The 70,290-nt window shown below is 44.2% G+C and overlaps 3 protein-coding genes across 6 annotated transcripts; 1 reads left to right on the forward strand and 2 right to left on the reverse strand.

Moving 5' to 3' along the window:
• Positions 1-34,178: 34,178 nt before the first annotated feature.
• Positions 34,179-38,089, forward strand: LOC119822436 (keratin, type II cytoskeletal 6A-like). 2 transcript variants are annotated; one of them, XM_038341751.1, is made up of 10 exons: positions 34,179-34,404; positions 34,441-34,715; positions 35,244-35,458; positions 35,787-35,847; positions 35,989-36,084; positions 36,265-36,429; positions 36,852-36,977; positions 37,305-37,525; positions 37,718-37,752; positions 37,854-38,089. In XM_038341751.1, exons 1-10 carry the CDS (start codon positions 34,179-34,181, stop codon positions 38,087-38,089), a joined length of 1,656 nt encoding a protein of 551 aa, XP_038197679.1. The 2 variants fall into 2 exon arrangements, with proteins under 2 accessions (XP_038197679.1, XP_038197678.1); XM_038341750.1 differs by having other exon boundaries at positions 34,179-34,715.
• A 9,526-nt stretch (positions 38,090-47,615) lies between these two features.
• On the reverse strand, positions 47,616-51,526 carry LOC119822445 (keratin, type II cytoskeletal 6A-like). Of its 2 annotated transcripts, XM_038341768.1 has the most exons (10): positions 51,301-51,526; positions 50,990-51,264; positions 50,247-50,461; positions 49,858-49,918; positions 49,621-49,716; positions 49,276-49,440; positions 48,728-48,853; positions 48,180-48,400; positions 47,953-47,987; positions 47,616-47,851 (listed from the first exon to the last, which is right to left on the reverse strand). In XM_038341768.1, exons 1-10 carry the CDS (start codon positions 51,524-51,526, stop codon positions 47,616-47,618), a joined length of 1,656 nt encoding a protein of 551 aa, XP_038197696.1. The 2 variants fall into 2 exon arrangements, with proteins under 2 accessions (XP_038197696.1, XP_038197695.1); XM_038341767.1 differs by having other exon boundaries at positions 50,990-51,526.
• An 11,843-nt stretch (positions 51,527-63,369) lies between these two features.
• Positions 63,370-67,250, reverse strand: LOC119822453 (keratin, type II cytoskeletal 6A). Of its 2 annotated transcripts, none has more exons than XM_038341782.1 (9): positions 66,744-67,250; positions 66,001-66,215; positions 65,612-65,672; positions 65,375-65,470; positions 65,030-65,194; positions 64,482-64,607; positions 63,934-64,154; positions 63,707-63,741; positions 63,370-63,605 (listed from the first exon to the last, which is right to left on the reverse strand). In XM_038341782.1, exons 1-9 carry the CDS (start codon positions 67,248-67,250, stop codon positions 63,370-63,372), a joined length of 1,662 nt encoding a protein of 553 aa, XP_038197710.1. The 2 variants fall into 2 exon arrangements, with proteins under 2 accessions (XP_038197710.1, XP_038197709.1); XM_038341781.1 differs by having other exon boundaries at positions 63,370-63,635; positions 63,692-63,741.
• Positions 67,251-70,290: the final 3,040 nt, after the last annotated feature.

Below are 70,290 nucleotides of genomic sequence, written 5' to 3' on the forward strand. Positions count from 1 at the left end.
TTGTGACCTATTTGCCTTTGGCCTGATTTCCCTTAGAACAACCTACCTATAAGCAGAGTAAACACAGCATACTTTAAAACAACCCACAGTTACCAGAATGGTGCTACCATTTTCTTCCTGCAAGGTCAGGACACATTGAAAGGGGTGTGTCCATGTGTGTGTGCATGCATGCATATGTGCTTGTGTGCTCGTGCGTGTGTGTGCACACACATGCATGTGTGTAATTGTATAAAAAAAGCCCAGGAGAACCCAGTGCTGGTATTTCACCAAGGCTGGGTTATCAGTGAGGGAAGGTGTGTAGTGTGATTATTGGTCTTTGTTGACAGCTTGGCTGGATTGATAAAACATCCCTATCCCGTGCCTGTGTGTGCATTTCTAGAAAAGTAGCATGAGAGACAGTGACAGGGGGAGAAAGGTGAGACCTAGGGAGCCATGACCTCAGTCCCTGCGAACCCTCAGTGTAGTGACATTTCACAGAGAATCCCCCAGTAGAGTGGTTCCTGAAGGGAGCCATTGTGGCCACAGCTAGTGCTCCCTCATGCTGTGCTCATGCCTGGCATCATGGGGGGGGAGCACTCACCTGCACTCCTCTCCTTCCAGCAGCTTCCTGTAGGTGGCGATCTCCACATCAAGGGCCAGCTTGACATTCATGAGCTCCTGGTACTCCTTCAGCAGCCTGGCCATGTCCTGCTTGGCCTTCTGCAGGGCGTCTTCCAGCCCTTCCAGTTCGTTCTTCCCTAGAACTCGTGGGAATCTGGGCACAGTAGCACTGTGATTGCTAATGTGTGCCACTGTGCCCAGCTTCCCATGAATTCTGGGGGTTCAAATGCATAATCCTCACACTTATGTGACACATTCGCTGTCCACTGTGCTGTCTCCCTAGTCCCCAAGGACTGTTTCTGATGATCACACGTGGATTCTGCACTTTCTTATACCATAGCATGCCCGTATTCAGCGATGGGCACTCAGAAGACTGCCAGGCCCGTGACTTCCTCCCCTCCAGACACCCTCACAACTTTGTGTTCTTTATTTCTCTACTCTTGCTCTGCTCTTGTTTCCCCTGGAATCTCCATCCGTTCTGGTTTTAGTTCTTCTTTCCAATCTGTTACTGTGTGAAACTGCAGTCCCTGGTCCTCCCGTCACAAAGTTCAGCCTTACGATCAAACAGCTCTGAGCAACTGGGGTTGGCTCTGTTGGGTGATGGGTCCATTGATTATGTTGGATCTCTCTTCCCTAAGTGTGGGGATCGCATGACCTCTTTTCTCCAGTGCTTCTTCCCCCCCAGCAAGTATTTCCGAGTCAGTTGTAGATACATGCTTAGGACAAGCGGTATTTCCGTCCATATTGCCCCCAACATGTTGCTTCTTGACCTGTTTGATCTCAGATCTCATCTCCTGTGTCAGAACTACCTTTCCTGATGGTGTACAGGTTATCCCTGTGTCTGTTTTCTGGGACGTCAGAGGTTCATGCTGTGGTCTACAAAAGAGACAATATGTGGATTTTACCTGTGGGTGTTTTCACTTCTGAATCTAGTATACACTAATCTATGGTTCCTCCTCAAGACTTAGGCAATTTGGTGTTTTGGATTATTAACATTCTTAATTAGGAGATAACAGATTGGGTAACTCTCTTAGAACATGTCTGTACTGTATCTGGAAAGTCAGTGTTGAGAGATGATTAGTCGCCCCTGGTCCTCTGTGTGTTTATCACGGCTTCCAGTTTAGTGTTTCTCGGGGTTTTCTGCGTGTGTGAACGAGTGGGTTTCTGATTTTGTGCCTTCACTTGGGCTCTTTTCCTTATGTTATGTGTCTTGTCCAACTCTTACGTGATAGTTTCTCTTTTATCTTGTTATATTTTATTATAATATCATAGAACTCTGTTTTTTTCCAATCAGAGACAGAAAGGGAAGACAGGAGAGTGGAGGAGGGGGTAGTTGGAGTTGAGGGAGAAGAAACTGTAATCAGGACATATTATGTGAGAAAAATATCTATTTTCAGTAAATGAAAAATATGCTGGGGAGAGAAAGAGATAGAGATAGATAGATAGATAGATAGATAGATAGATAGATAGATAGATAGATAGATAGAGATAGAGAGAGAGAGAGAGACAGAGAGAGACAGAGAGAGACAGAGAGACAGAGAGAGAGAGAGAGAGAGAGAGAGAGAGAGAGAGAGAGAGAGAGAGAGTTAAACAAGTGTGTCTACGTTCTTATCTGTTGCACTTTCTTCCTGCCTCTGGGTTCTTGGCTGCTTAGAGCAGGGTCTAGCTCCCAAGTGCAGGGCAATTTTCTGTGAGAGGACCCAAGTTTCTTTTCAGAGCATCTCTAACTCCCAATGAAGTCAGAAGAATTCTGCAGTTCAGGGGACGGGTCTGGGATTCCTCAGTAGCTCTTGGCTCACTGCTCACCCTGGTCTGATATCAGGATTCAGCTCAGCTTGGTTCTCCTCTGAGTGACATCGTCATTCCATCTTCGTATTTACAAAAAGAGGGGCACAGCAGATTGATCCAGCAAGTGGATGACACTTTCCATAAATTATATAATTATGTATATATACACACACACCATATATATATAATATACTTGTATGTATGTATGTATGTATGTGTATATATGGTATATATGTGTCACTTCTTTCACAAAAGTGTGAAGCACAATATTTATCATTACTGAATAGTTCACTTAAAAAACAAACCAAAACTCTCTTAGAACCCCCATAACTTTCTGGTCTTCTGCTTTTTGTTTGTTTGTTTTGCCTTTTGGTAACAATTTGTGATTTATTTGCCAAGGATTAGTGCCCATTTCTCAACCCAGGCCCCAGTCATTCTGAGGTGGCTGGCCATTCTTTTCTTTGGCTCACTCCTTTCTGTAGTCTTCCACCACATCCTGCAAGGTCCTCACATGCAAGTCAAGCTGTCCTTCGTGTCCTCTGGGGAGTGTGACTGCACCCTTGACAGCTTGCTGTTCTGTTCCTGCAGCAGGGGAGTGCTAATGCAGCCTTGATAGCTTGCTGTTCTGCACCAGCAGAGGGACCACCTGCTGTCTGGATCCTTGTTCTATTGCTCCTGGAACCACACCTGGAGGAGAGACACAGTGGTCCTGTATAGAACAGAGGCAGGGACACATCTGCGTGCCAGGTTCTCAGTGGGTCTGGCTTCCATTCTGCACAGCTGGCACGTACTGAGGCTGAGAGAGCTGCCATTCAAACTCTTCTCTGTGCCATTCTAACCCTATAGAGGAATTCCAACAGACCATGATGGAGCTTCCACCCCCTAGACTGCAACTCTCTAAACCATGATCCTAGCCCTATATGTGGTCATGTAACTGCATTTGGGGATTATTAGATATTTGGCAACAGTGAAAGGGTCTGCATGTGCTGACTTAAAATTCATTCAAAATTCAAATGCATTAAGAATCCTGGGTATTTCTGGCAGTACTCAGTGTTGAATTGGATGGCTTCAATGCAGCCTTGGCTCTGGACACACACACACACACACACACACACACACACACATGTGCATGCACACATACATACACACGTATGCACAGCTCGTGCATTTTTATCAGGAATGTCACCACACAGCACCAATAAACCTGCTTGAAGCAACCTCAGATTCCTTACTACTGTTTGTTATGGATGTCAGTGTTTTGCCATGACTTCAAGTTTAATTATGGACAACAGAGACTTGAGCCCTTTCCGACCACCGTCCTTCAGCATCGGAGCATCAAATTAGTATATCTTTGGATTATAGTGTGAGAATGTCTGCTTTTAAAAGTTGGTGTTTGAGTCACTGGCTTAAATTCTATTAAGAAAATTCAATTATATTTGGTTTGGGATTAGGACAGAATCTCTAACAATTTCTTGAAGTCCCGAAACACACTTCTGCCATTTTATATATAAATAGTCACGATTTCATTCATGTCAAAGTAAACAAGTACATTCTTCTCAGCATGCCAATTTTGTTTGTCTTTAATAAATAATAAAACAATGTGTATGCCACAGAGTTGTTTCGGCTTTCGCCTGCAACGAGACCGGTGAACATCCCAACTGTCAGCATAGAGCCCTCATCCAGTACCTGCTGGAAGCAGATGCAGAGATGGACAACCAAGCGCCAGACCAAGCTCCGGGACTCGTGTTGAAGAGAGCGAGGGGGGAACACATGAGTAAATAGATTTCTTTATGACTTGGTAGGACTTGTGTTATGTGTTTGTATGTGTTTATACCAGGGGTCATGTAAAACTTTCTTGGGCAAAACATGATCACCATCAGGGAAAAGTTAAGTCCTGTTTTCTGTCTTGGCCTCGCTTTCTGATACCAGTAGAGCCCCATCCAGGTTTGGGGTCTTAGCTGCTCAACAGCTTTCCCTGAGAACAGTTGAAACCTCCATCAGCTTCACAGTGAGTCTGACTGGAAGCACCCACAATGTGCACAGAGGCACAGGGGCAGGGCTGCTTCCTGGCACCCACCAATGCCCTCCTCCAGGAACAAGCCACGTGCTTTCCCAGGACGACTAATGAGCAAATTGCTAGAGAAGCACAGGCAGGCGTGGCTTAGGCTTAAGCTGAACCCTGTTGCCAAAGAGGCTGCAGATGTGGAGGTGAAAAGCTGAGAGCTATGAGGGTGAGAAGGGGATGACAAATGACTGCCCCTGCAGGGGCCACATCTGGAGACAGACACTACAGCCCTTGTCCCATGACCTGACTCCAACTCTCTCCTTCCTTCCTTCCTTCCTTCCTCCTTCCTCCCTCCCTCCCTCCCTCCCGCCCTCCCGCCTCCTTCCCTCCCTCCCTCCCTTCCTTCCTTCCTTCCTTCTTTCCTTCCTTCTTCCTTCTCCTTCTCTTCTAAAAAGTGTGTGTGTCTGTGTGTGCATGTGTATGTGCATGTGTGTGTGTGTGTGTGCACGCACCCTAGAAGGCCAGAGGTTTCAGATTCCCTGGATCTCGAGCTACAGACAGTTGTGAGCTGCCCAATATATTAAGGAGTTAGGATTCAAACATGGGTCCTCTGAAGGAGCAGTAAGTAGTCCTACCCACTGCACCATCTCTCCAGCCCCATGCCAACTCTTCTCAAGGCCAGCTGCAAGGTTGAGTTATATCCTAAGGAATCTCCAGGGTAGCCTCTTGGGCCCAGGAGAGCCTGCTTTCAGCAACTATTTCCTCCTCTGACCCTGCTGCTCCGTGCTCCACCTCTGGTCTGGGCCCCATGCAGTGGAACCCTTGGATTTAGACACTGTGGCTGGAGTCCACAGTCTCTGTGCTGGGTCTCAGGAGACTAAGGTCTAGTGGACTGCGTATGTCCTTTAGCACAAAGTCCTTAGGTTTCAGCGTGTCATTGTCGATTCTGGTCTGAGTGCTAGAGAAGGGGATTGGCTAACCTCCTTCGGAGGGCAAGGGAATATCCAACCAGCCTCGCCACCGAGCACCCTATAGGACCTCACATGTGTCTGTGCCATTGGCAAAGGATTCTTTTTTCTCCTGCAGTCCTCAGTGGGTGGAGGGATGGGGTACAATGTTTCCTCTCAATGGGCCTATAGCTAATCAAGTTATATAGTGAAACCTTGTCACAAAAACTAATTTAGAAGGAACTCAAATTTTAAAATGTTACAAGTGAGTTGGGCTTATGCCAACTTGAGATAATTGATATTTTCATGTGCACCCTTGAATTCTCACCCTCTCCTCCCTTTTCCATCCGTCTGTCTGTCCGTCCGTCCTTCCTTGCTCTCTTCTCTTCCTTCAGCATGCCTCGCTTTCCTGTGTGGTCATTTTGTAAGTCTGCTTATAAAGTTAGTGCTGGTTAAAAATGCAGAAACTACTCTGAGCTATTTTTGTTTTTTTAAAAAAACCTTAATTTGCAATTGGTTTTAGATACAAAAAGACATGAAGACAGCACAGAGGGATGCTATCTAGTAAAACCCAGCTTCCTTTATGTTAATAGACTTCATGTTGACATGCTCATTTATTACAGTTAATGAACAAATATAAATACGCACTCAAGGAGTCCCTACTTTGTGTCCTTAGTGTTTGGCCTTTGCTGGATGCAGGGTATTCTAGCACAATTCCATCATCTGTCCCCTGTCTCTTCTTTCCAGAGACAGCTTGTCAGGTTTTGATGCCTTAATAGTTTTGGGGAGCAGTAGCCCTCTGTTCTATAGAATACAGAATTGAATTGTTCTTTGAAATGGTGGTTTCAGCAGGGGTTCTGAGATTCTTGGAGGAGACCCAGAGCTGAGGCTTCTCCTGATTACTTGATAATGTCAATAGGTCACATCCCTGTGGATGGAGCGCTGAGTCACCTGGGTAAGGCAGCTCCCAATGTCTCGCTGTAAATGCCCCTTCACCTCCTTCCCACACCGCACCTTTGGCAAGAAGTTCTTCATCCAAGCCTACACCTGGGAGGAGCTGCACTCTGCCTAGCTGAGCGATCAATACTTGCACAAACTGTCTGCAATGCCTTTATGTAAAAGTTCCCGATCTTGTGTCGATTTCTTTCTTTAGCTGTTTTGTGTGTTATTATGTAGGCTCATGAGCACTTTCTTTATACTTTTGGGTCATAATCTGAGATAGTTATTTATCTGACAAATGGCTTAAATCATTCTAATTCAGTCACTGGGGGCTCTGGTCACCGTGAGCTGGTTTTAGGGCTGACCGACGTTATTTCTTCCTTACCTTCTCTCATGGCCAGATGCACTCAGAGCCTCCCCCAAACCAGCCATTACTTGAGGGCTTTTTCTCCTGGTTGTATCAGTCAGGGTTCTTCAGAAACACAGGGCCAGTAGAACAGCCATGCATGAAAACTTTCCCTTTACCTAATTCTCTTGCCTAATTATGAAGCAAGAAAGTCTGAAGGTCAGATGCCTCTGCTTAGCTAGGAAGACCCAGAATCCTAGTTTAGGAGCCTTGGGTAGGAAAACTCCCTCTTACTCAGAGCAGGGTCAACCCCTCTACTCCCTCTACTCCAGGCTTCTGCTGATGGAATGAATGAAGGCCACCCACAGTGTGGGAGCAATGGGCTTTGCTCAGCCTCCTCTCCAAATGTAAACCTCATTGTAAACCTCCTCACGGAAATACCTAGAATAATATTTGATCAAGTATCTGGGCACTCTGTGGTCCCTTCACATTGACACATGAGGCTCATAATGATATTAAGCCATAGCATTAAGAATAAAGATCTAGACACTAGATATGTTCAATGATGTGAAAGTGTCACAGTCTCTAGACCCTGTCAGGTAACATAAAGGGAACTATATATAAAATACACACACACACACACACACACACACACACACACACGCACACTTTTATGGCATTTATTTATATATGCCATCCATTTATAAATAAGCCATTCATTTATATATATGGTATTTATTTGTACATATGGTACTCATTTGTACATATGGTATTTGTTTGTACATACAATGCTCATTTGTACAAACAATGTTCATTTGTACATACAATGTTCATTTGTACATATGGTATTCATTTGTACATATGGTGTTCATTTATACATATGGTGTTCATTTGTACATATAATGTTCATTTGTACATATGATGTTCATTTGTACATAAGGTATGGTATTCATTTGTACATACAATGTTCATTTGTACATATGGTATTCATTTGTACATATAATGTTCATTTGTACATATGGTAGTCATTTGCTTTTGTAGTGCTGGAGATTTAAGGCAGGGCCTTTCATGTGCTGAGCCACTCCACATCATTAGTGTCATGTTCTTCTGGCCTTTCCCGTGCTCACCTACAGAGAGTCATGAGAATTGTAGCCCAGAGTGTTGACACCCATTTGCTTAAATGTCCTGTTTCACAATCCACATTATAATGATTAATTCTCTGTGCCAGCTTAGGTACCCAGATATCTGGGCGTGACCGCGAATGTATTTCTTTGAGATTAACTCTGCAGTGGTAGAGTGAAGCAAACTGCCCTCAATAATGAGAATAGGTCTGATCAAATTAATTGAAGGAACTACCAGAACAAAGAGGCTGAGTCAGAGGGCATTCCCTTTGCCTGACTACCATTGATGGGGCATTGTTTTATCCGCTCAATGTAAATACTGGCTGTCCTGGGTCTCCAGCTTGGTAGGTGTAGATATTGTTACTTGTCAGCCTCCAAAATTACTACAACCAAATATTGAATAAAGCATTTACCCCTCTCTCCTCCTCCTACTCCTTCTCCCTGATAGGATAGATAAACGGTTTCTCTATTAGTTACTGACTCATACACATGTACAGTGTGTTTAGAATTCCCAAGCCGTGTCCCTATAGGGTCAGTAGTATCAAGTAGAATGCAGGGCTCACACAGAGAGCCTTTCCTGTAGTCTCACTCATTTCTAGGGTTCGTCATGTCAGCCTTTGCTCTCTTTCCCACTTCAGTGAGACGTGGAATACAGTTGGATTATTTTATCTCATGGTGCATTCCCTTGTACGTTGTCTCAAACTTACAAATCATTATGGTGAGAAGCTTCTGGGGGTGATGGTTCAACATTAAAGAGCTTGTTACAGTCTTGAGGGCTTGAGTTTGACACCTAGTGTTTGCATACAAGCCATGCGCTGCAGAACATGCGTTAGACATCCAGCTTGGTAAGCTCCAGATTGAGAAAGAGACTCTGAAAAATAATGTTTAGTTGAATTCATTGGGGATTTCATACATGTCTATAATGTATTAATTTATTTTGATCATATTTACCCTTGACTCCTCCTCCCCCCACTGCACATTGTCTCTTTATCTCTCTCCCCTTCTCGCACCCACGAAGTATAATTTGTGCTTCCCATATACACATGTGTGTCAGGCCCTCCACTGGAACATGGTTGACCTATTGGAGCACATCCTTAAAGAAAACTAACTCTCCCCACCTCAAACTTTTAAATCACTGAAAGGAGGGGCTTCTGGGGAATGTCTCAGTTAGTATAGTACTTTCCGCACAGACATGAGGGCTTGAGTTTGAGCCCCAGCACCAACTGTCAATAGTTCCTCGGCTACAGATGGTAGCACGTGACACACTCATCCATGCTTGAATGCTGACTGGTTTGCTCTCTGGCGGGTTTTATGCAGCTAACCGCAGCCGCTGCAAACCCACCATGTCGTGTCCTGCGTGTCCAGAGGACATCATCTTGTTCTGCTCTTCTGGAGTCTTTCTTTCCCCTCCTCCGCGATGCTCTCCAAGACTTGGGGGGAGAGGGCGTGACGACATGTGCGCCCCATTTATGGCCAAGCACTCCATGGACAAGTTGTGAGTTTTGTTGGATGCTCTTCAAGTTCAGGAACTTTCCCTCTACTCTGTATGTAGTAAAACTTTTTATTTACTTTACCTTGTAAGGGTGTTGGGTTGTGTGTTCTGTACCTCTTCTGCATTGCTGATATGGCTTCTTTTATTTGACATTTTAAGATACTCTATTGTAGTGATTGATTTTGAATGTTGAACTCGTCTTACTCATTGGAATGGATCCTGGTTACTCATGGTGTAGAATCTTTTGTATATGCCACAGCTCTCTCTATAGTCCCACTGTGTTGACCCCTTTTGTGTAATGTTTATAAGAGGTATTAGTTATTTAGAGGTATTAGTTATGGTTTTCCTTCTTTCAAGTAATTCTATATAGTTGCATTGTTAGAGCAATATTAGCTCAAATAGGGTGAGTCGTAAACCACTCCTTGCATGTCTGTTTCCTAGAGGTCGTTGCTGTTGCCATTTCATCTGTTCGTGTTGGCATAGTTAGGCAATGAACTCATCTCCTAGGTTTGGCTGGTCATACTTGGTGCACAGCTACCCTGAACATTTCTCCTTGTCTTACTATTTTGCAGCTTTTGTGGTCTGGGTACATTTGATCAAACTTGTCAAATGCATTGATATATAGACTCAGAATTTTACTTTATGATACCATAGATTTTAAAGTATATTAATATTTTAACTCTATCTAAGTTCACATATGTAATAAGATGTATGTCTATACGTGCACATTGTGAGTCATTATCCTTTCCATTGTTCCTTATGGATATAGAATCACATGTGGGGTGTGTGGACATATATCAGCCACCGCATGCCTGATACTGGAAAAGAAAGTGGGGCGGTGCTCGTGTTAAAGGGGGAGGAGCTCATTTTCTCTAGTAACTTAAAAAAATATGTATCGCGGGATGGAGAGACGGCTCAGAGGTTAAGAGCACTGATTGCCCTTCCAGTGGTCCTGAGTTCAATTCCCAGCAACCACATGGTGGCTAAACCATCTATTATGAGATCTGATACCCTCTTGGGTCTGCAGGCATACACGCAGGCAGAACACTGTATACATAAATAAACAAATCTTTAAAAAAAATGTGTATTGGTATTTTGCCTGAACGAATGTCTGTGAACCCCTTGTGTGCCTGTTTTCCCTGGAGGCCAGAAGAGTGAGTCAGTTCCCTAGAAAGGTTGTGAGCTGTGAGCCACCATGTAAGAGCCAGGACTTGAACCCATGTCCTCCACAAGAGCAGACAGCGCTCTTTACTGTTGAGCCATCACTGTGGCCCCTCTCCTAATCTCGTGTTTGTTAAGGAATCCAGACTAATGTCCTGCTTAGTGTTTCAGGTGCTGCTTTTCTCCTTGATTGCTCCTGCTACTGCCTTTACCAGGCCACCGTGTCTACCTCGTCTTCTCTAAACTAAACTAATATTGCTTAAATCATGAATCTTAATGAGAGACATAGAAACCTTTCAAAAGTAGATAGCCTGGAAGCATGTCTAAAGCATGCACAGCTTGCACGCCATTTATCTGCAAGTTGAATATGCAGAACGTGTTCAAGGAATGAGATGCACGCCAGTGTCATTTCCCAAGCACCTAGTTCTGCACGTGAAAACAAGCAGCGCTATTTATGCAGCCGTCCTCTGAGCAGCCTCCTTCAGCGTGGTTTTGTGCTTTTCCTGAGTGCATTCATTTGTGTGTGTGTGTGTGATGGTGTCTGTTGAATTGTTTGTTTCTTATATATGTTTACACATATGTAAATATGTTCTCTCGTGGGACAGCATGTGCTCCAGCTTTGCCACTTCCCATTTCTGTTTTCTCTGCAATCCCTTTCAAAGTCAGGGTTCCTGGTAACCCTTTGCTGCGTGTCCATTGTGGCCTCTGCTGTGCTGTTTGTACTGATCTCAACTCACTCTTCATTTCTGTTCTGCTTTTACCTGTCTTTTTTTCTGTATCCTTTTCTGAACTTGCAAAGTGATCTATTTCCTACAGCCTTTCTATGTCCTCTCATTATCCTGCTTCAAACCCTTGGTAACCTCGCAGTGTGCCTTGGTGACTTGGCTTTCCTATATTCTTGTCGAGGGCATGCATGTTTATGGGTCCTGCAGTGATCCTCTCTGTGCCTGTCCTCGGATGAATGTTCCATTTGCATCAGAGAAGCCAGGCTAACATTTCAGGCTAACAGGAACTCTCATTGGCTCACTGTGACACACTCTAAGAGAATAATTCTTTTATTTTTTTAATTCAGTCAGCCCAGCAAAAGTCACTGACCCACAGGCTCTCTGCCCTCTTTTTCTCCCCACCAAAATGCCCCATTATGCAATAAAATGCTCAACTTGACTGACCTTGGGTTGCCCACATATATGGTTAAACATTACCCAGAACTGTCTGTGAGAGTTTTAGGTTGGGTTAAAAACCAAATGCGTTGACTAAGTTCAGCCCACTGTTTGTCTTTGAAGCTGCGTGTTGTTTGTTTGTTTGTCTGTTTAATTTCTCCAGCCTTCAGATTCAGACTAAGGCATCAGCATGTTCTGGGTCTTCGGCCTGCTGGTTTGAACCAGAACAAAATCACAGGCTCTGCAGCTCCAGGCTTATGTTATCTCTTCTGGGTCTTTAACCCACAGGGAGCCGGGAATTCTCGGCCTCCAAACTTACATAAGGCAGTATCTAAAGCCTTTTTTCCTGTCTTTCTCTCTGTGTCTCTGTCTCTCTGTCTTCCTGTCTCAATGTTTCTCATCTCTATTTTTTCTCTGTCTTTGTCTCTCTCTGTGTGTCTCTTTCTCTGTCTGTCGGTCTCTCTGTCTCTGTCCCACTCTGTTCCCTTTCTCCTATCTATCCCATATCTTCATCTCTATTTGACTTTATGTTTGAGCAGTTTTAGGTTTGGAGCAGAACACCTGTGGTTTGTTTTTTTTTTAAAACTTATTTATTCATTATGTTTACAGTGTTCTGCCTGCATGTGTCCTTGCAGGCCAGAAGAGGGCACTAGATCTCATTACAGATGGTTGTGGGCCACCATGAGGATATTGGAAATTGAACTCAGGACCTTTGGAAGAACAGTCAGTGCTCTTAACCACTGAGCCATCTCTCCAGCAGAATACCTGTGTTTTTGCTTTACAAGAGAGTGCTACTTCAAGAGTGAAGTGGTTTCGGAATTGTCGTTATATCTCCATGGGAACCAGGCATGTCAAGCAGAGTGCAGTTGCCACATACAACCCATATAACCCACTGACTCCAGTGTTTCCAGATCAACCTTCTTACCCACCACCCCAAGTCCTATATTTGAAGAAGGTTTCTTTGCTCAGTTGTTAGATCTTTTGTCGTGCTTCACTCTCTGTCCTGAGTTGTCCTGATCTCTTAAATTATTAGTTTTGCTTGTTTCAAGAATAAACGTTTGCTCAGGAGTATAAAGTTTGCTCTGTGAAAGATTGGGAATTTCTGAGGGGTCAGGCACATTGTTTACCTCATAAACTATGTGGACTATAATAAAATGTTCGAAGAATTCCTTTTCTCCTTTTATTGAAAACAACTCTTGTTTACTCATATAATATATCCTGATTACACTTTCCTCTCTATTCCTCTCAATTTCTCCCCACCTCCCCTCCCATCAGGATCTAACCCCTATCTGTCTCTCATTAGAAAACAAACAGGCTTCTAAGGGATGATAATAAAATAAAACATAGTAAGTTAAAGGAAAATTGATATATCAGAACAGGACAAAAAAAGCAGAAGAAAAAAAGACCAAGAAAAAGCACAAGAAACATATGTAATCAACACAGAGAACAACTCATTACATACTCAGGAATTCCATAAAAACAGTAAAGTGGACTGTAGTGGCATTTCACTTGTATTTTAATAATTAAAACTTCCTGAGAACCTGAGAGTAAAACAGTCTCATAGACCAGGCAGTAGTAACATACAACTTTAATCCCAGTAGCCACACCAATTGCCATAGAAACCAGTGGTACATGCCTTTAATCCAAGTGGTGCATGCCTAGAGAGAATTATAAAATGGGAGGAAACAGATCTCAGGCACAGATTTCCTAGAGGCAGGATCACCGTTTTTGGATTGAGGTAGAGGTAAGAGCCAATGGCTGGTTGCTTTGCTTTTCAGGTCTTCAGGTTGAACCCCAATATCTGTTTCTGAGTTTTATTAGCTGTGCTACACTAGATGTCATAACATATACACAAAGGGTAATCTTTCTGCTCCACTGAAACAGGGTCCCCTGAGCTCTGAAGGGAAGGATTTGACGGAGACATTCCATTTAGCACCGAATTTCCAAGGTCTCTTGCTCTCTGCATATTATTCAGCTGTGGGTTTTTATATTGTTCCAGTCTGCTGCAGGAGAAGGCTTCTCTGATGATGGGCGAGCAAGGTACTGGGGTATGCAGAGAGAAGAATGTCATTGGGAATCATTTTCTTGCTATGTTCTTCTAGTAGAGCAATAGTATTTGGGTTTGTCCTCTGTCCCTGGGCTATGTAGTCACAGGTTATTGGTTACCCAAGTAGTGTTGGGGATGGGTTCCATCTTGTGGAATGGCCTTAAATCAAATCAGTTGGTTGGTTATTCATACAGCTTTGCACCATCATTGCACATGCATATCCTATAGACCAGACGCTGTCATATCTCAAGGGTTTGTAGCAGAATTGGTGTTTGCATTTCTCCTTTGGGAACCTGCAGAGCATCTCCCTACATCCAAGGCACTAACATGTAGGGGTGAAAACTCTGTGGAAGCACCAACTTTACTTGTCCATGTTCAATGAGCTGTGAAGGAGTTGTCTTCAGCTACAGGCCTTGCTATCAGTTTGTGAACAGCAAGCTGTAGTCATGGCAACAGCCTGGGTTGCTTGGGGGTTCCCATGGGACCCCTTTGGCCACCTACTCAATTAAATGTGATCTATGCCCAGTACTGGAACCTTCATTTGCTGACAAGAGATGTCTGGGGGGCTCTGTCTCCTCCATTATTTGGTTGTTTCATATATAATATACCAGGAAGCTTCCATTACATTGACTTTCCACACTGCTTCTCAAATGACCCTTACATTTAGTTGTTTCTCCCCTATTTCTTACCTTGTCTCCCTCTTCCCTCTCTCTTACCACTTGATCCTCCTCTTCCAGTCCCCCAATATCCATCTAGAACCATCTATTCTACATTATTTTCCCAGAGAGAGCTATTTGTCCTCTCAGTCCATTACTCTATACCTAATTTTTGTGGTTCTGTGGGTTGTACCTTGGCTCTCATTGACTTAATTGCGGCGAGCGAGCCCTGACCAGCAGGGAAAGATCACCACCGACACAGGATTCTTCTCTGATCACACTTTAATGAAGCGCTGCTTGGTTGAGGGAGAGCTGGAAGCAGGGGGCTCCGAGCCGGGCTGGGTGGCGGCTTATATAGAGGAGGACGGGGCGTGTCTACTGATTAGGTGACGTGGCAGAAAAGGATTGGTGGAAACCTGTTGCCAGGCAGATGTGGCGCGAAAAGTTCGCGCCACATACTTGTTTACTTTAGCCCTCGGCGCCATCTTGTAATGGCGAATGTAAGTGCGGCCGCCACAGTTCCCCCCTTTTAATTTTATGAAATTTAAAAGACAGTCAAGGCTGAGGTCAGAGGACCTTACCCTGAAAATGTAGACATGTCCCGTTTTTCTCAGGGATGGGAAAAATAAGCGGGACTACCCATATGCATAAGGTCATGATCTCCTGAGTGGATCTACTCAGTGCACTCTTAGGTGCAAAACCTCCTGTCCAGGACAACACATCCCCAGATTCAGGGGAACCTCATCGATCCCTCTTTCCGAGTGCAATGGCTCAATGGCCTTCGGGTGCAAAAGCAGGGATTAGGGTCAGGAGTCCTGTAAGATGCTGATCCAAGCTTGGGGGGAGTTACCGGCCTCCAAGGCTGCGAGGGCACGAGCAATGGCCACCTTTTCCCGTTTCCTTACCCGAATCAGCCTTAGAATCAGAAACAACGCCAATATCACTCCCGAAGTTAATATTAATCCTAGCACGCCAACCCCTGCCCATTCCTTAATATATGAAAAGGTATCTACCAGCCAATCTGTAAATTCCCCCAGCGAAACCATCGTCGCCTGGGTTTGATTCAAAGCCAAAATCTTCAAACTAAAATTTGCTTGCAATTGTTCCAATTCCCTTGTCCAATTGCCATTTAGATATTGAGAAATCGCTCGGGATTCATTAAGGGTAGCAGTATAGGGGGTAACACACAAATGCTTAGTACGATCTACACAACCAAAGGTAACTATATCAAACATTTTTAACATATTTCTTTCCACCAAATCAACTCTCTTATTTAACAATAAAATACCTGACATTAATTGATGGTTAATCTTTTCTTGTATATACATAGCGTCCGAGGTTTTTTGAACCACGGAATTGATAAAAGTAACTGTCTGAACTTGATTGGCCATAGCTACTCCTGCAGTAACAGCTGCAGCAGCAGACACTGCAATAGCCGTCACAATAGTTGCTGTAATGCCAAAATCCCTTTTCCGGCGAACCAGGGTGGCTAATGGGAAGTTCTTAGGATTGGCTTTTACAGGCAAAAACACAAAGGTAGGGATGCGCATAACAATCGCACCTGAATGGTAGAAATTCCAACATTGTGACAGAGAGCAATTATCCTTCTTGCAATCAACTGCAGTATTATTTGAACTCCCTGTAGTATTAAACAAAAGCCAGACAAAGGGAGGATCCAGGCAAACTCTGGTTTGCCGTAGAGTAGTATTATGTTTTTTCTCTACACTAGTTATATTAATTTCTTTAGAAGTGTGATTCATAATCCCTGTATAATTATTTAACATAATTATTCCAGAGCGAACAAATGTAGCAAATGGAGACAACTCAGTTATAGCTCCTCTGGAATTCATAAGTATCCATGGTGTAAAGGGTGATCCAACCTTTATCATAAGTTTTCTTTTAACCTTAAAATGGTTAAGATTCCTAAGAACCCATCCAGAATTATTGTAAAACTTATCATATCGTCCTCTGCAATCCACAAATTCAGGGGGATAGCTCAAATCATTACCAGAGCATCTAGGGACAGACCAAGAAAAAATATTATTACTAGTATGATTACTATTGCCAACCTGTGAATCACTATTATTAACCTTGCTAACCTGTACCCAATTGGGCGTTGTAAGGTTGCAACTGATCCCATAAGTGGTAACATTAACAGTATCATTGGAACCGAAATAGGAGCCAGATCCAGATTTAGCTCCAGATCTGACCTGAGGCAGGGCTACGCTAATGGCCTTTCTCAAAAAATTAGGGGTATCTTCTAAAAATGGATCTCTAGCTACAGTAAGATTCATAGCATCTAGCAAGATGCAGTCTGAGATAGAAGTGCTCTGATTTGTGGTAAAACATAAAGTTCCTGCTAGGGGCACTACAGTTTGATTAAATTTTTGTTCCTGAGCATCCACCTTTTTGCAAACTAAGTTCAATTGGCAACTATCAACAAAAAATTGTGGCAATATTGTGGACTCATTGTGAACAGGAATTGGAATGGGCCATGTACGGGCCACAGCCCAGAAATAAGATTCTTCAGATTCAACTGGAACCGGCAGGTTCACCAACAGGATCAGGAGCAGCAACATCTCCTTGCTCTTCGTCAGGCTGTTCCAGTGTTGTCACGATCCTTGTCAGTCTGGTAGGGATCCACACCGGATCTGGCCGATTCTGAGGAAAGACACAAACAGCTCCCCTGGACCTCTGTATCACAGGGTCCGGTCCATACCATTTGTTATCAATTACATCCTTCCATTTTACTAATTCTGTATTTCTGTGTCTGTGGTCCATATGTCTTTCCGCGGCTGAACAGCCATTGGAATCCAAGGTCAAAAAATTAAATGTAAAGAGAGCGAGAGATATTCTATCTCGCGGGGATGCGCCCTCGGCTATTCCCCCTTTTTGTTTTTGAAGCAATTCCTTAATGGTGCGGTTAGCCCTTTCCACGATGCCTTGTCCTTGTGGATTATAGGGCAAACCAGTAGTATGATTAATTTCAAAAATAGAGCAGAACTGTTGAAAACTTTTAGAGGCATATGCCGGGCCATTATCAGTTTTTAAAGAATAAGGCTTGCCCCAAGCAGCCCAGGCTTCTAGGCAATGGGTCCTTACGTTAAGGACCTTTTCACCACATAACGGGGTGGCATGTATAACACCTGAACAAGTGTCCACAGAAACATGCAAATATTTTTGTTTGCCAAATTCTGAAACATGAGTAACATCCATCTGCCAAAGGGTAAGTGGCTTTAACCCACGTGGATTAACCCCAATATGAGGCGGATGATGAAAAATCACACAGGAGGAACATTGTTTAACTATCTCACGCGCTTGGTCGCGAGTAATATTAAACTTAAGGCGAAGGGTATTTGCAGGCACATGAAACTTTCTATGAAATTGTTCAGCCGATTGCATAGGATCCAGGGCAACTAAAGCCATTTCCCTGGTAGCCCTATCAACCATATCATTAGCTTTAGTCATAGGTCCAGGAAGACCGGAATGAGCTCTAATATGACCGATAAAAAATGGTTTAGCACGTTGAATTATACAATTCTGAATTTGTAATAACAAAGATGCAACCATGCTACTAGGTTTAACATATGCAGCCACTTCCAGATGTTTTACAGCATTAACTACATAGCATGAATCAGAATACAAATTAAAAGGCTGATGGGGAAAGGCCTTAAAGACCTCCAACACTACTTGACACTCCACGACTTGGGGTGCTCCAGAGCGAAATTTCAGAGTAACAGGCGGGGAGCCATATACCATATAGGCTCCAATTCCAGTTTTGGACCCATCAGTAAAAATAGTCAAGCCATTATTCAAAGGAGAAGCACTGGTAATCTTTGGAAAATATACAACATTCTGTGCCATAAAGGACAGCAATTTATCAGACGGATAATGATTATCAATAACGCCTGAATATGAGGAAATCAATACGGCCCAATCATCCGTAGTCCCTGTCAAAACCTCAATTTGATCTTTGGTATAGGGCAATATTAACTTCTCTGGCATTTTGCCAAAGGAGGTCAAGCTGAACCTCACTCCCAATAATGCCTGTTGTGCCACTAAATCAGGATAATAGCTTAACGTGCGCGAACCAAGTGTATGACCATGTATCCACCAAATCGGGCCTGTCTGCCACAATACTCCAGTAGGATGACCAACAGTGCGCAGAATGCAAAGCAATAATGGTTGTTCTGGATCAAACCGAAGAACCTGCGCTTGTTCTATGGCCTTTTCCACTATCTTTAATGCTTCTTTTCCCTTGGGTGTAAGCTCTCTAGGTGACGTTACATCAGGATTTCCTTCTAATATTGAGAACAACGGCTGCAAAGCTTCACGGGTAATGGGGAGATATCCTCTCAGCCAATTTATATCTCCGAGCAACTTTTGAAAATCATTTAAAGTGCGTAAATGTGATGTACGAATGCAAATTTTTTGTGGAAAAATCTGTTTTGGGGTAACACGGGCTCCTAAAAACTCTATAATACTTGTCTTTTGAATCTTATCGGCGGCAATAATCAGCCCCTTTTGTTTTAAGGATGCCTCCAGGGCAACTAATGCCCGTTCTAGCATATGCTCTTGTTTTGCTGCCAATAGGATATCATCCATGTAATGGATCAGCCTAACTTTTGGAAAACTACGTCTCACTGGTTGTAACGCCTGATTCACGTATAGCTGGCACATGGTGGGACTGTTGGCCATACCCTGTGGTAAAACCTTCCATTGATAGCGTTCATCAGGCTGTTCATGATTTATAGAAGGAACAGTAAATGCAAAACGATGTTTATCTAAAACATGCAAGGGTATAGAAAAGAAGCAATCCTTAACATCTATGGCAAAAACAGGCCAATCTCTTGGTAAAGCACTTAAAAGAGGCAACCCTCTTTGGACAGATCCCATGAGTTGCATTTGTGCATTAACTGCTCTAAGGTCATGCAGCAGCCTCCATTTTCCTGACTTCTTTTTTATGATGAAAATAGGGGAATTCCAAGGAGACACAGAAGGTTCAATATGACCAAGCTGAAGTTGTTCTTTAACTAATATGTGTGCGGCCTGGAGCTTTTCCATAGACAGGGGCCACTGAGGCACCCAAACGGGTGTATCTGTGCCCCAGGGGATGCGTAACGCATCATCAGTGGCCCCTAGGAAAAACCCAAGCCCTTCCGATCAGATTTGGGAGTGGGCAACACGGGATCACTTCGTCCTTGAAGGCGAGCCCCCAGCCCTTTTCCTGGTACAAAGCCTTGTGCCTTCATGACATCTTTACTCACTTGAGAATAATCATTGGTAATTATCAATTTTAATTGTTGTTGTACATCCCTTCCCCATAAATTTAAAGGAAGGTCTATGACAAAAGGCTGAAAAGTGCCTTGACTGTGTTCCATCCTCCAATGCAATTGCTTAGCACTCATATCTGGAGTATTTTTGTATCCTAGACCCTGTAAGGTTTGTGCAGCCGTCTGTAACGGCCACCTCTTCGGCCAATCCTGTTTACGCATCACACTTCTGTCCGCTCCGGTATCCAATAGGCCCGTAAAGAGCTTTCCTTCTATTTCTAGGGTACACATGGGGCGATCATCAAGTCCTATAGACAAGCATGCTAGTTCAACCCCAGAGGAGCCGAACCCTCGCTTGCCCCTCTCTTTCTCATAAGAGGGAAATTTTTCATGGTCTGATCGAAGAATTAACAATTGTGCAATACGATCTCCGGGTGCAATCGAAATGATGCCAAACGGAGAATGACACATTACCTTAATAATGCCTTTGTAGTCAGGGTCGATCACTCCAGGTAGCACTAATAACCCTCTAAGAGTACTAGAGGATCTTCCTAAAACTAATCCCACTGTTCCTTCCTCTAGAGGTCCTGACATATCTGTGTCTATAGCTTGAACACCCATACTCTGAGTCAGTACCAATCCGGTGGTGGCACGGAGGTCCAACCCTGCGGAGCCTGTGGTGGCCCTTCTGATGACTGGGGTGGTCTCATGTTTGGCTCCTGAATTGCCCCATAAATTCTCGGGCCCTGGGGTAGTGGGCCCTTCTGCCCGTTTTTTGACATGGCTGATGTTGCATTAGGTATGGGCTGTCCATTGATATCCTTTACGGATCGACACTCATTTGCCCAGTGTTTTCCCTTTTTGCACCGCGGGCATGTGCCCGGCTGTCTCTGACCTTGGCTCTTTTTATGTGTGCCTTGGGGGCAATTTTTTCGTACATGCCCCGGCTTCCCGCAATTAAAGCAGGTACCTGATCTTCCCTGCCCCCTGGAGACTGCTAGCATAGCAGCCGCTAGGCCAGCATTAGTTAGAGGGCCACCTATCTCTCGGCAGGCCTTAAGCCAAGCATCCAGTCCTTTATTTTTCCATGGCATGATGGCTCTCTTACATTCTTTAGTAGCCTGTTCAAACACTAACTGCTGAACCAAAGGCATAGCTTCTTCGGCTTCACCAAACACCTTCCCTGCGGCTTCCATCATGCGAGCCACAAACTCCGAAAAAGGTTCAGTAGGGCCTTGAATAATTTTAGTAAGGTTGCCTGTCACTTCACCTCTTTTTGGTATCATTTTCCATGCTCTTGTGTAAATTTCATTAATCTGTTGATAAACCTCCACTGGATAGGCTGTTTGATTAGCCGTCCATTGCCCTTGCCCTAATAACATGTCTGCATTCCAGGGAGCTCGATTTGGCGTTTGCGCATTTACTCGAGCCTGAGTGTGAGCAGCTTCTACCACTATAGATCTATAATCTAGATATTGACCTGTAGAAAGGCATGCTCTAGCAATTTCCCACCAATCTGTTGGTGTCATAGCTCTGGTGGTCAACCGAGTCAGTAATGTGCGGGTATACTGCGCATTAGCTCCATAAGTCTTTGCCGCTTCCACTAAATCTTTTAACTCTTTATAAGGGACCGGCTCATGATATCTTTGTTGATTTTGATCCTCAAAAACAGGAAATACCACCACTGAAGGTGGATAATGCACAGCTAACTGCGCAAGAGTGCCCCTGTCGATGAAATGGCAGCTACTCCTGGGCTGCACGTAAGGAGGGGGAAACTCTCTAGTGGGCACTTTTAGAGCTGGCCCATATCTCTCCTCCTCATAACGTGCATCTTCCTCCTCTAAGCTCTCCTCCTCTGCCTCTACCAGCTCCTCTTCAGCCAGCCGCAAGGCTGCGAATTCATCCAGCACCGGATACAGGGGAGGTGCTGAAGGTTTATTTATCTTAGGATCCTCTTTTTCTTTTATATCTTTCTTTTCTCCTTTTTTGTTCCTTATTACCGTGCACTTTTCTTCTGTATCCTCCTCTGTCTTTGAACCTGCTTCTGAAAGGCTGTCCTGGTGTCTTGCCAACATTTTCCTTCCTTCTCTTAACTCCTCTACATTTTTTCCGTCTTTTAAACAGGAGTGTACTAATCTCCAAAAAGGATAAGTCCCCTTCTTTAATTGCCCCTGTTCCTTTGCTGCCTCCAAATCTTTGCCTAGCTTTCTCCAGCAATGCAGATTTAGATCCCCAGACACCGCAAACCACGGAGCCGAGCGATCAATATCCCCGACAATCACCTTTATGGTGGATTTCGAGATTTTCAATCCTCTCTCCTGGAGTAACCGCTGTATGGGATCTACAAAATCGCATACACTGGAGACAGACTGATCGTTTCCCATCTTTGCTTACTTTTCTACAAGAGGCTTACAAAAGGGCAGAAAAATCGCCTTATCTGCCACGGACTTACTTTCGCTTTAGATGTTGCAGCAGAGACACTCCTCTCCTGGTCTATGACAACGGATAAAAATGCAAAAGGCATAAACCACTACAGCAAAAACAACCACTGCTAGTGCAAACCACAAAGGACTAATTCCTCCAAGAAGCATACCTGAGGATACTTACCGGCGCCGACCGCTTCGTGTGTAGAGTTCTGAATCCTCTTCGACCCCCCGCGTGTGTCCGCCGAAGTTCCCGGGTTTCGGCACCAGCTGCGGCGAGCGAGCCCTGACCAGCAGGGAAAGATCACCACCGACACAGGATTCTTCTCTGATCACACTTTAATGAAGCGCTGCTTGGTTGAGGGAGAGCTGGAAGCAGGGGGCTCCGAGCCGGGCTGGGTGGCGGCTTATATAGAGGAGGACGGGGCGTGTCTACTGATTAGGTGACGTGGCAGAAAAGGATTGGTGGAAACCTGTTGCCAGGCAGATGTGGCGCGAAAAGTTCGCGCCACATACTTGTTTACTTTAGCCCTCGGCGCCATCTTGTAATGGCGAATGTAAGTGCGGCCGCCACACTTAATAGCTAATATCCACATACAAATGAATATATACCACATTTGTCTTTCTGGGTCTGATTAGACCCCTTGGGATTTTTTTTTAGTTCCATCCATTTAGCTGTGAATTTCTTGACTTTATTGTTTTTAAACGCGTGAGTAACCCATTGTGTAAATGGACCACATTTTCTTCTTCCATTCATCTGTTGAAGAACATCTAGTTTGTTTCTAGTTTCTGGCTATTATGAATAGACCAGCAATGAACAAGATAGAGCAAGTGTCTCTGTGGTAGGATGAGTGTCCTTTGGGTATATGCCCAAGACAAGCGTAGCTGGATCTTGAGGAAGTTCTAGTCCCATTTTCCCAAGGAACTACCACACTGCTTTCCATAGTGGCTGCACAAGCTTGCACTCCCACCAGCAATGGATGAGTGTCCCCCTACTCCATATCCTCACCAGCCTGAGCTTTCATTTTTGAAATTGCTCTTAACCATCTTACAGGTGTAAGATGAAATCTCAAAGTAGTTTTGATTTTCGTTTTCCTGATGACCAAGGATGGTGAACATTTCTTTAAGCATTTCTCAGCCGTTTGGGTCTCCTCTTGAGGATTCTCTTTTTAGATCTATACCACGTTTTTAAATTGTATAATTTGTTTTCTTGATATCTAGTTACTTGAATTCTTTATGCATCTTGGATATTAGCTCTCCATCAAATGTATAATTGGTTAAAAAAAGTCTTTTCTCTTTTTATAGGCTACTGCTTTGTCCGAATGACAGTGTCCTGTGGGATGACCAAGCCTTAATGGGCTTGAGAGCGGGCGGCCTAGACCAATAGTAAGAGCATGTGCAGAAGAGCCAGCCTGGATCTGCCAGAGGCCTTGACAACAGCCGGCAAGTTTGACAAAAGATGACATGGACCTAAGAACAGCGACCACATCACTTCAGCAGATGCCAGTTCAGCCGACCTGCCTCTCCGGGCAAAGTGGTGGGTATGTAAGACTTACCCCTTTTCCTGAAATAAACTGAGTTTGTTTTAACCTGTTCCCGGTGCCTATGTCATTGGCTCCGCACCTACTTTCCCTTGCCCCCAATAGACTTGGCTGGGACCCTGTGACAGTGTCCTTTGCCTTGCAGAAGCTTTTCAGTTTTGTGAGGTCCCATTTAGTCACTGTTGATATTAGTGCCTGTGCTGATGGTATTCTCTTCAGAAAGTCTCTTCATGTGCCAATGGACCATCTCCGCCTTCTCTTCTATATGTATCTGGTTTTATGTCGAGATCTTTGATCCATTTGGAATTGAGATTTTCAGGATGAAAAGTATGAATCTATTTGTATCATTCTATATGCAGCCATCCAGCTTGACCAGCACCATTGGTTGAAGATGCTGTCTTTTTTCCAGAGCATATTTCTGACTTCATAAGAAGTCAGGTCTATAAGTGTGTAGATTTATGTCCATGTCATCAGTTCAATTTCATTGATCAGTGTGTCTGCTTTTCTACCAATACCTGCTTAAAAAAAACAAAACAAAGCAAAAATCTAATAGTTGTGTAGTTCAGCTTGAGGTCAGGGATGGTGATACCTCCAGCACTACTTTCGTTATTTAGGTTTCTTATAACTAGCCTAGGTTTCAGCTTCTATATGAAGCTGAAAATTGTACTCTTGAAATATGTGAAGAATTGTGCTTAAATTTTGAAAAATATTGCCTTAGCTCTATAGATCACTTTTGGTAGGACGACCATTTTTGCTATATCAGCCCTACTATCCATGATCATGGAAGATCTTCCCATCTGATATCTTCTTCAACTTCTTCAGCATCTAAAGTTTTTATCACACAAGTCTTTCACTTGCTTGATTAGAGTCACCCCAAGATCTTTCATATTATTTGAGGCTATTGTGAAAATGTTGCTTCTCTGATTTCTCAGTCAGTTTGTCAATTGTACCTAGGACAGGCACTGATTTGTGAGTTACTCTTGTATCCAGTCACTTGCTGACAGTGTTTACCAGCTGCAGGAGCTTCCACGTGGACTTTCAGGGTCATTCAAGTATGCTGTGACATCACCTGCCTTCTTCCTCTCCATCTGTATCCCCTCGATCTCTTTCATTTGTCTTATTGCTCTAGCTAAGACTTCAAGTACTATATTGACTAGGTCTGGAGAGAGTGGACACCCTTGTCTTGTCACCAATTTTAATGGAAATGCTTTGATTTGCTCTCCACTTAAGTTGATGTTGGCTGTGACCTTGATGTAAGCTGCCTTTATTTGTTGCGGTATGTTCCTTGTATTCATAATATCCCCAGGACTTTTATCTTAAAAGGGTGTTAGATTTTTGTCAAAGCCCTTTTCTTCATCTAATGTGTTTTTTATCTTTCAATTTATTTATTACATTAACTGATTTACATGTGCTGAACCATCTCTGCATGTCTGTGATGAAGCCTACTTGGTCATGATGGATGAGCTTTTTGATGTGTTCTTTGATCCAACTTGGAAATAATTTATTGAGAATTTTTGCATCTATGTTCACATTGGAAATTGGTCTGTAATTCTTTCTTTGTTGGGTCTTAATACGCTTTGGTGTCAGTGTAACTGTGGCCTCATAAATGAATTGGGCAATGTCCCTTCTGTTTCTATTTTATGGAATAATTTGAGGAGTATATGTATTAACTGGTAGAATTCTCCTACAAAACCCATCAGGGACTAGGCTTTATTTTGGTTGGGAGACTTAATGACTGCTTCTAATTAACTTGGTGTTATAAGTCAGTTTAAATGGCATATGAGATCTTATTTTAAGTTTGGTAAGTGGAATGTATTGAGAAAATTATCAATTTCTTTTACATTTTCCAATTTGGTAGAGTACAGATTTTTAAGTGTGTCCTTGGGTTTTCCTGGTTCCCTTGGTGAATGTCTTTCCTTATGTCTACCTTTTCAGACCTAGTTTTGTAGATTTGGATATTCTCATCATACCTTTAAGTAAATTTTCATAAGGGTTTGCAAATTGTGTTGATCATCTCAAAGAACTACTCTTTATTTCATTGATTCTTTGTACTGTTTGTTTCTATTTCATTGATTTCACCCCTGTGTTTGGTTATTTTTTGCGGTGTACTCCTTTTAGGTGTGTGCTTCTCTTTGCTCTAGAGATGTCAGGTGTGCTTTTAGGTTTCTATTATGATATTTCTCCAGTTTTATTATATGGGTCTTTAGTGCTATGAACTTGCCTTCATTATGTTCCACAGATTGGAACATGTTATATTTTCACTTTTATTTTATTCTAGAAAATTTAAAATTTTTTATTAACTAGTTTTTTGTTCAGTAGTGAGTTTTTCAGGTTCCAATGAATTTGTAAGCTTTGTTTCTGTTGAGACTTTCTTTGTGTCCAAGTATGTGGTCAATTTTGTTGAAAGTTCTATCAACAAAGATAGAGAATATCATATTATTTTATGTCTGAGTGAACTGTTAAGTATCTATTGTTCATTTGATTATAACAACAGTGATCCCCAGCATTTGTCTGTTTCAGTAATGTCTGGATGGCCTGTCTATTGGTGAGAATCATGTAACGAAGTCTCCTATTATCAGGGTTTGAGGGTCAGTACGTGATTTAAGAGGTAATAATGTTTCTTTTATGAACTTGGGTGCACTTGTACTTTGTGAATAGGTATTAAGAATTGTAATGACCATTTGGTAGATTCTTCCTTTGATGTGTATGTATTGTCCTTTCCTATCTCTTATGATTAATTTTGGTTTGAAGTCATTTTGCAAGACATTAAAATGGCTATACTAGATTTATTCTTAGGTTCATTTTCTATGAATACCTTATCGCATCCTATCGCATCCCATAGGTGATGTCTATCCTTGATGTTAAAGTAGGTTTATTAGATGCGCCAGAAGGATACAGCCTGTTTTTATACCCATTCTGTGACTTTATATTGGGGAATTGAAACCATTGATGTTCAGAGTTATCAATAAGCAGTCGTTTTTTATTCATGTTATTTGACTGTGTGTGTTATTTGTAGAATGTGTGTGTGTATGAGAGAGAGAGAGAGAGAGAGAGAGAGAGAGAGAGAGAGAGAGAGAGAGAGAGAGAGAGAGAGAGAGAGATTTTCCCTTCTTTCAGTTTGCTGGTCTGAGATTATTCCTTGTGTTTTCTGGGATATACTTAACCTCTTTAGATTGGAGTTTGCCTTCTAGTGCCTTCTGTAGGGCTGGATTTGTACATAGATATTGCTTCAATTTGGTTTCATCATGAAGTATCCTGCTTTGTCCATCTGTTGTGATTTACTGGATATAATAGTCTGTGCTGACATCTGTGGTCCCAGGAGGGTAGAGATGGAGGAAGGGCAGATATAGGAGCAGGGAAGAAGATACCTACATTAAGGGATTCATTTTAGGGTTGGCAAGAGACTTGGCTCTAGAGGGGATCCCAGGTGTCCATGGGGATGTCCCCAGCTAGGTCCTTGGGCAGCAGAAGAGAGGGTACCTGAACTGTCCTTGCCCCACTATCACACTGATTATCTCGAATATCACCATAGAATCTTCATCTGGCGACAGATGGAGATAGAGACAGAGACCCTCATCAGAGGAATGGACTGAGCTCCCAAGGTCCAGTTGAAAGGCAGAAGGAGGGAGAAGACAAGCAAAGAAGTCAAGACTTGAGGGGTTGGTCCATCAACTGAGGCAGTGTGCCTGTTCTAATGGGAGCTCACCAAATCCAGCTGGACCGAGTCTGAATGAGCATGTGATCAAACCCGACTCTCTGATTGTGGCTGACAATGGGGGCTGACTGAGAAGCCATTGATAAAGGCACTGGGACTTGTTTTTAGGGCATGTTCTGGCTTTTTGGGACCCTAGTCTATATGGATGCATAGCTCCCTAGGCCTGGTAGGGGGAGGGCCTTGGACTTCCCACAGGGCAGGGTTCCCTGCCCTCTCTCAAGCAGGGTGGGAGAGGGAAGAGGGGGTGTGGGGGGCAGAAGGGGATTGGGAGGAGGGAAGGAAGTGAAAATAATTGAATGGAAAAACAAAAATAAAAAAAATAACCTGTACTTCACAAAAATGGAAAACTTAAAGGAAATGGACAACTTTCTGGATAAATATCACTTACCAAAATTAAATCAAGACCAGATAAACAAATTAAACAGACCTATAACTGCTAAAGAAATAGAAACAGTTTTAGGTGGGCAATGCTCTTTTATTTCCTGGCAGCTCAGACACGAATAATCACACAGAAATTATGTTAATTAAAACACTGCATAGCCTATTAGCTTAGGCTTCTCATTAACTAACTCATACATCTAAAATTAACCAATTCCTATTATGTTATATTTACTATGAGGGTCTTGGTTTACCAGTAGGGTTCCTGGGTGTCTTTCTCCTTTGACAGCTACATGGTGTCTGACTCTGTCTTCTTATCTTTCTCCTCTATCTCTGCTTGGAATTCTTGCCTTGTTCTATTCTGCTCTGTCATAGGCCCAAGCAGCTTCTTTATTCATTAACCAATAAAAGCAACACACATACAGACCATTTCCCCTTTTCTGCCCAATTAAAAAGGAAGGTTTTAACTTCGACACAGTAAAATTACATATACAAAACAGGTACAAGTAAGAATTAAAGTTATAAAATTTATGTCTACTTTATCTTTTATCATAATTAAGGAAAACTATAATTATAACTATCTATTATTCAACTGTATCAAAGACTCCAGAAAGATATAATATTACCTAACTAAACAGGGAGTGCATTCTAAGTAACTTCAAAAACTCTAGAATTGATAGAGACATCTTGCTCCCTTGACAGTCACCCAAAGTTCTTCTGTAACATTAGGGCATCCATCTTCAGCCCATAGGCCCACAGTATGTGGAAGATTTTTCCATGAAGCAGGAAATTTCAAAGACAGCTCTGCCTATATTGGCAGTTTGTCAGTCACTTTCTTCTGTGTCCTTCAGAATGTCTGGAGGTTCTTTCATGAAACAGGAACCCTGAAGAACTGTCGTACCTTTAGGCAAGTTTAGCAGTCATTTTTTCTTTTGGTCCTACATGTCCAGTTCATACAACATACCATCAAGCAGTCCAGGTAAGAGCAGTTTCTTGCTCAAATGGCTAGTAAACTCTACAAGGAGCCTCTTCAATGTCTATCACCCTCTTGAAGTTGATTGGTTCTTGTCTAATTGTCTTGAAAAGTCCTAAGCCCTTAAAACATTGTAATTGCCATATTCTGAAAGCCTTTAAAAGCTTTGAAAAATGCCTATCCATCTGAAATACATCTCTGTACATCTAGAAAACCTAACTAACATGACTACAAGCTTGACTACTATAGATGACTATCTATTAAACAGTATTTTAAAGTATACATTATATTTTTAATGAGCTGCACAAACACAATACCTTAACCAAGAATAGAAATATTCATATAACAAAATTGACCTTAAATTTGTATCAATGGACCAAGATCCATACCAATGCAAAGTATTCATCTCTATATTATATCCCCCTTTAAATAAAAATAGACATTTATAAACAATATTTGGGAATTTGGGCTTAGTTCTCTCCAAACTGCTTCTTGCTTTTTGTTGGGCAAAGTATTTTGGGGGCGTTCATTGAGACCTTTTGGGGGGGGTCTTGGTTCATCAAACCACATTAGTCTGGGAGAAATCCACAGGTTCTCATTCTCTGTGGAAACAAAAGCAGGTTCTCTTTTCCAAAGCAAACATATCCTTAGACATAAATTCTGAAGTCAAGATACTTTTAAAGTATACATGCTAGTTTAGCTTAGCAGCCCATACAATCAAATGTCTCTTTGTACTTAGCTCCTTCACCATAAAAAATTCAAAGAAAACACAATAATACACATAATCCAGACTCTCTGTGTATATTCCATCTTTTGTGGCTTATTTTTCTTACTCTATTACCTTTTCTACAAGTTTAATATTTATTTTATTATCTTTACTCCATTAATCTATGACTGTCTGTACTCTTTTATATTATAATCACCTACACACTGACACATCTAGAGGTCTTTTTTTTATCAGAATCTGTCTTTATTGCGTGCATATCTATAATTATATTCTGACCAAGAGTGGTTTTTTTTTTCCTTTTAGATGTTACATGAGAATGGCTAGAACCTACTCCATGGTCCTGCCTGTTTGCTCCACCCAGTCCAACATGGCAGAGGCATGTGCACTGCCTCTGAGAGTTATGCATACTGCCCCAGCTCCAGGGTCATAGCCAGTCTATGTCACTACTAAGCAATTGGTAACACACTGTTCACAGATTCCATTTAAGTGCTCCTGAAAGAGCCGGGGCTTTTTGTACAACTAACACAAGCCAGGAGGCCCTCCCCTAAGAAGCCACACAATCTTCACTGCCAATGCAGAGTCAGGAAGTCCTCTCTTAAAGGAGTTGCTATGCTCCTGCTCACTGAGAGCAAATAGAGCCCATCTGAAAAAAATGCAGCTACCAAGAAGCTGCACTAAACTCTGTTCTTTTGTGTCTAGAATTCCTTTTAAGCTCTCTCAGATTTTATGTGGACATAATTGTCTCATGTTGGGCCCATTCTGTAGACTGAGGCTGCTTGTTTTTTTCCTGGAGATGCAGACCCAAAATAATCACACAGAAACTCTATTGATTAAAACACTGCTCAGACAATTAGCTCAGGATTCTTTTTTTTTTCTTTTTTCTTTTTTCTTTCTTTCTTTCTTTCTTTTTTTTTTTTTTTTTTTTTTTTTTTTTTGGTTTTTCGAGACAGGGTTTCTCTGCAGCTTTTTTTTTAGAGCCTGTCCTGGAGCTAGCTCTTGTAGACCAGGCTGGCCTCGAACTCAGAGATCCGCCTGCCTCTGCCTCCCGAGTGCTGGGATTAAAGGCGTGCGCCACCACCGCCCGGCTTAGCTCAGGATTCTTATTAACTAACTCTTACATCTTAAGTTAACACATTCCTATTATTTTGTATTTTACCAAGAAGCTTGTGGTTTACCAATAAGGTTCTGGGGTGGGCGTCTTTCTCCTTTGACAGCTACATGACTTCTCTCTGACTCTACTTTCTTTTCTCCTCTATCTCTGCTTGGAACTCCTGCCTTGCTCTATTCTTCCCTGTCAAGGGCCCAAGAAGCTTCTTTATCCAACCAATAAAAACAACACATATACAGAAGTACTTACCACACCAAACAGTCATCAAAAGTCTCCCAAACAAAAAATTCCCAGGACCAGTTGATTTCATCTCAGAATTCTACAAGATTTTCAAAGAAGAATTAATACCAACTCTTCTCAAATTGTTCCTCATAATAGAAACAGAAGAAACATTGCCAAACTCTTTTTATGAGGCTATAATTACCCTGATATCCAAACCACATAGAGATACTACTAAGAAAGAGAATTACAGACCAATCTCACTTAAGAACATTGCTGCTAAAATACTGCAAACCGAAACCAAGAACACGTCAGAAAAATCAACCACTATGACCAAGTAGGCTTTATCCCAGAGATGCAGGGATAGTTTAACATACACAAATCTGTCAATGTAATCTACCATATAAACAACCCACATGATCATCTTACTAGATGCTGAAAAAGCCTTTGACAAAATACAACATTCCTTCATGATAAAGGTCTTGGAGAGAGCAGGCATACAAGGAACACACTTAAACATAATAAAGGCAATATACAGCAAGCCAACAGCCAACATCAAACTAAATGGAGAGAAACTCAAAGCAATCCCACTGAAATCAGGAACAAGACAAGGTTGTCCACTCTCTCCATATCTGTTCAATATAGTTCTTGAGGTCCTAGCTAGAGCAATAAGACTATAAAAGGAGAACAAGGGGATACAAATCTGAAAAAGTGAAGTCAAACTCTCACTATTGGTTGATGATATAATAGTTTACATAAGTGACCCCAAAAATTCTACCAAGGAACCTCTACAACTCATTAAACACTTTCAGGAATGTAGCAGGATACAAGATTAATACCAAAAAAATCAGTAGCCCTCCTTTAAACAGATGATAAATGGGCTTAGAAAAGAAATCAGAGAAACAGCACTCTTCACAATAGACACAAATAACATAAAATATATTGGAGTAACTCTAAATAAACAATTAGGAAAATTGTATAATAAGATCATTAATTCTTGAAGAAAGAAATAGAGACACCAGAAAATGGAAAGAACTCCCATGCTCTTGGGTAGGTAGAATTAACATAGTAACAATGGCAATCTTATCAAAAGAAATTTATAAATTCAATGCAGTTCCCATCAATATCTCAGCAAAATTCTTCACAGACCTCAAAAGAACAATACTCAACTTCATACAGAAAAGCAAAAAACTCAGGCTATCCAAAACAATCCTGTACAATAAAGGAACATCTGAAGGCATCACAATCCCTGACTTCAAACTCTACTGCAGAGATACAGTACTGAAAACAGCCTGGTATTGGCATAAAAACAGACAGAATGACCAACTGAACTGAATTGAGGACCAAGATATCAACCCACACAGCAACAAACACCTTATTTTGACAAAGAAGTAAAAAATATAAAATGAAAAAGAAAGCCCATTTGACAAACGGTCATGGCATAACTGAATGTCAGCATGTAGAAGAATAAAAATAGATCATATCTATCACCATGCACAAAACTCAAGTCCAAATGGATCAAAGACCTCAACATAAACTAACATTACTGAACCTCATAGAAGAGAAAGTGGGAAATACACTTAAACACTTTGGCAAAGAAGACCACTTCCTAAATATAACCCCAAGCACAGATACTGAGAGCAACAATTAATAAATGGGACTTCCTGAAACTGAGAAGCTTCTGTAAAGCAAAAAACATGGTCAACAAGACAAAATGACAGACTACAGAATGGAAAAATATCTTCACCAGTTTCACATTGGACAGAGGGCTAATCTCCAAAGTAGACAAAGAATTCAAGAAACATAACATCAAAAGAAGAAAGAATCCAATAAAAAAGGAGTACAGACCTAAACAAAGAACTCTCAACAGACTAATCTCGAATGGCTGAAAGATACCTAAGAAAATGCTCAGTATTCTTAACCATCAGAGAAATACAAGTCAAAACAACTCTGAGATTCCATTTATAAATGTCAGAATTGCCAAGATAAAAACACTGGTGACAGCTTCTGCTGGATAGGATGTGGGGTTAGTGGAACACTCTTCTATTGCTGGTGGGAGTGCAAACTTGTACGCCACTTTGGAAATTGGGATAGCAATTTCTCAGAAGGCAGTTCTAAGAGGCAAGTTCATAGAACTAAGTGCCTAAATAAAAAAAAAATTGGAGAGATCTTAGCAGCACATCTCTTATCTCTATGATAAAAAGAAGAAATTACACAACAAAACATCAAGAAATAATCAAGTTCAGGGACTTGGGTTCAAGTCCCAGCTTCCATATGGTGGCTCACAGCTCACAACCTTCTGGGGACTGAATCACTCTTCTGGCCTCCAGGGGAAACAGGAACACAAGGGGTTCACAAAGATCCCTTCAGGCAAAATGCCAATGCACATTTTTTAAGTTATTAGGAGAAAAAAGTATGGGATAATTATGAATTTTTTACAACTATTTAAGATTGTTACATATAAAATATGAGTTAAATGTATTTACAAATTTGAACAATCAAAATAGCTAAAAAATTATACTAGGAAGGTATTAGTAAAATGAATTGTTTCTGTGTTATATTTGTCTTATTTTTGAATAGGACTATTTTCTTGAATTTAAGTACATGTAACACATGTGTCTGGTGCCCTCAGAGGTCAGAAGATGGCATAACCCTGGGACTGAGTTATGGATGGTTATGAAGAGTTGTGTCCCACCATGTAGATGCTGGGGCATAAAGTCAGGTCCTCTACAGGAGCAGCAAGTGCCATTCGTCGGGTGACATCTTTGCAGATTCTTAAATAATATAATATATACGAACATACATACATATATATATATGACATATGATAATTTGATAATTTTCTACAAATATACAAAAGACCGAACTTTAGATATAATACTGAATTAATTACTGAAGAAATCATATTTTTTTTTTTTTTTTTTTTTTTATATTTTTTGATATCTGCTATCAAATATAGGGATGGTAGGTGAACTGAGGGAAACAAGAAAACAATAATAAAACAAGAAGCCTGGCTGTAAACTTTTAATAGAACTTGTGAGAAGACTGTGTCCTGAATATGTGGTTGACTTTTCTCTGTTTGAAATGGATTCTGAAGGACAACAGGTTATAGTTCATATTCCTAATGCCTGAAAGTCACTGACGATCTTTCTGTTGCCATAAGACAAGAGTTGGTTTCAGGTATCCCCGTGGGAGAGAAGAGTAGCCAGGGAAGAGGGCTGTCAGCACATTCAGCAGGACCTGCAGACACATGGAGTCAGTGACTAACTGAGACACAGTGAATGAAGAACTGATGAAGTCAAAACGAGAGGCTGGAGCATTTTCCCTGACTAAAGGAAGCAAAAAAATGCAACCTCGATATTTCATAACACCTTTGAATGATTTAGGTGTGACCTTACTGCGGGTAAAGCCCTGCCCTTCCCACTATACAAGCTCACCTTCGGGACCGAGCCCAGCCCATCCACACTATATATAAGCAGCTGCCCAGAGCCCATCACGCTCATCCACTCAGCTCTGCCCTGTACTCTCTCCACTTCACAGACTTCTAACTCCAAGAACCATGTCTAGCAAAACCACCATCAGAAGTCAAACCAGCCACCGTGGCTTCAGTGCCGGCTCAGCCAGAGTGCCTGGGCTCAACCGCTCTGGCTTCAGCAGTGTGTCTGTGTGCCGCTCCCGGGGTAGCGGTGGCTCTGGGGCTGTGTGTGGAGGAGCTGGCTTTGGCAGCAGAAGCCTCTATGGTGTGGGGAGCTCCAAGAGGATCTCCATCGGAGGGGGCAGCTGTGGCATTGGTGGAGGCTATGGCAGCCGAGTTGGAGGAGGCTTCGGCTTTGGAGGAGGAGCCGGCAGCGGCTTTGGTTTCGGTGGTGGAGTTGGTAGTGGCTTTGGCTTCGGTGGTGGAGCTGGCTTTGGTGGTGGCTTCGGGGGTGCTGGTTTCCCCGTGTGCCCCCCTGGAGGCATCCAAGAGGTCACCGTCAACCAGAGCCTCCTCACCCCTCTGAACCTGCAAGTCGACCCCACCATCCAGCGGGTGAGGACTGAGGAGCGCGAGCAGATCAAGACCCTCAACAACAAGTTTGCCTCCTTCATCGACAAGGTGAGACGTGGTTCTGTCCAGGCCAGATAAGCGGGAGTAGAATCCGGAGTGAATGCCAAAGACAGCGGTGGAGGGAAGATGCTCTAGGCTTTGCTCAGTCACTGCTTTTGTCTCTAGATGATTCTGTCCTGACGTTGTCCCCTTTGCAGTTAGATAGCAGCTGGCAATCAGGGTCAGAGTTCCTCTTCTCCAGAGGGTACCCCATCAGGGTGTCTGATTCCGGTGCACTGAGACGAGCTCAGGCCTCACATCACAGAGGACAGAACTGAGGCAGGAGTCTCTACACGGCACTGTGGAGCCATCACAGCCGCACTAAACAGTGCACTGCTAGGCTGCCTGTGCCATGCCTGAGAGCCCTGCCTTCCTCAGAGGGATGGTGTTGGGATCTCTGCTCTGGAATGTGCCTGTGAGGACCTGGGCCAGGCACTACACTGAGCTGGTTGAGGCAGACAGCCTGAGAGAGGAGTCACACTCGTGAAGGGATCACAGCAGAACAAAATTCAAACTTGTCACACTTTGTGCCTCCAGGTGCGCTTCCTGGAGCAGCAGAACAAGGTCCTGGACACCAAGTGGGCCCTGCTGCAGGAGCAGGGCACCAAGACCGTGAGGCAGAACCTGGAGCCTTTGTTTGAGCAGTACATCAACAACCTCAGGAGGCAGCTGGACAGCATCACTGGGGAGAGGGGCCGCCTAGATGCAGAGCTGAGGAACATGCAGGACACAGTGGAGGACTACAAGAACAAGTGAGTTAAGAGGAATGCAGTTGCCGAGTTCATGGTAACGAAGACCCAAACCTAGACATGGAATCCATGAATTAAAATAGTTAGGACATGAAGATGAAATGAGAAAGTATTGTCAACAGCTAAAGTCAAACTCCATGATGAGCAATAGGAGCGTAGGGAGAGAAAAGGAGTAAAATATTCAATCAAAACAAAATATTCAATCACAACAAAATATTCATCACTAGTGTGATTTGATTATATTGCATTTATAGAAATAGGGGCTGGGTCACAGTTGCCTTTGATGCCATCTACCTGCTGACTACAGTGTGCGGAACCCTCTCTCTTGTAGATATGAAGACGAAATCAACAAGCGCACAGCAGCAGAGAATGAATTTGTGACCCTGAAGAAGGTGAGTTGACTGAGTCACAAGGATGGGTTTCTCTTCTGATGGATGTCTGGTCCATTGCAGAGGACAGTTGCCAGGGAGATGGAGGAAAATAGACTGGACAAGAGAATTTACCTGTTTCCATGCTGCTGACTCTTTTGTCAGGATGTAGATGCTGCCTACATGAATAAGGTTGAACTGCAAGCCAAGACAGACAGTCTGACAGATGAGATCAACTTCCTGAGAGTTCTCTACGATGCAGTAAGATACTCCCATCTCTCTCTGTCTCTGTCTCTCTAGCTCAGTCTCTGTCTTTCTCTCTGTCCTCCTTCTTCCAGTCTGCCCCATTCCCTTTATTTCCCCTGTGCACAGTAAGAATGTGGTTTTGGTAACATCTGTAATCCTTACATCCAAAGCTGATGTTGCCTCTCTGTTCTGTAGGAACTGTCTCAGATGCAAACTCACATCTCAGACACATCTGTGGTCCTCTCCATGGACAACAACCGCAGCCTGGATCTGGACAGCATCATTGCTGAGGTCAAGGCCCAATATGAGGAGATTGCTCAGAGGAGCCGTGCTGAAGCAGAGTCTTGGTACCAGACGAAAGTGAGTATTTAGGTGGAGCCTGATGAAGAAAAACTGGACCCAATGAATTCCATAAGACGCTAATTTGCTCAGAGGTTAGGGATCTACTAAGGTGAAACTGGGATCTTGTAAGAGCAAATGGACCTTGCACTTGTGTTAAACAGTGAAGTTGTAGTCCACAGATCAAAAGAACCCATAAGAGGAAGGAAAGTTGCCATAAATGGGGTCCATAGTCCCTTAGCTTGAGCTCCTCTGAGAATATAGGACCTCATGAGGTCACACAGAACATTTTCAGTTCCCAAGAGAAGGATGTAGTCCATGGTCTCCCACAGCTTCTCCTGAGGAAAAGTCGTGGCACCAAGGATAATGCAGCCCAATTAGAAGTGAATTAGGTTTTTCCTGTAAAAACTCACATAAATCTTCTATTTTCCATGGATCGTCAGTATGAGGAGCTGCAGGTCACAGCAGGCAGACATGGGGACGACCTGCGCAACACCAAGCAGGAGATCGCTGAGATCAACCGCATGATCCAGAGGCTGAGATCTGAGATCGACCACGTCAAGAAGCAGGTAGCACAGACCAAAAGCATCACAGGATGCTTCCTTCATTTTCTGTGCTCGAGCCTCCTGCTCACTGGGAGCAAAGATCTCGGGCTCGCCGGGTGGTGGTGACACATGCCTTGAATCCTAGCACTTGGGAGGTAGAGGAATGTGGATCTCTGTGAGTCCGAGGCCAGCCTGGTCTACAAGACCTAGTTCCAGGACACCTAGGGCTGCTACACAGAAAAATCATGTCTTGAAAAACAAACAAACAAACGAACAAACCAAGAAGATCATGGGATAACCTTCTCGAAAGAACCACAATACAAGTTTGTTTTTCTTTCTTTCTCTGCCCAGTGTGCCAACCTTCAGACTGCCATTGCTGAAGCTGAGCAGCGTGGGGAGAATGCCCTCAAGGATGCCAGGGGCAAGTTGGAAGGGCTGGAGGATGCCCTGCAGAAGGCCAAGCAGGACATGGCCAGGCTGCTGAAGGAGTACCAGGAGCTCATGAATGTCAAGCTGGCCCTTGATGTGGAGATCGCCACCTACAGGAAGCTGCTGGAAGGAGAGGAGTGCAGGTGAGTGCTCCCCTCCTCCATGATGCCAGGCATGAGCACAGCATGAGGGAGCACTACCTGTGGCCACAATGGCTCCCTTCAGGAACCACTCTACCAGGATTCTCTGTGACCTGTCACCACACTGAGGGTTCACAGGACTGAGGTCATGGCTCCCTAGGTCTCACCTTCTCATCTGCTCTGTTCCTATTCTAGGTTGAATGGTGAAGGCGTTGGACCCGTCAACATCTGTAAGTACACTGCTTGCCTCCTCCCTCTCCCCTGCCTTGTGCCTGACTCACTGGACAGAGCGGGCTCACAGTGTCCACTGTCCTCTCTTCCCTCTTCACAGCTGTGGTGCAGTCCACCATGTCCAGCGGCTATGGCAGTGCAGGTGGTGCCAGCAGCGGCTTGGGCCTGGGAGGAGGCAGCAGCTACTCCTACAGCAGCAGCAGCCATGGCCTTGGAGGTGGCTTCAGCTCTGGCAGTGGCAGAGGCATCAGTGGTGGCCTGAGCTCCTCTGGTGGCAGCTCTTCCACCATCAAGTACACCACCACCTCCTCCAGCAGGAAGAGCTACCGGCACTGAAGTCCCTGTCGCCTGAGCTTGTCTGCTCCCCAGACGCTCTGGCAGAGCCCTGTGCTCAGGTGCTGTCCCTGCTGCCTTCCTACCTCTGCTCTCTCGTTAGGGCTGAGAAGCTGAGTCCTTGTTGCTCCCCTCTATCCTCTCCCTCAGGTCCCCAATCCTTGTCTTCTGATTGTCATCCTCTGACCTCACATCACGGGTCACTCACGTTTGGTGCTGCAAGCTGTAGTTAGTTTCCAGGCTCTGAGGCTGCCTGAGAAAGGGTCTCTCTGCCCCTTTCCTTCTGGAAATTGTTGTCCTGCTCCTACTACTAAACAGGAGCTTCCCTTTAGCTTCCAGTAGCCTGAGAAAACCCCAACTTCTATGTCATGAACCTCCCTGGCAGTAACTGTGATCACACACGTCAATAGTCCTGTGATGTACGGAGTCTGTGCTCATGTGATGTTTCTCTGTTCTTTGCTTTCTTGTAATAAAGCTAAATAAAGCATGTTTATAACATAATGGCTTCTCCCATGTGTATTTTTGTAGCACATTGTTTTCTTTGGAGACTCGCAACTTTGTTAGATAAGGCATGCCAATCTTATGTTATGGGATCTCATGTGAACATAGAGTGTTATTTGAGAAAACCTACTCCTCATTTCTTTCTTGCCTATTCCTCCTCTATCCCTTCTCAGTTTTCCTCATCATCTCCTTGTGTTGCCTCTTGCTTTCTTTGTTTTTCCCAATGAGTTCACTTGGTGTTGCCTGGAGGTGCAGGGTAATTCGAGTCTAATGGACACGACAACTTTCAGGGGCCACATTCCTATGAAAATTACCATTTCCCATAGTTGTCATCCAAATCCAAAACCTCTCTGCAAGATGTCACTGTTAGTGAGCTCTTCCCTGGTCCATGCTGGGCTTTCCCCCGGCTCCATCAGTGCGAGTTTTCTGCATGAAGTCATAGCCACTGTGGTGTGTTGTGTACAAAGGTCCTGTTGTGCCCACCAAACACTCTTTCACTGCTAATATTCACCACTCCTGGCTCCTACAATCTTTCCTTCCTGTTCTGCAATGATCCCTGAGCCTTGGCCAGAGTGGAGGAGGGCCATCTGTCCCTTTAGAGCTGAACATTTCACGGTCTCTTATCTCTGCCTGAAGATCAGTTGTGGTGTCTCTGTTAATCATCATCTACTGCAAAAAGAAGATTTTCTCATTCGGATTAGTGAGATATACACAAATAATTTCTATAAAGATGTAAACTTAATGAGCAGCATACTACTGTGTTCATTTAACAGAATAACCATATTAGTTTCTCCCCTGGGACCTAAGACTAAGGCACCTGGTTTGAGTCCATTTAAGCACCAGGAATGAGTTCTGCGTGTGGAGTGGGCCTTAGATGCAGTCAGATCTTCTATGGTTATTCCTACCACATTAGTGCCACTATTGCCCCATTGGCCAGCTCATCCTTACTGTAGCTCACAGGGCTAACAGGGTAAGGCTGTTGAATACTTTCCCTTGTTATAGACTAGAACTTTCTAGAGCTATGGAAGCTATTCAGTAGGATAAAGTTTCTGGATCATGCGAGCTCAATTCCCCAGTGTTTTAGGATTTTGTGAGGTTATCTTCACATGGTATTGCCATCAAGTTCTGCAGTATAGCTAAGAGCAAAAAATTAGCCTATAATATTTCATATTATAGGCACACTGACCAACAACTTAAAAAATAAGCCATACCTTGCACTATTAGTTCTATCTGATAGCCTGTGGAGTCCGAGTGAGACATTGCCCCCTGTTACAGAGTGTACTGTTTAAGCTCCTTTTATATGTGTGTATGGATGTATTTCAGGAGGCTCTAACAATCTAAGGCTTCCATATGGCATTTTCAAGATCTTTACTGATGATTGTTTCTTCTCATAATATTCCTGTTTCCTACCCTCACATCCCTGTTTGTGGGATTTTTAAATTAGTGTTGCTGTTGCATTGTAATTTTAAGATACATGGGGTTATTCCAATTTTTTGTATTGTTAAGATTTGATTCGTTACCTTGTATGTTGTCAATTTTAGAAGGTTCCATGAGGTGCTGAGAAGAAGGTATATTCTTTTGTGGTTGGATGGAACATTTTATAGATGTCTGTTTAGTCCATTTGAGTCATAACATCTGGTAGTTCCCTTTTTTTCTGTTAATTTTCTGTCTGGCAGACTTGTCCAGTGGTTTGAGTGCAGTGTTGAAGTCTCCTACTATTAGTGTGTAGGGTTTAATTGTGATTTAATCTTTAGAAGTGTTGCTTTTATATATGAAGATGCCCTTGTATTTGGGGCATAGATGTTCAGTACTGTGTAGTGAGGAGCTGTGGCCGGCTCCCCACCGCCCTGCTCTCAGCCACCGGCTAGCTTTATCCAAAATAATTACACAGAAACTGTATTCTTTTAAATACTGCCTGACCCATTAGTTTCAGCCTCTTACTCACATCTTGATTAACCCATATCTAATAATCTGTGTAGCACCACGAAGTGGTGCCTTACCAGGAAGTTTCTAGCGTACGTCCATCTTGGGCTGGAGCTTCATCGGTCTCTCTCCTTGAGGAGAGGCACGGCAGTCTGACTAACTTAGGAGAGACGTGGCAATTGTCTGAGCCATCTACCTCACTTCCTTCTTCCTGTTCTGTCTACTCCACCCAACTAAGGGCTGGCCAAGGCAGTTTCTTTATTAACAAATGAAATCAACAGATAGATAGAAGACACACCTACATCAGTACTGAGATTTCTTCTTGATGGATTTTTCCTGTGACTAATATGAAATGTCCTTCTTTGTCTCTTTTGATTGATTTTAGTTTGAAGTCTTATTTGTTACATAGTAGGAAAGCCATACCTACTTGATTCTTAGGTCTATTTGATTGGAAATTTTTTTCCAACCTTTTACACTGAGGCAATGTCTGTCTTTGAGGTTGAGGTGTGTTTCTTGTATGCAGAAGCAGGATGGATTCTGTTTTCATATTCAATCTGTTAGCCTGTGTCTTTTTATAAGTGAGTTGGGTCCAATTATATTAAGGAATATTAATGACCAGTGATTGCTATCTCCTTTTAATTTAGTTTTCAACATTGCTGTTGCACATTTGTGCATTTTCCCCTTCTTTGGGATTTGCTGCTGTGAGATCATCTATTGTCTGTATTTTTGTTGATGTATCCAGCTTCCTTGTGTTGGAGTTTTCCTTCTAGTACTTTGTGTAGGGTTGGGGTTTTGGCTGGGCATTGATTAAATCTTGTTCTGTCATGGAATATCTTGCTTTGTCCATCTATGGTGATTGAAAGTCTTGCTGGGTATAGTAATCTGGGCTGGCATCCATAGTCTCTTAATGTCTGCAAAACACTTGGCCAGGATCTTCTGGCTTTCATTCTTTCAATTGAGAGGTCAGGTGTAATTCTGTAAATCTGCCTTTAAATGTTACTCGGCCTTTTTCCTTGCAGTTCTTATATTCTTTCTTTATTCTGTATGTTTAGCATTTTGATTATTATGTGGCGAGGGACCTTTTCATTTTGGTCCAGTCCATTTTTGTGTTCTGTAAGCTTCTTGTATCTTCCTAAGATTTTTGTATCTTCATAGGGATATCTTTAGTTTGGGATTTTTTTCTATTTATTTTCTATAATTTTGTTGATATATTTTCTGTGCTTTTGAGTTGGACTTCCCTTTCTTCTATCCCTATTATTCTTAGGTTTGGTCATTTCATGGTGTACCATATTTCCTGGATATTTTGTGTTAAGCTTTTGCTAGGTTTAACGTTTTCTCTGACTAATGAGTCTATTCCTCTATCATATCTTTAACACTTGAGATTCTCTCTTCCATCTCTTATATTTGCTGTTTATGCTTGCATTTGTGGCTCCTGATTGTTTTCCCTTATTTTCTGTTTCCAGAATTCACTCAGTTTGTGTTTTCTTTATTGTCTCTCTTTTGGTTTTCAAGTTTTGAATTATTCCTTTCACCTGTTTGTTTGCGTTTCCTTGGTTTTCTTTAAGGGATTTGTTGATTTCTTCCAATTTTTGTTTGTCTTTTCCTCCATTTCCTTGACAGAATATTTCATATCGTATTTAAGAGCTTCAAACATTCTCCTAAAGTTATTTTTAGGTCATTTTTTCCTTCATCTGTATTGAGGTGTTCAAAACTTGCTGTTTTAGAGCCACTAGTTTTTGTTGGTGTTGTGTTGCTCTTTGTGATATTGAGTGTGTTCTTACCTTGTCTTTCCATTCTTTCCTCTGATTGGTGTAGTTGAGGCCGTATCTCTCATGATCACACTTCCAGGTGCCAGTGGATCCAACGTTCAGAGGGTTGTTTCTTGAGGCAGAGTCAGGGCCATGATTCCTATAACCCCAGAGGTCACGTGGCATTCCCAGAGGTGCTCAGTGCTACTGGAGGTTGCTCTGCAATCCCAGAGGTTGTTCAGGCCTGCTCCCATGGAGGTTGCTTGCTTGGGCCTGCTCCCATGAAGTTTGCTGGCTTGGGCCTGCTCCTACAGTTGTCCCTGGTTGATGCCTGTTCCGCAGAGGTTGCTGGCTGGGCCTGCTCCAGTGGAGGTTACTGGCTCATATATGCTCTGGCAGAGGTTGCTGGCTTGAGCCTGGTTCTGTGGAGGTCGCTTGCTGGAGCCTACTCCAGCAGAAGTCATTGGCTCAGGCCTGCTCCTCAGGAGGTCACTGACTTGGGCCTGATCCCATGGATGTGCCTGGTCTTGTGGAGGTTGCTGGCTCAGGCCTGTTCCCTCAGAAGCTGCTTACTCTGTTCTGCTGCCACAGAGGTCACTGGCCCGGGGCCCAGGCCCACAGAGGTCACTAGCTGAATCATGCTTTCTCGGGGGTTGCTCCATCTACTTGCTATTGTGGAGGTTGCTAGCTTGGGCCTGTCATGCAAAGTTCACTTGCTCTTTTGGGCCTGCTCTGGCAAAGGTTGGTGGCTCAGGCTTGCTCTGGTAAAGGCCACTGGCTTGCATCTTGTCCTGTAGGTGTACCTGTCTTGGACATGCTCCTACAGAAGTTACTGGCTCAGGCCTGGTATAGCAGAGGTTACTGGCTTAGGCCTGTTCCCTTGGAGGTTGTTCCCCCTCTTTGTCATACTTGCTTCTATGGAGGTCTCTGGCTCAGACCTGCTCTGGTGAAGGTCGCTGGCTCTGCCTGGTCCCTTAAAGGTGAAGGTCACTTGGTCAGGCATGTACTGACAGAGAATGCTGACTCTGGTGTTTATTTTCTTGCTGACAACCATTTTCCCCCCATTAATCATTGGAGTTTTTATTCTTTTTAAAAACTAACAAAATAAAATATAATAACAAAAACTAACACATCAGAGTTGGCCAAGACAAGCAAACAGAAGAAAAAGATCCCAAGAGCAGGCACAGGAATCAGAGATCTACTTGTCCTCACGCTCAGGAATCCCACACAACGGCTAAACTGGAAGCCATAGTACAGACACAGAGGACCTGGTGCAGACCCGAGCAGGCTCTGTGCTCACTGCTGCAGTCTCTGTGAGTTCACAGGAGCTGTGCTCCTGCTGTGTTAGAGGGCCTTGCTTTCCTGATGTCCTCTCTCGCCTCAGGCTCTTACATTCTTTGTTTTCCTCCTTTCCCACAGGGTTCCTTGAGCCCTAAGGGAGACATCTGATGGAAAAATCCCATTGAGGGCAGAGTATTTCAAAGTCTCTCAGTTTGTGTAATGTCCAGCTGTTGGTCTCTGTATTTTTTCCCATCTGCTGCAGGACAGAACTTCTCTGATGATGGCTGCACAAGGCACTGATCTATGAGTACAGTGGAGTCACTGGATCACTTCACTACTATGTTTGTTTCCATAACAGTAGGATTTGGTTTTACCATAGGTCCCTGGGCAGTCTAGTTTAATTCTTGGTCACCAAAGCAGTCTTGGGTCTGGGTTCTATGTCTTGCAGTGGACCTTAAATCACATCAGAATTGGCTGGTTGCTCCCACAAACTTTGTGACACCAATGCCCTGGCATATCTTGTAGATCTAAGCATTTGTAGTTGGCTTAGTGCTTGCATTTGCCTTCTGTAGTTTGTGGAGACTCTTCTGACCCAAAGATGCTAGAATATTTGGGCAAAGGCTCCATGTAGGAATCAACTCGACTTCTCCTTGTCCGTTGAGTTGTACAGGTGTTGCTTTCAACAATGGAGCCTTGCTGGATGACAACCATTCTTACAAGGGTGGGATGCAATTTTCTAAGGAGGGCAGAGCCTTGGCTGGACCCACCGCATCAATCAATAATTAACAATGTGCCTCATAGCTGGATCTGATGGAGGCATTTTCTCAACTGAGGCTCTTTCTTCTCTGATGACTCTGGCTTGTGTCAAGTTGACACACAAAACCAGCTAGTACAGCTGGCAAAGTGGATTTCTTCAAAGCCAGCCTGGCATGCAGAGGAGTGACTCTTACACCAGATCCCTTGATGGGTTAAGGCTTGTGAGAACCATGGGATTCTCCTTTGTTTAAATCTGCCAGTCAGTTTTTCCATGACTACTTGGCTTCTGTTGTGCTTATGAGTTTGGCTGCTCCTACCTGGGGAGCCAGGGCTGGAGCCCTGGGCTGTTTTCTACTTTTCTTCGATTGGATTTCCTGTTGGCCACACATGTCAAGATCCTGTCATCTCTTTTGCAAGATTCTTCATCCATGTATCACTTGAGGATAAATCCTGTTCTTTAGGCCCTGACTCTTCCCACAGATGTTTCTAAGCTGCTATTAACCCCTCCTTTGAAGCACATGTCTTGGTGACTCTATTTCTTTCATAGGGCTCCAGGGATCCTGAATATTGATGTTTTGTGATTTCTAGAATTTTGTTAATTTAATCTAAATAATACATACTGACACTGAGAACTTTGTAGCAAACTTTTTTGTGAGGTAACCCAGACCCAGAAAGGCAACTGCAGCCTGTTCCCCTCCTAGAGATAAATCCTTAGATGTGGATATTTAAATTAGAGTTAGCATAGAATGAAGAAAGACAGAGAGGAGACATGGAAAAACTTCAAACAAAGCAGGAACAGAATGCAAGTCATATGGTGGAATGGAAAAGGAGAGTAATGGAACAGGAAGGGTTAAAGGGGGCAGAGGATGTGAGGGAGGAAAAAGGAGTCCTATGCCTGGCGGTGGTGGCGCACGCCTTTAATCCCAGCACTCGGGAGGCAGAGGCAGGCGGATCTCTGTGAGTTCGAGGCCAGCCTGGTCTACAAGAGCTAGTTCCAGGACAGGCTCTAAAAAAGCTACAGAGAAACCCTGTCTCGAAAAACCAAAAAAAGAAAAAAGAAAAAAAAAAAGGAGTCCTATGGGAAGGGACAACCAACAGTAAAGATCTTGAAAATGCCATATGGAATCCTTCTATTGTTAAAGCCTCCTGAAATATATTCATATGCACATATAAAAGGAGTTAAACGGTATACCCTATAACAGGGGGACAAAGCCTCACTCCAACTCCACAGGCTATCAGATAGAACTACTAGTGCAAGGTATGGGTTATTTTTTTAAAGCTGTTGGTCAGTGTGCCCTCTGGAATATTATAGGCTAATACTTTGCTCTTGGCTGTCCTGCAGAACTTAATGGTAATACCATGTGAAGATAACAACACAGAATCCTAAAACACTGGGGAATCGAGCTTGCATGGATCCAGAAACTTTATCCTACTGAATAGCTTCCATAGCTCTAGAAAGTTCTAGTCTATAACAAGGGAAAGTATTCAACAGCCTTACCCTGTTAGCCCTGTGAGCTACAGTAAGGATGAGCTGGCCAATGGGGCAATAGTGGCACTAATGTGGTAGGAATAACCATCCAAGATCTGACTGCATCTAAGGCCCACTCCACACGCAGAACTCAATCCTGGTGCTTAAATGGACTCAAACCAGGTGCCTTAGTCTTAGGCCCCAGGGGAGAAACTAATTAGTCATTCTGTTAAATGTACATAGTAATAAGATATCCATTAAGTTCACATCTTTATATCAATTATTAGTGTATATTTCAAGCTGAATCAGAAAACCTTCTTTTTACAGGAGATGATGATTAACAGAGACACCACAACTGATCTTCAGGCAGAGATAAGAGACCGTGAAATGTTCAGCTCTAAAGGGACAGATGGCCCTCCTCCACTCTGGCCAAGGCTCAGGGATCATTGCAGAACAGGAAGGAAAGATTGTAGGAGCCAGGAGTGGTGAATATTAGCAGTGAAAGAGTGTTTGGTGGGCACGACAGGACCTTTGTACACAACACACCACAGTGGCTGTGACTTCATGCAGAAAACTCGCACTGATGGAGCCGGGGGAAAGCCCAGCATGGACTAGGGAATAGCTCACTAATAGTTGTAGATGGAGTGGTGGGGCTGCGTACCAACACCCAGCTAGCTTTACACCTGAAATAGTTACACGGAAATTGTATTCTTTTAAACACTACCTGGCCCATTAGTTTCAGCTTTTTACTCACATCTTGACTAACCCATATTTAGTAATGTGTGTAGCACCACGACGTGGTCACTTACAAGGAGAAATCTTAACCTGTATCTGTCTTGGAGAGGAGAAGCATGGCAACTGTCTGAGCCATTTGCCTCACTTCCTTTTTCCTTTTTCCTGTTCTGTCAACTGCACCCAACTAAGAGCTGGCCTATTAAATGGGCCAAGGCAGTTTCTTTATTAACGAATGAAATCAACACAAACAAAAGACTCTCCCACATCAAATAGTGACATCTTACTAAGAGGTTTTGGATTTGGATGATTACTATGGGAAACGGTAATTTTCTTAGGAATGTGGCCCCTGAAAGTTGTCGTGTCCATTAGACTCGAATTACCCTGCACCTCCAGGTAACACCGAGTGAACTCATTAGGGAAAACAAAGAAAGCAAGAGGCAGCTCAAAGAGATGAAGAGGAAAACTGGGAAGGGAGAGAGGAAGAATGGGTGAGATAGAAATGAGGAGCAGGTTTTCTCAAATAAAACTCTATGCTCACATGAGATCTTCAAACAGGAAGAAAGAGATTTGCATGCCTTATCTAACAAATTTGCTACAAAAATACACATGGGAGAAGCCATTATGTTATAAACATGCTTTATTTAGCTTTATTACAAGAAAGCAAAGAACAGAGAAACATCACATGAGCACAGACTCCGTACATCACAGGACTATTGACGTGTGTGATCACAGTTACTGCCAGGGAGGTTCATGACATAGAAGTTGGGGTTTTCTCAGGCTACTGGAAGCTAAAGGGAAGCTCCTGTTTAGTAGTAGGAGCAGGACAACAATTTCCAGAAGGAAAGGGGCAGAGAGACCCTTTCTCAGGCAGCCTCAGAGCCTGGAAACTAACTACAGCTTGCAGCACCAAACGTGAGTGACCCGTGATGTGAGGTCAGAGGATGACAATCAGAAGACAAGGATTGGGGACCTGAGGGAGAGGATAGAGGGGAGCAACAAGGACTCAGCTTCTCAGCCCTAACGAGAGAGCAGAGGTAGGAAGGCAGCAGGGACAGCACCTGAGCACAGGGCTCTGCCAGAGCGTCTGGGGAGCAGACAAGCTCAGGCGACAGGGACTTCAGTGCCGGTAGCTCTTCCTGCTGGAGGAGGTGGTGGTGTACTTGATGGTGGAAGAGCTGCCACCAGAGGAGCTCAGGCCACCACTGATGCCTCTGCCACTGCCAGAGCTGAAGCCACCTCCAAGGCCATGGCTGCTGCTGCTGTAGGAGTAGCTGCTGCCTCCTCCCAGGCCCAAGCCGCTGCTGGCACCACCTGCACTGCCATAGCCGCTGGACATGGTGGACTGCACCACAGCTGTGAAGAGGGAAGAGAGGACAGTGGACACTGTGAGCCCGCTCTGTCCAGTGAGTCAGGCACAAGGCAGGGGAGAGGGAGGAGGCAAGCAGTGTACTTACAGATGTTGACGGGTCCAACGCCTTCACCATTCAACCTAGAATAGGAACAGAGCAGATGAGAAGGTGAGACCTAGGGAGCCATGACCTCAGTCCTGTGAACCCTCAGTGTGGTGACAGGTCACAGAGAATCCTGGTAGAGTGGTTCCTGAAGGGAGCCATTGTGGCCACAGGTAGTGCTCCCTCATGCTGTGCTCATGCCTGGCATCATGGAGGAGGGGAGCACTCACCTGCACTCCTCTCCTTCCAGCAGCTTCCTGTAGGTGGCGATCTCCACATCAAGGGCCAGCTTGACATTCATGAGCTCCTGGTACTCCTTCAGCAGCCTGGCCATGTCCTGCTTGGCCTTCTGCAGGGCATCCTCCAGCCCTTCCAACTTGCCCCTGGCATCCTTGAGGGCATTCTCCCCACGCTGCTCAGCTTCAGCAATGGCAGTCTGAAGGTTGGCACACTGGGCAGAGAAAGAAAGAAAAACAAACTTGTATTGTGGTTCTTTCGAGAAGGTTATCCCATGATCTTCTTGGTTTGTTCGTTTGTTTGTTTGTTTTTCAAGACATGATTTTTCTGTGTAGCAGCCCTAGGTGTCCTGGAACTAGGTCTTGTAGACCAGGCTGGCCTCGGACTCACAGAGATCCACATTCCTCTACCTCCCAAGTGCTAGGATTCAAGGCATGTGTCACCACCACCCGGCGAGCCCGAGATCTTTGCTCCCAGTGAGCAGGAGGCTCGAGCACAGAAAATGAAGGAAGCATCCTGTGATGCTTTTGGTCTGTGCTACCTGCTTCTTGACGTGGTCGATCTCAGATCTCAGCCTCTGGATCATGCGGTTGATCTCAGCGATCTCCTGCTTGGTGTTGCGCAGGTCGTCCCCATGTCTGCCTGCTGTGACCTGCAGCTCCTCATACTGACGATCCATGGAAAATAGAAGATTTATGTGAGTTTTTACAGGAAAAACCTAATTCACTTCTAATTGGGCTGCATTATCCTTGGTGCCACGACTTTTCCTCAGGAGAAGCTGTGGGAGACCATGGACTACATCCTTCTCTTGGGAACTGAAAATGTTCTGTGTGACCTCATGAGGTCCTATATTCTCAGAGGAGCTCAAGCTAAGGGACTATGGACCCCATTTATGGCAACTTTCCTTCCTCTTATGGGTTCTTTTGATCTGTGGACTACAACTTCACTGTTTAACACAAGTGCAAGGTCCATTTGCTCTTACAAGATCCCAGTTTCACCTTAGTAGATCCCTAACCTCTGAGCAAATTAGCGTCTTATGGAATTCATTGGGTCCAGTTTTTCTTCATCAGGCTCCACCTAAATACTCACTTTCGTCTGGTACCAAGACTCTGCTTCAGCACGGCTCCTCTGAGCAATCTCCTCATATTGGGCCTTGACCTCAGCAATGATGCTGTCCAGATCCAGGCTGCGGTTGTTGTCCATGGAGAGGACCACAGATGTGTCTGAGATGTGAGTTTGCATCTGAGACAGTTCCTACAGAACAGAGAGGCAACATCAGCTTTGGATGTAAGGATTACAGATGTTACCAAAACCACATTCTTACTGTGCACAGGGGAAATAAAGGGAATGGGGCAGACTGGAAGAAGGAGGACAGAGAGAAAGACAGAGACTGAGCTAGAGAGACAGAGACAGAGAGAGATGGGAGTATCTTACTGCATCGTAGAGAACTCTCAGGAAGTTGATCTCATCTGTCAGACTGTCTGTCTTGGCTTGCAGTTCAACCTTATTCATGTAGGCAGCATCTACATCCTGACAAAAGAGTCAGCAGCATGGAAACAGGTAAATTCTCTTGTCCAGTCTATTTTCCTCCATCTCCCTGGCAACTGTCCTCTGCAATGGACCAGACATCCATCAGAAGAGAAACCCATCCTTGTGACTCAGTCAACTCACCTTCTTCAGGGTCACAAATTCATTCTCTGCTGCTGTGCGCTTGTTGATTTCGTCTTCATATCTACAAGAGAGAGGGTTCCGCACACTGTAGTCAGCAGGTAGATGGCATCAAAGGCAACTGTGACCCAGCCCCTATTTCTATAAATGCAATATAATCAAATCACACTAGTGATGAATATTTTGTTGTGATTGAATATTTTGTTTTGATTGAATATTTTACTCCTTTTCTCTCCCTACGCTCCTATTGCTCATCATGGAGTTTGACTTTAGCTGTTGACAATACTTTCTCATTTCATCTTCATGTCCTAACTATTTTAATTCATGGATTCCATGTCTAGGTTTGGGTCTTCGTTACCATGAACTCGGCAACTGCATTCCTCTTAACTCACTTGTTCTTGTAGTCCTCCACTGTGTCCTGCATGTTCCTCAGCTCTGCATCTAGGCGGCCCCTCTCCCCAGTGATGCTGTCCAGCTGCCTCCTGAGGTTGTTGATGTACTGCTCAAACAAAGGCTCCAGGTTCTGCCTCACGGTCTTGGTGCCCTGCTCCTGCAGCAGGGCCCACTTGGTGTCCAGGACCTTGTTCTGCTGCTCCAGGAAGCGCACCTGGAGGCACAAAGTGTGACAAGTTTGAATTTTGTTCTGCTGTGATCCCTTCACGAGTGTGACTCCTCTCTCAGGCTGTCTGCCTCAACCAGCTCAGTGTAGTGCCTGGCCCAGGTCCTCACAGGCACATTCCAGAGCAGAGATCCCAACACCATCCCTCTGAGGAAGGCAGGGCTCTCAGGCATGGCACAGGCAGCCTAGCAGTGCACTGTTTAGTGCGGCTGTGATGGCTCCACAGTGCCGTGTAGAGACTCCTGCCTCAGTTCTGTCCTCTGTGATGTGAGGCCTGAGCTCGTCTCAGTGCACCGGAATCAGACACCCTGATGGGGTACCCTCTGGAGAAGAGGAACTCTGACCCTGATTGCCAGCTGCTATCTAACTGCAAAGGGGACAACGTCAGGACAGAATCATCTAGAGACAAAAGCAGTGACTGAGCAAAGCCTAGAGCATCTTCCCTCCACCGCTGTCTTTGGCATTCACTCCGGATTCTACTCCCGCTTATCTGGCCTGGACAGAACCACGTCTCACCTTGTCGATGAAGGAGGCAAACTTGTTGTTGAGGGTCTTGATCTGCTCGCGCTCCTCAGTCCTCACCCGCTGGATGGTGGGGTCGACTTGCAGGTTCAGAGGGGTGAGGAGGCTCTGGTTGACGGTGACCTCTTGGATGCCTCCAGGGGGGCACACGGGGAAACCAGCACCCCCGAAGCCACCACCAAAGCCAGCTCCACCACCGAAGCCAAAGCCACTACCAACTCCACCACCGAAACCAAAGCCGCTGCCGGCTCCTCCTCCAAAGCCGAAGCCTCCTCCAACTCGGCTGCCATAGCCTCCACCAATGCCACAGCTGCCCCCTCCGATGGAGATCCTCTTGGAGCTCCCCACACCATAGAGGCTTCTGCTGCCAAAGCCAGCTCCTCCACACACAGCCCCAGAGCCACCGCTACCCCGGGAGCGGCACACAGACACACTGCTGAAGCCAGAGCGGTTGAGCCCAGGCACTCTGGCTGAGCCGGCACTGAAGCCACGGTGGCTGGTTTGACTTCTGATGGTGGTTTTGCTAGACATGGTTCTTGGAGTTAGAAGTCTGTGAAGTGGAGAGAGTACAGGGCAGAGCTGAGTGGATGAGCGTGATGGGCTCTGGGCAGCTGCTTATATATAGTGTGGATGGGCTGGGCTTGGTCCCGAAGGTGAGCTTGTATAGTGGGAAGGGCAGGGCTTTACCCGCAGTAAGGTCACACCTAAATCATTCAAAGGTGTTATGAAATATCGAGGTTGCATTTTTTTGCTTCCTTTAGTCAGGGAAAATGCTCCAGCCTCTCGTTTTGACTTCATCAGTTCTTCATTCACTGTGTCTCAGTTAGTCACTGACTCCATGTGTCTGCAGGTCCTGCTGAATGTGCTGACAGCCCTCTTCCCTGGCTACTCTTCTCTCCCACGGGGATACCTGAAACCAACTCTTGTCTTATGGCAACAGAAAGATCGTCAGTGACTTTCAGGCATTAGGAATATGAACTATAACCTGTTGTCCTTCAGAATCCATTTCAAACAGAATAGTCTACCACATATTTGTTCCACAGTCAAAATAAAATAAAATAAATGTTCACAGCCAGGCTTCTTGCTTTATTATTGCTTTCTTACTTCCCTCGGTTCAGCTACCACCCCTATATTTGAAAGCAGATCTCAAAAAACTTATTTCTTCAGTAATTAATTCAGTATTATATCTAAAGTTTGGTCTTTTGTACATTTGTAGAAAATGATCATGTTTCATATATATATTTGTGTGTTTGTATATATTATACTATCCAAGGATCTGCAAAGATGTCACCCGACGAATGGCACTTGCTGCTCCTGTAGAGGACCTGACTTTATGCCCCAGCATCTACATGGTGGGACACAACTCTTCATAACCATCCATAACTCAGTCCCAGGGTTATGCCATCTTCTGACCTCTGAGGGCACCAGACACATGTGTTACATGTACTTAAATTCAAGAAAATAGTCCCATTTAAAAATAAGACAAATATAACCCAGAAATAATTGATTTCACTAATACCTTCCTAGTATGATTTTTAGATATTTGATTGTTCAAATTTGTAAATACATTTAAATCGTGTTTTGTATAGTTCAAGGATCTTAAATAGTTTAACAGAATTTATAATTATCCCATACTTTTTTCTCCTAATAACTTAAAAAAGGATATGTATTGGCATTTTGCCTGACGGAATGTCTGTGAACCCCTTGTGTGCCTGTTTCCCCTGGAGACAAGAATAGTGAGTCAGTCCCCTAGAACTAGAGTTACCAGAAGGTTGTGAGCTGTGAGCCACTGTGTGGGAGCTGGGACTTGAACCCACGTCCTCTGCAAGAGAAGAAAGCGCTCTTTACTGCTGAGCCATCACTGTGGCCCCTCTCCTAATCACATGTTTGTTAAAGAATCCAGATTAATGTCCTGCTTAGTGTTTCAGCTGCTGCTTTTCTCCTTGATTGTTCCTGGCACTTTCTTTACCAGGCCACCGTGTCTGCCCCATCTTCTGTAAACTGGTATCACTCAAATCAGGAATCTCAACGAGATCTGCTCAAGTCTGCCAGTGATGCTCATTCCTCCTCTTCTGTGTGTGTGTGTGTGTGTGTGTGTGTGTGTATGTGTGTTTTGTGTGTGTGTGTGTGTGTGTGTGTGTGTGTGTATGTTTTAGGATTAACTATCCTGGGCTTTTCCTGCTTCCATACGAAGCTGAAAATTTTACTGTCACAATCTGTGAAGAATTGTATTGGATTATTGTTGGGATTGCATGGTGTCTATAGATTGCTTTGGGTAGGATGGCTTCTCTTACTTTATTAATCATACCATCCCATGAGCACGGAAGATCTCTCCATCGTCCTGTTATCTTCTTCAATACTTTAAACCTCTTAGCATACACGTCTTTTACTTGCTGGGTTAGAGCTTTATGTATTTTGTGTTATTTAGGCTATTTTGAGGTGTTTTGTTTTCCTGATTTCTTTCTCAGATAGTTTGTCATTTGTACCTAGGAATGTTACTGACTTGTGAGTTAATCTTGTATTCAGCTGCCTGCTGACTGTGTGTGTCGTCTGAAGGAGTTTCCAGGTGGCCTTTCATGGTCACTCATGTGTACTGTCATACCATCTTCAAATTCAGATCCTTTAACTTCTTCCTTTCCAATTTATATCCCCTTGGTCTCCTTCAGCTGTCTGTTTGCTCTAGCTGAGGTTCTCTATTGAATAGTCTGGAGAGGGTAGACACCCTTGTCGTGTTCCTGGCCTTAGTAGAAATGTTTTGGTTTTCTCTCCGTTTAAGTCGATGTTGGCTATGATCTTGATGTAAACTGCCTTTATTATGTTCAGGCATGTTTTCTGTATTCATTAAATCTCCATGACTTTTATTTTGAAGGGGTGCCAGATTGTATCAAATGTCTTCTCTGCCTCTAATGATATGATCATGTAACTTTTGTATTTCAGTTTATTTATCTGTTAGATTTAATTTATCAATTTACATAAGTTGAACTGTCTTTGATAACGCCTACTTGATCATGATGGACAATGTTTTTTATGTGCTTTTTAAATTTGATTTATAAGTACTTTATGAGAACTTTTGCATCTATGTTCATCAGGGAAATTGTTCATTAGTTCTCTTTATTCTTGGGTTTTTTTGTGCTTTGGGTATCGGGTAACTGTGGCCTTGCCGTTTGTTGTGCAGTTTCTTCTTTTTCTACTAGAACGTTCATACTTGCTGTTACTATCCCTGCAATGTTTTATGTAGGCACTTAGTGCTATGGACTTTCCTCTCAAAATTACCTTTTTGTTTCCCACATGTTTGGTATGGTGTGTATTCAATTAATTCTAAAAATCTTTAACTTCTTCCTTGACTCGTTTTTAATTCATTAGTTAATTTTTCAGTGTCCAATGAGTTTGTAAGCTTCCTTATTTTTTTGGTGTTGTTGGTAACCAGTTTTAATCCTTGGTTGTCAGATAGGATGCAGAGGGGTTATTTCAGTTTTCTTGTATCTGTTGGGACTTGATTTGTCTGCCTGAGTCAGTTTGGAGGAAATTCTATGAGGTGCTGAGGAAAAGGGAATTTTTTGTGTCTGAGTGAACTGAACTGTAAATATATTAGGTCCATTTGGTTTATAACTCTGTTAACTACCATTTCTCTTGTTAGGTTTTGCCTGTGTTTTGGCCAAAGTCAAGTAATGAAGTCCCCCACTACCAATGTGTGAGTGTCAATATGAGATTCCAGCTACAGCAGTGCTTCTTTACAAACCTGGGTGCCCTGTACTTGGTGCAAAGATGTTAAGAAATGCTCTGTCCTTGATAGAAGCTATTTCTGTAAGAATTAAAGATTCAAAAAATAGGAAAGGAAAGGGGGAGATGCCCCTCACAAAGTGAGAAAGAACATGTAATGGGGAATGTCACACTCATCTGGCCTAACCTTAGCCAGTAATGTTCTTAGTGTTTTGCCTCTCATTGGATCAAAGACCTGCACAGCCATGCTGAAAAGACAAACCCATTATCTGGAAAAGAAAACTACCTTTGAAGCAATCCGAGTGGCTCCTTCTTTAATCCATCATTCTTACCCACTGAGCCATCTCTCCAGCCCCTTGGATCCATCATTCTTAGCAAGAATCTTGATCTTTGTTCAAGATCAATAGGCAAACTATTCACTGGGGCTAATTTTGAAATGAGCACACATGGTGCCATGATGGTTGTCCTTGCCCCAGCAGGGGCCCTCTAACCCAGCCCAAGAGATTATGAGAATCTGGGCCAGAAAGTGGTGGCGCATGCCCTTAATCCCAGCACTTGCGAGGCAGAGGGAGGTGAATCTCTGTTAGTTCAAGGCCAGCCTGGTCTAAAAATGAGATCCAGAACAGCCAAGATGGTTACACTTAGAAACCCTGTCTCAAAATAACAACAACAAAAAAATAGAATTTAGGATGTTTCCAGATGGTGTCATAGATATTCATAGCAACCACCTCAGAATATCAAGCCTCATTCTGAGGAATTATGATACTTTACCATCCCTTCTTATGGGTTGGCCAACTCCAAATTGTCCAGATACACAAAACAATAGCAATGCCTGCAGGTTCTGTCTTGTCGTAACCTGAATTAAGCCCAGTCATCTACAGTATTTTAGGGGCTGCCCCAAGTGGAAACAGGTAGGCTCAGACCAGCCCTTTCCTTATGCCTATACTTAGTCATGTGCCCAGAGTTGAGTCATGGCACCTCTGTGTTCACTGAGGAGATCTTTTCACAAATGGTGGTACGAGGAACTACAAACCATTGGCATCTTACAGACAACCGTTCCTCACTCAGAACATCACGAATTCAATATTCTGGTTATGACACAGACTTTATATGAGGTCCTGAGGGTGAGCTTATCACATGGTCTTGTTCTCTTGTTCTTTAATAGCAGAAATTAGTGTACACATAGAATAGAATTCTCCTCTGTAAAGAGTACAGAGTGTTGCTAAATGACAAACTTGTATCTAATCACAGGATATTTCTATTATTTCCAAAAGAGGTCTCAAAGTGCTTAGAAGTTTCTCCATGGCCCCTGTTTCCCATGCATGTAAACTACCCATTTTCCATCCTATGAATTGTCCTAACCTGGGCATTCACACACAAGTGGAATAAAATGTGGTACTTTTGAAAAAAGAATTGCCACGTCCTCTGGTGGACTCTTCCTTTAATGAGTATGTAGTGGCCTTCCTTATCCCTTCCGATTTGTCTTGGTTTAAAGTCTGTTTTGCAATACATTAAAATGGCTACATTAGCTTGTTTTTTGTGTCCATTTAATAAGAATATCTTTTCCACCTCTGTATCCTGAGGTGACGTTTGTCCTCGATGTTAAAGTGTGTTTCTCTAATGCAGCAGAAGGATGGATCCTGTTTCTGCATCCATTCAGTGTGCTTTATTGGGGATTTGATGTTGAGAGTTATCCATGGTTAGTGAGTTTTTGATTCATGTTATTTGGCTGTGTGTGTTACTTGTGGTGTGTGTGTGTGTTCCTGTGTGTGTGTGTCTGTGTGTTTCCCCTCTTTTGATTTGCCGGCCTAAGAAATCACAGATCCCTGTGATTTCTGGGATGTAGTTAAACTCTTTATATTGGAGTTTGCCTTCTGTGGGGCTTGCTTTGTTTCAATTTGGTTTTATCATGAAGTACTTTACTTTGTCCATCTGCTGTGATTGGAAATCTAACTGGGTATGTTAGCCTGGGCTGTGGTCTCTTAGGGGTGTAGAAGTCTGTTCAGGCCCATCTGGCTTTTACAGTCTCCATCGAGAAGTCAGGTGTGATTCTCCTAAGTCTGCCCTTACATGTTGCTTGTTCTTGTTCCCTTGCAGCTTTCCATATTCTTTCCTTGTTTTGTATGTTTAGTGTTTTGATTATTATATGCTGTGAGTAATTTCCTTTCTGATCTATTCTGTTTAATGTTTTGTTTACTTCTTGTGGTAGGCATTTCCTTCTTCAGGTTAGTGATATTTTCTTCTACAAATTTTTGAAATGATTTCTGTGCCTTTGACCTGGCTTGCTTCTCCTTCCTCTGTTTTTACATCTCATAGATTTAGTCTTTACATAGTGTCATAGATTTCCTGAATGAATAATACCAGGATTCTAAATATTTAACATTTTCTGTCACCAAATTATCCATTTTTTCTCTCTCAAGTCTTCAATGCCTGAGATTCTCTCTTCTATCTTTGTATTTTGTTGGTGAGGCTTGCCTCTGAGGTTACTGTCTGATTCCCAAAATTTTTCATTCTCATGTTTCCTCAGTTTGGGTTTCCTTTGTTGATTCTCTTTCCCCTTTCAGGTCTTGAGCTGTTTTATTGATCTCCTTCCCCTTGTGTTTGTGTCTCCATAGGTTTATTCAAGGGGTTGAGGCATTCCCTCTTTGACTTCTGTCATATGCACAAAGGCTGTTTAAGGTCTCTGTCTTGTGCCCTGTTTCAATTCTCAGGGCTTACTCAGGTAGGGTTCCTGGGCTCTAGTGGAGACATATTGTCATGGCTGTTGTTGATTGCGTTTTTGGGCCGTCATTAGGCATCTTGGTTTGGGATGATTATAATGCTAGGTCTTGCCTTGTTTGAGTGGCTGTTTGGTCCTTGGTTTCTGCCCTCTCTGCCTCTTAGGAGGGTGCGGTGACTGTGTGTAACCTGTTAAGGAATTCTTCTGGGATCCTGCTAGGTGTGGCTCCCAGTGGCTTGAGGCAAAATGTGTTTCTAGGTATTGGGAACTGATATCTCTGTGTGTCTGCCTCATACACACACGCATGCATGCATGCACATGTACATTTATGGGCATGTATGAATGTATACATGTATTACACGTATGTAAGAAAGCATGGAATAAAATTGTCTTTCTGTGTCTGGTTTACTTCACTTTCCATAAAGCTCTCTAGTTCCATCTTTTCTCTTACCAAATGTTGTAATTTATTTCCTCATGGTTGACTACACCCCAACACCCCACAGTTCAACCGTTCATCAGCTGATGGACATCTAGACTGAGTCCATACCTTGCCTATATGTATAAATCAAAATATACATGGATATGCATGTGTCTCTAATATGCTGACTTCATAGCTTTGGTGTGTATGCCTGGATCATACGCTAGGCCCATTGTCAGGTTTATGAGAAACAGCTGCACTGAGGTCCACAGCAGAGGTGCTGCCAGCCAGACTGCAGGCCCCTTCCCTGGTGCTCTCAGCTGCTGCCAGCCAGACTGCAGGCCCCTTCCCTGGTGCTCTCAGGTGCTGCCAGCCAGACTGCAGGCCCCTTCCCTGCTGCTCTCAGCTGCTGCCAGCCAGACTGCAGGCCCCTTCCCTGGTGCTCTCAGGTGCTGCCAGCCAGACTGCAGGCCCCTTCCCTGGTGCTCTCAGCTGCTGCCAGCCAGACTGCAGGCCCCTTCCCTGGTGCTCTCAGGTGCTGCCAGCCAGACTGCAGGCCCCTTCCCTGGTGCTCTCAGCTGCTGCCAGCCAGACTGCAGGCCCCTTCCCTGGTGCTCTCAGGTGCTGCCAGCCAGACTGCAGGCCCCTTCCCTGGTGCTCTCAGCTGCTGCCAGCCAGACTGCAGGCCCCTTCCCTGGTGCTCTCAGGTGCTGCCAGCCAGACTGCAGGCCCCTTCCCTGGTGCTCTCAGGTGCTGCCAGCCAGACTGCAGGGCCCCTTCCCTGGTGCTCTCACCGGCATTGCTGGTGTTCACTTTCTAGATGACAGCCATTCTTCCTAGGGTGGGATGCAACTCCCTGCAATATTCCTTTTAATGAAATACACGCACATGGGAGGTCTGTGTGTGTAAGTGCAGAGCTGGTAGGGTCAGGGGTCACTGTGAGTGCTGGGACCAGAACTTCCGGTCTGCACGAGCAGAATGCATTTTTAGTGACTGAGCCATCATTTCTCTAAGCCCTGGTTTTCAAGCCAACTACTCTTTAAAAACAAATGGAGCGTTCAGGCGATTTCTAATCAGAGTCGTTATTGATCCATGGTTACTCATTCCAATAATTTGCTGCTACTTTGCTGACTGACTCAATCTTATTTGTTCTTCTTTGAAACTCTTTGTTCATTTTTAGGGTCTACTGACTTCCTGAACATGTTTGATCCTTTTCCTTTTTCTCATGTGCTCATGTTTCCTCTCATGATGTTCATTGTTTTCTGAGCTCTTGTGTTGGTGGTTGCTTTACTTCTCTTTGTGTTCAGTTCCTTTACAGATCCTCCTGGATGTTGGCCTAAGGGCTCAGACCTGCTTCCCGATGTGTTTGTCTTAGAGTGCCTGAAATCCTCCTCCAGTCTGTGAAAGCTAACCTTTCTGGGAAGAGTGACTTCTGTTGGCAGCTATTTATTTCTAGGGGTTTCAATGTGATACTCTAGGCAGGCGCCACGCTGCACAACCTGTAACTCCAGCACCCTGGAGGTGGAGGCAGGAGGATCAGAATCCTGTCAAAGGCATTCTGTTACATATCAATTGCCAGCTCAGCCTGGAATACATTGAGAACATTCTTCAAAAATCATATATATGCATATATTAAGCAGCTTATATACACATACAAAATTTGAGTATACACATATATACATAAAGCACATATATGAGTCTGTATGGTGGTGGGTGTGCACATATGATTCCGTGCTTTGCTGAATTTTAGAGTTTTAATAAAAATATGACATCGTTCTAATGAGTTTGCTTGTATGAGTTAATGATTTTCCTCCACAGCTTTTAATATTGTTCCTTTGTTCTATAACCATGACAATTAAACTAGAAAGTGACTTGGAAAGTTTCATTTCTGGGCATATTTATTTGGGATTCTAAATGTCTTCTGTGTTTGGATATCTATATTTAAGGGATGTTTTGCTAAAATGTCATTGCATGGTTGTCTGTTCCCTCAGTTTTGATCTCAGCACCCTCCTCCTCTCTATGGATGTCTATGTTTGGTCTGTTGACTGTGTCTGAGCAGTGTGGCCATGCTCATTCATTTTTTCTTTATTGCTATCTGCTTGTAGTATCTCCTTGACCTTCTCTTCATTCCTAATATTCTTGTGCAGGGTGTTGGCTTTGGGCTCTGCAAATCCTCAGGTGACAGGTCTGCTTTCTCACAGTGGTAAAGAAACCACTGGCCACCACACCCTTCAAAACAAAAGTCCCCAACACTTGCATTTCTCCTTGGGTCCCTGACTAAGTCTCCTCCTCTCCAAAAATGCCTCTCATTGTCCCCTCTTAGTGGGGACTGTTTCTAGGTCTCTGGCTTTCAGGTATCTACAGTAACTGAGTTGAAAGGGAGCTGCCATCTTAAGATGATGCCCAGCTCCGGCACCCTGAGATGTGGGAGTGGTGTCTTAGTTCAGGTTTCTATTGCTACAATGAAACACCATGACAAAAAGACAAGAAGGGAGGGAAGGGTTTATCCAGGTTACACTTCCAGATTGCTGTTCATAACTAAAGGAAGTCTGGACAGGAACAAAACAGCGCAGGATCCTGAGGGCAGGAGCTAATACAGACGTCATGGAGGAATGGTCTGTACTGCATTGCTCTTCATGAATTATTCAGTCTGCTTTCTTATACAAACCAGGACCAGTAGCCCAGGGATGGGCCGGATCCTCTCCCATAAATCACTAAATAAGAAAATGCCTTAAAGCTGATCTCATAGAGTCATTTCTCTCAACTGAGGCTCTTTCTTCTCTGATGACTCTGGCTTGTGTCAAGTTGACACACAAAACCAGCTAGTACAGCTGGCAAAGCGGATTTCTTCAAAGCCAGCCTGGCACGCAGAGGAGTGACTCTTACACCAGATCCCTTGATGGGTTAAGGCTTGTGAGAACCAAGGGATTCTCCTTTGTTTAAATCTGCCAGTCAGTTTTTCCATGGCTACCTGGCTTGCCTTGTGCTTATGAGTTTGGCTGCTCCTACCTGGGGAGCCAGGGCTGGAGCCCTGGGCTGTTTTCTTTTTTTTTTTTTTACTTTTCTTGGATAGGTTTTCCTGTTGGCCACACATGTCAAGATCCTGTCATCTCCTTTGCAAGTCCCCATGTTCTTCATCCTTGTATTCCTTGAGGATAAATCCTGTCCTTTAAGTCCTGACTCGTCTTCACAGATGTTTCTAAGCTCCTATTGACCCTTCCTTTGAAGCATGTGTCTTGGTGACTCTATATCTTTCATAGGGTTCCAGGAATCCTAAATGTTGATTTATCCTTGTGTGAAACTTGGTGTTTTGTGATTTTAAAATTTTTTGTAGTGTAATCTAAATCAACATTTTGACACAGAGGACCTTATAGATATCCTTTTTATGAGACAATCCAGATACAGAAAGACAGCTGCAACCTGTCCCTCTCCTAGAGATGAATCTTTAGATGTGGATATTTAAATTAGAGTTGGCATAGAATGCAGGAAAACAGAAAAGAGTCACAGGAGGACTTCAAGCGAAGCAAGGACAGAATAAAGGTCAAATGGATTGGAAAACAAGAGTTATGGAACAGGAAGGGTTAAAGGGGGCAGAGGATGTGAGGGAGGAAACAGGAGTATTATGGGGGGAGACAACCAATGGTAAAGATCTTGAAAATGCCATATGGAAACCTTCTATTGTTAAAACCCCCTGAAACACATCAATATGCACTTATAAAAGGAGTTAAACAGTGTACCCTATAACAGGGGACAATGTCTCACTCCGACTTTACAGGGTATCAGATATAAGTACTAGTGCAAGGTATGGATTATTTATTCCAGGCTGTTAGTCAGTGTGCCCTCTGAAATATTATAGGCTAATACTTTGCTCTTGGCTATCCTGAAGAACTTGATGGTAATACCATGTGAAGATAACCTATAGAATCCTAAAACACCGGGGAATAGAGCTCACATTGATCCAGAAACTTTAACTCTACTGGATAGCTTCCATAGCTCTAGAAAGTTCTACTCTATAACAAGGGAAAGTATTCAACAGCCTTACCCTGTTAGCCCTGTGAGCTACAGTAAGGATGAGCTGGCCAATGGGGCAATAGTGGCACTAATGTGGTAGGAATAACCATCCAAGATCTGATTGCATCTAAGGCCCACTCCACAAGACAGAACTCAATCCTGGTGCTTAAATGGACTCAAACCAGGTGCCTTAGTCTTAGGCCCCAGGGGAGGAACTAATATGGTTATTCTGTTAAATGTACATAGTAATAAGATATCCATTAAGTTCACATCTGTATACCAATTATTAGTGTATATTTCAAGCTGAATCAGAAAACCTTCTTTTTGCAGTAGATGATGATTAACAGAGACACCACAACTGATCTTCAGGCAGAGATAAGAGACCGTGAAATGTTCAGCTCTAAAGGGACAGATGGCCCTCCTCCACTCTGGCCAAGGCTCAGGGATCATTGCGGAACAGGAAGGAAAGATTGTAGGAGCCAGGAGTGGTGAATATTAGCAGTGAAAGAGTGTTTGGTGGGCACGACAGGACCTTTGTACACAACACACCACAGTGGCTGTGACTTCATGCAGAAAACTCGCACTGATGGAGCCGGGGGAAAGCCCAGCATGGACCAGGGAAGAGCTCACTAACAGTGACATCTTGCAGAGAGGTTTTGGATTTGGATGATAGCTATGGGAAAGGGTAATTTTCATAGGAATGTGGCCCCAGAACGGTGTTGTGTCCTTTTGACTCTATATTCCCTGCACCTCCAGGCAACACCGAGTGAACTCATTGGGGAAAACAAAAAAAGCAAGAGGCCGTTCAAGGAGATGATGAGGAAAACTGGGAAGGGATAGAGGAGGAATAGGTGAGGTAGAAATGAGGAGTAGATTATCTCAAATAACACTCTATGCTCACATGACATTCTCAAACACTAAGAAAGAAAGATTGGCATGCCTTATCTAACAAAGTTGCAGAGATCCATAGAAAACAATGTGCTACAAAAATACACGTGGGAGAAGCCATTATGTTATAAACATGCTTTATTTAGCTTTATTACAAGAAAGCAAAGAACAGAGAAACATCACATGAGCACAGACTCTGTACATCACAGGACTATTGACGTCTGTGATCAAAATCACTGTTATGGAGGTTCATGACATAGAAGTTGGGGTTTTCTCAGGCTACTGGAAGCTAAAGGGAAGCTCCTGTTTAGTAGTAGGAGCAGGACAACAATTTCCAGAAAGAAAGGGGCAGAGAGACCCTTTCTCAGGCAGCCTCAGAGCCTGGAAACTAACTACAGCTTGCAGCACCAAACGTGAGTGACCCGTGATGTGAGGTCAGAGGATGACAATCAGAAGACAAGGATTGGGGACCTGAGGGAGAGGATAGAGGGGAGCAACAAGGACTCAGCTTCTCAGCCCTAACGAGAGAGCAGAGGTAGGAAGGCAGCAGGGACAGCACCTGAGCACAGGGCTCTGCCAGAGCGTCTGGGGAGCAGACAAGCTCAGGCGACAGGGACTTCAGTGCCGGTAGCTCTTCCTGCTGGAGGAGGTGGTGGTGTACTTGATGGTGGAAGAGCTGCCACCAGAGGAGCTCAGGCCACCACTGATGCCTCTGCCACTGCCAGAGCTGAAGCCACCTCCAAGGCCATGGCTGCTGCTGCTGTAGGAGTAGCTGCTGCCTCCTCCCAGGCCCAAGCCGCTGCTGGCACCACCTGCACTGCCATAGCCGCTGGACATGGTGGACTGCACCACAGCTGTGAAGAGGGAAGAGAGGACAGTGGACACTGTGAGCCCGCTCTGTCCAGTGAGTCAGGCACAAGGCAGGGGAGAGGGAGGAGGCAAGCAGTGTACTTACAGATGTTGACGGGTCCAACGCCTTCACCATTCAACCTAGAATAGGAACAGAGCAGATGAGAAGGTGAGACCTAGGGAGCCATGACCTCAGTCCTGTGAACCCTCAGTGTGGTGACAGGTCACAGAGAATCCTGGTAGAGTGGTTCCTGAAGGGAGCCATTGTGGCCACAGGTAGTGCTCCCTCATGCTGTGCTCATGCCTGGCATCATGGAGGAGGGGAGCACTCACCTGCACTCCTCTCCTTCCAGCAGCTTCCTGTAGGTGGCGATCTCCACATCAAGGGCCAGCTTGACATTCATGAGCTCCTGGTACTCCTTCAGCAGCCTGGCCATGTCCTGCTTGGCCTTCTGCAGGGCATCCTCCAGCCCTTCCAACTTGCCCCTGGCATCCTTGAGGGCATTCTCCCCACGCTGCTCAGCTTCAGCAATGGCAGTCTGAAGGTTGGCACACTGGGCAGAGAAAGAAAGAAAAACAAACTTGTATTGTGGTTCTTTCGAGAAGGTTATCCCATGATCTTCTTGGTTTGTTCGTTTGTTTGTTTGTTTTTCAAGACATGATTTTTCTGTGTAGCAGCCCTAGGTGTCCTGGAACTAGGTCTTGTAGACCAGGCTGGCCTCGGACTCACAGAGATCCACATTCCTCTACCTCCCAAGTGCTAGGATTCAAGGCATGTGTCACCACCACCCGGCGAGCCCGAGATCTTTGCTCCCAGTGAGCAGGAGGCTCGAGCACAGAAAATGAAGGAAGCATCCTGTGATGCTTTTGGTCTGTGCTACCTGCTTCTTGACGTGGTCGATCTCAGATCTCAGCCTCTGGATCATGCGGTTGATCTCAGCGATCTCCTGCTTGGTGTTGCGCAGGTCGTCCCCATGTCTGCCTGCTGTGACCTGCAGCTCCTCATACTGACGATCCATGGAAAATAGAAGATTTATGTGAGTTTTTACAGGAAAAACCTAATTCACTTCTAATTGGGCTGCATTATCCTTGGTGCCACGACTTTTCCTCAGGAGAAGCTGTGGGAGACCATGGACTACATCCTTCTCTTGGGAACTGAAAATGTTCTGTGTGACCTCATGAGGTCCTATATTCTCAGAGGAGCTCAAGCTAAGGGACTATGGACCCCATTTATGGCAACTTTCCTTCCTCTTATGGGTTCTTTTGATCTGTGGACTACAACTTCACTGTTTAACACAAGTGCAAGGTCCATTTGCTCTTACAAGATCCCAGTTTCACCTTAGTAGATCCCTAACCTCTGAGCAAATTAGCGTCTTATGGAATTCATTGGGTCCAGTTTTTCTTCATCAGGCTCCACCTAAATACTCACTTTCGTCTGGTACCAAGACTCTGCTTCAGCACGGCTCCTCTGAGCAATCTCCTCATATTGGGCCTTGACCTCAGCAATGATGCTGTCCAGATCCAGGCTGCGGTTGTTGTCCATGGAGAGGACCACAGATGTGTCTGAGATGTGAGTTTGCATCTGAGACAGTTCCTACAGAACAGAGAGGCAACATCAGCTTTGGATGTAAGGATTACAGATGTTACCAAAACCACATTCTTACTGTGCACAGGGGAAATAAAGGGAATGGGGCAGACTGGAAGAAGGAGGACAGAGAGAAAGACAGAGACTGAGCTAGAGAGACAGAGACAGAGAGAGATGGGAGTATCTTACTGCATCGTAGAGAACTCTCAGGAAGTTGATCTCATCTGTCAGACTGTCTGTCTTGGCTTGCAGTTCAACCTTATTCATGTAGGCAGCATCTACATCCTGACAAAAGAGTCAGCAGCATGGAAACAGGTAAATTCTCTTGTCCAGTCTATTTTCCTCCATCTCCCTGGCAACTGTCCTCTGCAATGGACCAGACATCCATCAGAAGAGAAACCCATCCTTGTGACTCAGTCAACTCACCTTCTTCAGGGTCACAAATTCATTCTCTGCTGCTGTGCGCTTGTTGATTTCGTCTTCATATCTACAAGAGAGAGGGTTCCGCACACTGTAGTCAGCAGGTAGATGGCATCAAAGGCAACTGTGACCCAGCCCCTATTTCTATAAATGCAATATAATCAAATCACACTAGTGATGAATATTTTGTTGTGATTGAATATTTTGTTTTGATTGAATATTTTACTCCTTTTCTCTCCCTACGCTCCTATTGCTCATCATGGAGTTTGACTTTAGCTGTTGACAATACTTTCTCATTTCATCTTCATGTCCTAACTATTTTAATTCATGGATTCCATGTCTAGGTTTGGGTCTTCGTTACCATGAACTCGGCAACTGCATTCCTCTTAACTCACTTGTTCTTGTAGTCCTCCACTGTGTCCTGCATGTTCCTCAGCTCTGCATCTAGGCGGCCCCTCTCCCCAGTGATGCTGTCCAGCTGCCTCCTGAGGTTGTTGATGTACTGCTCAAACAAAGGCTCCAGGTTCTGCCTCACGGTCTTGGTGCCCTGCTCCTGCAGCAGGGCCCACTTGGTGTCCAGGACCTTGTTCTGCTGCTCCAGGAAGCGCACCTGGAGGCACAAAGTGTGACAAGTTTGAATTTTGTTCTGCTGTGATCCCTTCACGAGTGTGACTCCTCTCTCAGGCTGTCTGCCTCAACCAGCTCAGTGTAGTGCCTGGCCCAGGTCCTCACAGGCACATTCCAGAGCAGAGCTGCCAACACCATCCCTCTGAAGAAGGCAGGGCTCTCAGGCATGGCACAGGCAGCCTAGCAATGCACTGTTTAGTGCGGCTGTGATGGCTCCACAGTGCCGTGTAGAGACCCCTGCCTCAGTTCTGTCCTCTGTGATGTGAGGCCTGAGCTCATCTCAGTGCACCGGAATCAGACACCCTGATGGGGTACCCTCTGGAGGAGAGGAACTCTGACCCTGATTGCCAGCTGCTATCTAACTTCAGAGGGGACAACGTCAGGACAGAGTCACCTAGAGACAATGGCAGTGACTGAGCAAAGCCTAGAGCATCTTCCTTCCACTGCTGTCTTTGGCATTCACTCCGGATTCTACTCCCGCTTATCTGGCCTGGACAGAACCACGTCTCACCTTGTCGATGAAGGAGGCAAACTTGTTGTTGAGGGTCTTGATCTGTTCGCGCTCCTCAGTCCTCACCCGCTGGATGGTGGGGTCTATTTGCAGGTTCAGAGGGGTGAGGAGGCTCTGGTTGACGGTGACCTCTTGGATGCCTCCAGGGGGGCACACAGGGAAACCAGCGCCCCCGTAGCCACCACCAAAGCCAGCTCCACCACCAAAACCAAATCCACTGCCGGCTCCTCCTCCAAAGCCGAAGCCTCCTCCAACTCGGCTGCCATAGCCTCCACCAATGCCACAGCTGCCCCCTCCGATGGAGATCCTCTTGGAGCTCCCCACACCATAGAGGCTTCTGCTGCCAAAGCCAGCTCCTCCACATACAGCCCCAGAGCCACCGCTGCCCCGGGAGCGGCACACAGACACACTGCTGAAGCCAGAGCGGTTGAGCCCAGGCACTCTGGCTGAGCCGGCACTGAAGCCACGGTGGCTGGTTTGACTTCTGATGGTGGTTTTGCTAGACATGGTTCTTGGAGTTAGAAGTCTGTGAAGTGGAGAGAGTACAGGGCAGAGCTGAGTGGATGAGCGTGATGGGCTCTGGGCAGCTGCTTATATATAGTGTGGATGGGCTGGGCTTGGTCCCGAAGGTGAGCTTGTATAGTGGGAAGGGCAGGGCTTTACAAATAATGAGATCACCTCAAGTTCTAGAAACGTATGATACTTGAAGATTGCTTTTGGCTTCCTTTAGTCATGGAGCAAATTCTCCTGCCTTCCAGCCTTGACTTGATCCGAATACAATGAGCCTGGACGTAAATTCTCTGAAGTCATGAGTTAGTCATCTTCTCAAACAAAAGAGACAAGGAGCTGATCTATGATAATTGTTCTTCGTTCTGCTTATTTAGACACTCCCTGTGTGCCCCCTCACCACACAGGTTTTCCCTCCACTTGCCCCTCCCTCCCTAGCTCTTTCAGAGTCTCCCTGCAGTCGTAAAGGCATTTGCCCAATATCCTACTCTAGATATTGCCAGCTACATGGAACTAATTCTTCTGTAGCTCCTGGCTGCTGTTCCTTATGATCTGGCACTTCCAGCGAGGCTCTTTGCCCATATAACCCTATTTTCTAAGGCCAGTGAGTAGATAAGTTGATGCTTCCTGTGGTGAGCCTAACCATGACTGTGTTTTACATGTTAAGCTCTACTTGGCTTTTCCCTGGGTACAGGGGCAGACACCCCCTGACCTCAGCAGGTGCTCAGTCCTAGCTTCTGCCTCTCTCCCCACTCTTTTCTCTTCTATCAGTCTGGCTCTTGAGCAAAACAGTCTTTCCACTTTCCCAGACATGCCCTCTGCACAGACTTGGGATGCTGTCTTAGAGCTTAGACTAAAGAACCCCAAAGGAAAAGTCTCCTGGGCATTCTCAGGATTTTTCTAATCATCTATTTGGACATTTCTTAGGGATCAGGAATCAGAATTGTTATACATAGGGTGTGTCCAGAAAGTCGAGGGGGCATGCAGATTAATCACTGAAATGGGCATTTACAAGTGTGGCGATTTCACAAGTCTATTCTCGATTTATTTTTCTAGTCACGTTTCTTGAAAAAGTCAAATTTCAAATGAAACCTATGCTTGCTTTGCAGGGGAGTGAGGTTCACTTCTTCCTGCCCATGCAGTAGAAATCATGCACAAGGAAACCTGAGCAATTCCAGGTGTGTTGTCTCTGAGATCAAGTAGCTCAAGAAGCAGCCGTGGGAGGAGATGCCAACTCCCGCCCTGACCGGAGCCCGTGTAAGGTCCTGTTACTGTTTCGAATTCAGTCACTGCCCTCTGGAACATTGGGGACCCAGCATCCAGGAAGGTGGGAAGCTCCCGACTCCTCAAAGGTGCTAAGTCAGCGTCTGGCAGGATAGAGACCTTCTCCAGACAACGGAAGCCGTTGTCGTCCCTCCGCCCTGTTGCACAATGCTTCCCCAAGAATGTGCTTCCACCCAGTTCTGGGAAACAAGTGCATCTCATGGTTCGGAGCACTGATTCTCACTACCCTCTTGAGGTAGGGGCACTAGGTGTGGTCTCTCTGCAACGTGGGGAAGTCAGTGATGCAACATGTGTATATCTTCTCACTTCCCTACTCTGTGTATTTCAAAGTCTGCAACTGCTTCACACTGTGACAACCAAGACTGCAATTTGCAAAGCCGGAAGAATTCGCTTTTCATTTCTTTAAGGAAATCCTTTGCCAACCCCTGGTGCAGAGCATGAGTCCTAGAGTCAGACACAGCAGGTTCCTGTGTGCTCATATGCAAACCACTGATTCCTTCATGTGTACTTTTCTACCCATAGAGAAGATGTAAATTGTAGCTGTGCCTCCTCACGGAGTTGTGAAGCAGAGATGAGAAAATTCCCATGGAAGTCTTGGTGCAGTATATGACACATAAGCTCTCAATGAGGTGAGCATTATTGTTATTAGAAAGAAGCATGATGAAGTTTGATGTGTAGGGATCCATGAGAAGCTTTGGAAACTGGAACACAGGTTTAGTATATATGTGTATGGGGAGGGTATCTTGAGGACAGCAGGAGAAACAAAGCCATTGTTGCCAAGTTTGTGCCATATTTAGCAAGGGCCTGGAAGCCATGTGTAGGAGATTGCCTTGCGCCCTCCAGAGCCTCAAGTGACAGAACGGCAACAGGACAGGAAGAGTGACTTGCCAGCAGGATTGCCAGAGCCCACCCTACTGCCTGCAGGAGCTGTGTCTCATGATCTGGCTCATGCCCAGTAGGATCTGTTTTCTCTGTTGGGGCCAGGCTACCTGCGCATCCTCTGCTGGGTCCCTAACTGTGTCTGGCTGTGCAGGGACATGCTGTCATTGGCCAACACAAGTGACTGTACCATTTTAAAGGTGGTACCCTCAGACAGATGAAGTGTGTTCTTCAGTTGCAGCAGGAATCTCATTTTTAGTCATTGAGCCCAACAGAGTTTGATTAACCTCAGCCTTCTCTCTGACCCCAGGCTTGGCATATGTTCAGGATACCACTGGCGTGTAAAGTGTCTTTGGACTTTCTGACACAAGCTTGCCCAATGGTAGATGGGTAATGCAGATTCTAATACAGTGGTTCTCAGCCTTCCTAATGTTTGGACCCTTTACTACAGTTCCTCGTGCTGTGGGGACCTCAACCATAAAATCACTTTTGTTGCTACATCATAACTGTATTTTGCTACTGTTATAAATCGTATTGTAAATATCTGATATACAGGATACAGAATATCTGATATGCAGCCCCCTGTGCAAGGGTCTTTCAACCTCCACAGAGATCGAGACCCACAGGTTGAGAACTGATGTTTTAATATAAAATCCTCTCGGCTGGGCAGGTGTTTGAGTAGTTACCAAAATTAACTGTACAATGTCTTTATTTATGAGCTAATTAAAATAAAGTAATTTTATTTTAAAATTTTAAATCAAATCTCCTTAGTCACCTGCTAGGGAATACTCTGAGAACCTGTTCCAGTGACTTGGAGGAGTCAGCACATACAGACACACACACACACCATTTTCTTTTTCTTTTCTTTTCTTTTCTT

Source organism: Arvicola amphibius, chromosome 9 (genome assembly GCF_903992535.2).
Source record: "Arvicola amphibius chromosome 9, mArvAmp1.2, whole genome shotgun sequence".
NCBI lineage: Eukaryota > Metazoa > Chordata > Mammalia > Rodentia > Cricetidae > Arvicola > Arvicola amphibius.

What these genes read in the sequence shown, in the direction of transcription:
- LOC119822436 (XM_038341750.1), top strand. Translation starts at nt 34,179, where the DNA reads ATGTCTAGCAAAACCACCATCAGAAGTCAAACCAGCCACCGTGGCTTC. An exon ending in AATTTGTGACCCTGAAGAAG is followed by an intron (nt 35,848 to 35,988) that starts GTGAGTTGACTG and finishes CTCTTTTGTCAG; the next exon opens with GATGTAGATGCTGCCTACAT. An exon ending in TCGACCACGTCAAGAAGCAG is followed by an intron (nt 36,978 to 37,304) that starts GTAGCACAGACC and finishes TTCTCTGCCCAG; the next exon opens with TGTGCCAACCTTCAGACTGC.
- LOC119822445 (XM_038341767.1), bottom strand. Translation starts at nt 51,526, where the DNA reads ATGTCTAGCAAAACCACCATCAGAAGTCAAACCAGCCACCGTGGCTTC. An exon ending in CTGGAAGGAGAGGAGTGCAG is followed by an intron (nt 47,988 to 48,179) that starts GTGAGTGCTCCC and finishes TTCCTATTCTAG; the next exon opens with GTTGAATGGTGAAGGCGTTG. An exon ending in CGTTGGACCCGTCAACATCT is followed by an intron (nt 47,852 to 47,952) that starts GTAAGTACACTG and finishes CCCTCTTCACAG; the next exon opens with CTGTGGTGCAGTCCACCATG.
- LOC119822453 (XM_038341781.1), bottom strand. Translation starts at nt 67,250, where the DNA reads ATGTCTAGCAAAACCACCATCAGAAGTCAAACCAGCCACCGTGGCTTC. An exon ending in AATTTGTGACCCTGAAGAAG is followed by an intron (nt 65,471 to 65,611) that starts GTGAGTTGACTG and finishes CTCTTTTGTCAG; the next exon opens with GATGTAGATGCTGCCTACAT. An exon ending in CATCTGTAAGTACACTGCTT is followed by an intron (nt 63,636 to 63,691) that starts GCCTCCTCCCTC and finishes GCGGGCTCACAG; the next exon opens with TGTCCACTGTCCTCTCTTCC.